At 34.8% G+C, this 72089-nt stretch overlaps 3 protein-coding genes and 1 pseudogene across 3 annotated transcripts in view; all 4 read right to left on the bottom strand.

Annotated features, from left to right (window-relative positions):
* Window positions 1-5320: 5320 nt before the first annotated feature.
* On the bottom strand, window positions 5321-10936 carry LOC131148176 (uncharacterized). Its single transcript, XM_058097906.1, has 6 exons — window positions 10795-10936; window positions 8011-8183; window positions 7144-7605; window positions 6893-7027; window positions 6588-6727; window positions 5321-6248 (listed from the first exon to the last, which is right to left on the bottom strand). The coding sequence occupies exons 1-6, from the start codon at window positions 10934-10936 to the stop codon at window positions 5321-5323; spliced, it is 1980 nt and encodes a 659-aa protein (XP_057953889.1).
* Window positions 10937-30292: 19356 nt separating this feature from the next.
* On the bottom strand, window positions 30293-32768 carry LOC131148175 (G-type lectin S-receptor-like serine/threonine-protein kinase At2g19130; annotated as a pseudogene).
* Window positions 32769-55196: 22428 nt separating this feature from the next.
* Window positions 55197-55652, bottom strand: LOC131148174 (uncharacterized). Its single transcript, XM_058097905.1, has one exon. It carries the CDS (start codon window positions 55650-55652, stop codon window positions 55197-55199), a length of 456 nt encoding a protein of 151 aa, XP_057953888.1.
* A 15339-nt stretch (window positions 55653-70991) lies between these two features.
* Window positions 70992-72089, bottom strand: part of LOC131148751 (G-type lectin S-receptor-like serine/threonine-protein kinase At2g19130) — a 2914-nt gene continuing 1816 nt past the window's right edge. The window contains exon 1 of the mRNA XM_058098657.1: window positions 70992-72089. This exon is cut by the window's right edge and continues 1816 nt beyond it. Coding sequence (XP_057954640.1) covers window positions 71324-72089 — 766 coding nt within the window. The 3' untranslated portion in view covers window positions 70992-71323.

Raw genomic sequence — 72089 nt, 5'->3', positions numbered from 1 at the left:
CTGTAAAATATCTATTTGTAAAATATATGTCTGTATAATATATGTCTGTAAAATATATCTGATATAACATATTTCTGTGCAAAAATACTATAAATCATGATATTCTGAAAACTACGTAAACACTGTACTAAGCAAATACCTACTCATGCCACACAAATAATAAAACTCATATTCTGGAATCTATAAAACTGTATAATTTATACCCTGTATTTTAATAAACAAATACTATACTTTACTAATAAAATTTTCTGAGTTTACAAGCATAACATATTTCTCTTACCTTGGCTAACTGAACTCGTCTACTGGTTCTAACTCACGCCCATGGCATTCATAATTCCGTATTCTTGAAATTACACACACACACACACACACACACACACACACACACACACACACACACACACACACATATATATATACATATATTCCTGTCAAATAACTGAATACCCAGAATAATTTTCGTACTCATATTTCCTAAATTATAAACCATTCATTATCTTACCTGGTTTCCTAGGAACATCCTCTAGGTTCCCTAACCTTCCTGCAGTAAAAACCCCAACATCCTGAATTCACAATACCTACATAAATCATCCCAAACACTAGTATGACAACATCTACTACTACTAAAATTGAGTTTAGAAAAACTTATAAACCAAATAATCCTTAAATAATCTACTTACCCTGATTTTGGAATGATTCCCAAACTTCTCAATTCGAAATTCTGCTTCGGTTAGGTTGTAAAGAATCTCCCCATGATCATCGTGGTAGCTTATGATCGTTGAACCAGGGAGAAATTGGGCCAAAAATCTAGAGAGAAATGAGAGAAACTGCAACCTAGTGAGAGAGAGAGAGAGAGAGAGAGAGAGAGAGAGATTTAGCTTAATTTTCAGCCAAAAATCTTATTTTTGCACTTATATAGATGGCTGGCCACGTCGCCTCGTCGACGAGACCAAGAAAGAGGTTCTTCGACGAACACATAACCCTCGTTGATGAATCTCAGGCCCTGAAATCAGCCCCCTCGATAAGTTATCGTCGACGAGACATGTGTCCCCGTCAACGTGTCTAAGAAAACTGCTTATCAACAAACGTTCTACACTCGTCAACAAGACCCTGCTGAGTCCCCCCTTTGAAATTCTCTTTTCTTTCCTTCCTTTTATTATTTAATTTCTATAATTATCCGGGTTACTACAATGATCTAGCCCTATTCACTAGACGTTTAGGAAAATTCTTTAATAAGAATGAAAGATTTTCTAGAAAATTTAGAGGGTCAAAAATAGATAAGGGTGAAACAAGTAAGAGAGAAATAAAGAATGAACCCCCTACCTGTTATAACTGTAAGAAAGTAGGACATATAAAACCTGATTGTCCATAGCTCAAGAAAGACACCAAGAAGAAGAAGAAGAAAGCGATGAAAGCAACTTGGGATGACTCAAGCTCAAGTGACTCACAGAGTGAATCAAGTGATCATGAGTTTGCTAACATGTGCTTCATGGCGAGAGACAACGAGGTAAATTCCTATTCAACCTCATCTTAGGGCGAGTATGCCTTCTTATACGGAAATCCAAGCTGAATTTTTTTCATTACATAATAGATTCATAAAGTTGTCCAAGAGAAACATAGTATTAAGAGAACAAAATGGAACACTAATAAACCAACTTGAGTCATCAAACTTAGCTAAAAAAGAAAAAGACTCGACTATTGATGAACTCATGAGTAAAATCAACCAGATGTCTCAAGAACTTGTTAAGTTACAAGTGAATGGCAAAAGTGTAAAAAACTCAAAAATTAGTAGTCTTAAAAGGAAAGTTAAGGATCAAACTAAAATCATCTACAAGTTCACTAAAGGAAAAGAAAACTTTGATAAACTTAGAATGTCCTTGGATAAAGAAGGAATAGGTTTCAATGCAATTGAAAACACAAAGAAAAAGAACCTCTTCATGGGGTACTTTGTAAAAGCCTCTAAAAATTATGTTAGCACATCTTTAGTCAATACATATGAACACACTACGTGTTTCTTATGTAAGGAGAAGGGACACATAAAGTTTGAATGTTCATACAAGAGAAAGATTGTTAAAATAAAAAAGGTATTGAGAGTGAAAACTGAAAATAAAACAAATTCAAAAAGACCTAAGAAGGTTTGGGGTACCAAAAGTAACATCTTGAATCTCTTCTTGTAGGTATGCTTTAGGTCCACACCAACAAAAGACAAATGGTGCTTAGACAGTGGTTACTCGAGACATATGATTGGAGACAAGTCCAAGTTCACCTCATTGACACTAAAAGATGGTGGTGGATATGTCACCTTTGGAGACAATGCTAAAGGCAAAATTATCGGCATCGATAAAGTCGGTAAGAAACCCTACTTGGAGATTGATGATGTTTTATTGGTAGAATGGTTAAAACATAATTTTCTAAGCATTAGCCAACTAAGTGACAAAGGGTTTGAAGTAACCTTCAAACAAGACAAATGCATAGTCAATAGAAGCCTAAGAGCTTATTTAGTATCCTTGCTATTTTTCAGTTTTCTGTTTCTGTTTTTCCACAATAAAAAAACATATTATAAAAACGTGTTTGTTTCTATTGTCTATATTTTGTTTCTATTGCCGGTTTTAGTTATTTGGAAAAAATATAGAAAAATAGATTTTATGATTTTTAGTTGTTTTGACAACCTGTTGTCAGAAATTTTAATATCCAGAAATAGTTTTTTGGATTAAATTATTTTTATACACTTTTAAATTTAAATTTAAATTAAATGATCATATGAATTTAAATATAATTAAAAGAAAATTATACAAAAATAAATAATAAAGTCAATTATAAAATACTTTTACTATTTTTCAATTGTCATGTCCAATAAAATTTTTATTATTAAATAAATTTTGAAAGTAAAACAGCTAAGTAAAATAACTACAATAACATAACTCATTGCTGCTTCAGTTTCAGCTGAGTTACAGACTTTACTCCTAAAAAATCAGACCTATATGAAACATTATTCATAAATTTTCAAATGAACATATTGCCATCATCTTTTTTTTGACAACCAAACAGTCCTCCTAAGTCTACACATCAAGCTGTACTCACTACAGACACTCAATTGAGTTCATAGTATATGAGACAGTATTCACAATTATACAGACAACCTTCGTGGTAATGGCAACATTTAATGCTTAACGATCAGGATTCACTTTCACTGATCTTTGCACCATGCCGTACTCGCCTCAGAACAGTCACCCTGCTTGCACGAACACCCAGATAATCAATCTTTCTAACCATCTCTCTTTTCCTTCTCAGCTTGCCGAAATCCTCATTTGCAAACGCAAATTTGCATCTAACACCTTCAACTTCCCCATTCTTTCTTAACCTTTGAAGGAATCTCTGTGTAAAATTGAATACTCTCTGGAAATAAACTCTGATTTCACTGAATCATGGAATAAAACGAAAAATTACAATGACTTCTTACCGAATACATACTCCAACTGTTTATATATAAGAGCTAGCAAATACAAAACAGATTTACACCTTTTGGAGGGCAAAATGGTTACAAACTTACTTTAAAACTACTTATGGTTACAAGAGTTACGTCACAGCCTTATCTCCTCAAGCCACGTGTTAGAAAATTTCTCATCACTTATGTTCTGTTTTTGGATTATATTCTTGCCTTTCGCTGCACCGATATTACCAGCATTAATATTTAACTTGTCAAATTTAACACTCCCCCTTAAGAGCAAAGCTCTTACTGCTGGATCCATCCATAATATACTTTGGATATTGAAATTGATGAGTGAAAATATTAATCAATCCCAACTTTTTAACCATTCCAACATAGTTGTCTACGCCAGGTGCCTTAGTAAAAATATCTGTTAATTGATTCTTGAATGCAACATAAAAATTCTTGATTGTACCATCTAAAACTCTGTTTCTAACAATGTGACAATCTGCTTCTATGTGTTTTGATCTCTCATGAAACACTGGATTTGCAGTTATGTGCAATGCTGCCCAGTTATCACAGTAAAGCAAAACTGATTTCTCATGCTTTGCTTGCAAATCTTTTAATAAAAATAAAATTCAAGTTACTTCACAAGTGGTGTTTTCCATAGATCTATATTCATCTTCACCTGATGATCTTGACACCATTGATTGTTTCTTTGATCTCCATGATATCAAGGCAATTCTAAGATAAACACAATATCCAGTAAGTGATTTCCTTGTATTCGGGCGTCCTACCCAGTCAGCGTCACAATATGCTTTTAATTGTAAGTCTGAATCACTAGGAAAAAGAATCCCGTGTCCAAGTGTTCCTTTAATATATTGCCATACTCTTGTTGCAGCCTGCATATGAGGGACTCTTGGTTTGGCTAAAAATTGACTTAGCATGTTCACGGCATATGTGATATCAAGTCTGCTGAATGTCAAATAAATCAATTTACCTATGAGCCTTCTATACTTGCTTGAATCTGATAGAAGTTCATCGCTGTCCTTTGACAGTTTCAATTGTTATTCCATTGAATCTGATAGAAGTACATCGCTGTCCTTCTCTTGCTTCTACCAATTTCAAGTCCTAAGAAGAACTTAAACGAGCCAAGATTTTTAATTCCAAATTTAGCATCAAAAACAGACTTCAAAGTTGCTACATAATTGGAATCATTTCATGTGATGACAATGTCATCCACATAAACCAATAAAGCTATGAACAAAGAACCTTTAGCATGAACAAAGAGAGAATTATTAGCAGTGGACTGAACAAAACCAAGTTGCTAAATAGTGTATGACAGTTTTCTATACCATTGTCTTGAAACTTGTCTCAAACCATAAAGAGATTTAAGTAGGTTGCAAACAACAGGAGAAGTTAAATATGAGGAAGAAGAAGCAACTGAAGTCCCCCCTTACTGTGAAAACCAGGAGGCAATGACATGTATACTTCTTCATCTCAATCCTCATGTAAAAATGCATTATTAATGTCTAATTGGTGAAGAGGCCAACATCTAGTGGCTGCCAAAGCAAGAAGGACTCAAATAAGGACTGTCTTAGCAACAGGAGAGAAGGTCTCAAGAAAATCAACGCCTTCCCTTTGTGTGTACCCCTTAGCCTCAAGTCTTGCCTTATATCTTTCCACTGTTCCATCAACATTCAACTTAATCTTGTACACCCACTTACACCCAAATGGGGTTTTACCAGGAGGTAAAGTGGTCAACTCCCAAGTATGATTTTGGTCAAGGGCCTGAATTTCTTTCTCCATTGTAGTTCTCCAACGAGGATCTTTAACAACTTGAAAAAAGGATTGTGGCTCTTAAGGAAATGTGTTGACTACCAACAAATATGACTAATAATAAGGCTCCAAGTGTGAGTAAATGAGCCCATCATCCACATCCCAAGGTGCACCAGAAAGATGAGAAGTAGCAGAAGTGGTAGCACAAGCATAATCCTGTAAGTAAGCTGGTTTAGTGGATTGCCAAGATGATCTTCTAATAGATGCTGATGGTGGCTCATGAGCAAATGTAGAAGCAGGTTCAGATGTGACTGAAGTGGGAACTGTAGGAGTAGTAGAATCAAAAATTGCAGGAGAGGAATCAAAATGGAGTGGAGAAACTTGAACTGGAATAGGATCAAGAACAAAATTTGAACAAGCAATAGACTCATCTTGTATAGTAAGAGGAGTGACAAAAAAACCATTACCTAAGCTGGAAGATGCAAGACCATCAACTTCAGGAATTGAAGTAAAAGGGTCTAAAACTGGGGCTTTACCATCAATAAAAGGAAATATGTGTTCATGAAAAACCACATCTCTAGATATGAAAACTGCATTTGTGGACAACTCTAAAACCTTGTAACCTTTTATGCCAAAAGGATAACCTAGAAATACACACCTCCTTGCTCTTACTACAAATTTGGATCTATTATGTGCAAGAGTAGATGCATAACAAAGGTAGCCAAAAATTCTTAAATGATCATATGAAGGAGGACTATCATAAAGAATCTCATAAGTGGTTTTGTGAGAAAGAGGTGTACTAGGAATTCTATTAATTAGATATATAGCAGTTAACAGACAATGTCCCCAAAGATGTAAAGGCAAATGAGAATGAAACATGAGTGACCTTGCTACATTTAAAATATGTTGATGTTTCCTCTCTACAATTGCATTTTGCTGAGGGGTTTCAACACAGCTTAAATGATGCAAAATTCCTTTTTTAGCAAAGACATCACTCATAGTGAATTCAGTTCCATGATCAATTCTAATGATCTTTACTTTCCTAAAAAATTAAGTTTCAACTATAGTGCAAAATTGATCTAATAAGGACTGAGTTTGTGATTTGTGTTTCAACAAGTAAACCCATGTACATCTAGAGCAATCATCCATTATAGTGAGAAAATATTTGCGAGAATCAATGGTAGATATTGAAAATGGACCCCACAAATCATAATGGATCAAATCAAAACAATTCTTGGAAATATGTAAACTTTCATTAAATGGTAATCTTTTATGTTTGGCAATGGGACAAACATCACAAAAGAAATCTTCATTTGAATCACAAATCTATACGTTATTTGACTTGAGTAAATTCAGCTTGGCATTTAAAGGATGCCCCAACCTCAAATGCCATATATGTGGCTGAGTTTCATTAATAGAAGAAACAACTAAAACAGAAGAAGAGGCTGACTCGCTATCTTCCAGCAGGTATAGACCATTGCACTCTTTACCCAGACCAAGTGTGCTCCGATGAGCAAGCTCCTGGATGAAACACAAGTTATTAAAGAAAATAAGGCAACACTAAATAGATTTAGCAAGTTAACTAACTGATATGAGATTAAAACAGAATGATGGAATACAAAGAACATTATATAAGATGAGGTTTTCATTAATTTTGACAGTCCCAATATGTGTGACTAAGGCTACCTCACCATTTGGCAAATTCACGTGAGAATTCAATGTAGCAATTATGGTGCTGAAACAAGACATAGAATGCACCATGTGGTCAGTAGCACCTGTGTCTATGACCCACTTAGTAGATTTAAGACAGGTTCTATTAACCTGTTTGGCTAAAAAATGGAATGAGTCAAATTTGGACTGAAGGCAAGATTAGAGACAATACCAGACATGGTTTCAAGGTAATTGTTATGAGTTTGAGAATAAGATGTAGTGGTTGCCACATCAGTAGTGGCAGGAACACCATCAAATGAACACATATCAACAACTCTTGAAACCAAATTAGCCAATCCATTACCAATACTGACATTGGTTGCAAGTTGATTCTTACCAGAGTTACATCCAGCATTAAGGAAGGTTAATAATTTCTCACACTGAGCTTTAGAAATAGGACATTGAACTGAAAAATTCTCAGGTGCTATTCTAGAATTGCAAATAACCTCATTAGCACTTGATCTTCCTTTAGGTTTATATCCTAGTGGATAACCATGTAATTTGTAACATTTATCAATTGTATGTCCAAGCATATTGCAATGAGTGCATAAAGGTCTCTCCCTTTTATTATTTCCTTTGTTCCAAGTAGAATTATCAGAGTTACTTCCCTTCGAATTTGCATACATCACCACTGAATCAGGATTTGCAATGTAAGATCCTCTGTGTACTACATTCTTGTGAGACTCTTCCTAAAGAACCCAGGCATAAATCTTGCTAATCAAAGGAAAAGGCTCCTGCATCAGAATTTGAGTCCTTATATTCTCAAAATTCTCAATCAAACCCATCAAAAACCTCAAAGCATAGGTCTTGTCATGAGAAACATTTAAAGTTTTGATGGCTCCACATATACACTCTAGTAATGGATCCAAATTTAGTAGCTGATCCCATAGTTTCTTGAATCTTGTATAACACTCAGTGACTGTCATCTAGTTCTGAGAAATGTTAGAAATCTTCTTCTGAACATTGTAGATTTTGGGGCCACTACCCTGTGAACAAAGTTTTTGCAATTCAAGCCACATTTCTCTAGCAGTTTGACAGTACATTATTCTACTCGAGACATCAACATGCATGGAGTTGATCATCCATGAAATCACCGTTGTGCTACAGCTTAACCAATATTCATAGAGAGGAGATTCTGGACTTGGCTCAGCAATTTTGCCATTAATGAAACCTATTTTCTTTTTGGCAGTGAGAGCTAAGATCATAGCCCTTGACCAAGAGTGATAATTCTTCATTCCAAGTAGTGGTTGTGTAACCAAGATATTACCTAGATTTTCATTTGAATTGAGAAAATATAAATTTGGAGAATTGGTTTCAATGTTCAAAGGAGTAATATGATTTTTTTTATCACTCGATTCAGAGAACGCCATGGATGGTGCTCTAGAATTTGATTGAAAAGACGAGCAGAAAATGAAAAGAAATTGGCTAGGACATCAGTGATTCTGTGTATAGAGACCCAATAAATCAAAGCAATTAAATAATAAGAGAAAGGATAGAAAGGAAAATTTTAAGGCACGGCAAGGACTCGTTGACGAACGCTCAAATAGGCTTTTTGGGATCATCGACGTGGATGCATGTCTCGTCGATGAGAAGTTACCGAGAGGGTTGTTCCAGGGCCTGAATTTGTTGACGAGGAGTAAGTGTTTGTCAACGAAACTTCTTCTTTGACTCGTCGACGACGTGACGTAGCTCGTTGACGAGGTCACGTGGACAAGCATTTCTATAAAAGGCCTAAAACTCATTTTGAGCGAGAGAAACATGAAGATCACTCTCTATCTCTCTCTAAAACCCATCCCCCTCTGCCTCCTCTCTAGATTTTTGGCCCGATTCTTTGTCGATTTGATGATCTAAAGCTGCCACATTACTCTTGGGAAGTTTCTCTTCATATCTACTGGAGTAGATCATTGGTTTGGCCAACTTGGACACCATCCCAAAATTTGGGTAAGTAAATTATTTTAAGTTTTATAAGGTATTTGGTATTTATGGATTGAGGAGATGAAATAATTCTAAAGTTTTTCTTGGAAAAATATTGATTTTAGGGTGTTGAGCTAGGAATGCCACATAAGTAAATTTAGCTAAATCTGTGGGCTTTTCAATAGTCAGGTCAGGAGATAAATTAAGTTAGTTTTTTTATAAAAATTATTATTTTAAAACAGTATGTATCTACAATAATTATGTATGTTATATCAGAATATTTGGGAATACTGTTGTTAAACAAGAAAACTGTTTTTTCAAAAATATTTAATCAGAAATATATTCAGCTTAGGTATTTAGCTTTAATAGTATTTAAAACTGCGTGGCATGAGTATCATTTTATGAATATTATGTTATGTCGGATTCTCAGTAAAAGCATGTTTACAACAGTTTTCAGGAAAACCATAAATAATACAGGAAATTATGGTTTCAAAATTTTATGATAAACTGTACAAATGTCAGTTCAGTATGTTATAATATGTTCGGCACAAGACCGTGGTTGATAGTCGTCGCAAGGCTGTAATTATCTATGTTATTCGGCGCAAAGCCGTGATTATGTATGATATGTCAGAATTTAGAAAAATGCTATCAATCTAATTTCATGTTAAATTAGTATATGTAAACATACTATATGTTATCAGAACCCGGATGGTTCAGTTTAGATTAATATTCAGGACTCAGTACTGTAGCTATTCAGTTCAGTTCAGTTTAGATTAGTGCTACCACACTTGCTAGTAGAGAGTGTGGGAGATGGATAGTCGATGCGGCTTCAGTATAGTGTTGTAGACATCCCTCTAGTAGTCTGGACCAGGGTAAGGTAGGCCCATCATACTTATAGACACATTTGAATTGGCAGTGGTCGGCCAGCCATCGTCAGGTCCCGCCTTCGGGTTACACAACCCAGTCATAGGGGTAATACATGACATCAGCTAGCTATCCATCATGGGTAATATTTCAATACTATCAGTTATAGCAGATGATTTTATAACAATTGAAATTCATTATGATTTAACATGATCATGGTTATGAATGTTTTATCAAGTATTATATCACCAGTTTTTATCTAAACATGTGTTATGTATTGTTTATCTATTATAGTACGAACATACCCATACCGCCACACAACTGATATTAGTTTATTTCCTTTACTTAGAGGTGTCTCAACCTAGCTTACAAAACATTTCAAGAAATTCGAATAGACAGGCGGACCGAGCTCCACGTCGGTAGAGGCAATTCGTACTATCCCGGTAGGAGGGTGAGTTACTGAACTAAGGTCAGATGGTTTTTGGATTATGATCCTAGTTTTTCTTTTTGGTCTTTTGGAGGATTGTATATTTATATTAATAGAAATGTTATGGATTGTTGTGAAACTCTGGTACCATTTTTTGTGAATGTAATCTATGTTTTCCACTTCCTAGGTGTCCACTGTGTATAACAGGTGCATCTTCGACACCCATGGGTTCGGGCTGATTTTTCTATATTGTTATCAGGGTTATTATTAAGAATGATATTTATGTATGTGAGGAAAAAAAATGTTATGGTAAGATAGGCAAGTCGTTACGCTATGTTGGCCCAAGATTTGAACTGTAAGCTCTGATACCATTTAAAATTAAATACTCTTTGTAAATAAACTCTAATTTCACTGAATCATGGAATAAAATTAAAAAAAAAAAAAAAAAACAATGACTTCTTACTGAATACATACCCCATATGTTTATATACAAGAGCTGGAAAATACAAAACAAAAAACAAAACAGATTTCCACCTTTTAGAGGGAAAAATGGTTACAAGCTTACTCTACAACTACTAATGGTTACAAGAGTTATGTCACAACCTTGTCTCCTTAGGCCACGTGTTAGCAAATTCCTCATCACTCATGTTCTATTCTTGGATTATATTCTTACCTTTCACTGCACTGATATCACCAACATTAATATTTAACTTGTCAAATTTAACACTTTGTGGTGGTTGGTTTGTTCCCCAACGATGGCCAAAATAGCAAAAAGGATCAGCATAGCAAAACGATGAGGATACAATGCCCTTCATGTTCGTTGGTTGAGCAAGCTTAATGAAATATTTATCTCATTATAGCATGAGTGATCAGAATATGGAACTAAATAAATGTACCGATGAAACCTTTCCATAGATCTTAAATCCCCATTTGGCCTATTGTTTTCATTTTTGTTGGCCTAATAAGGCTTACAATTCTTATTTTGATGATAACAAATCAAATGATATATTTAATATGTTTTAAGTAAAAGTTTTCAGGAAAATAACAGAGTTCAAGTGCATAAGAAAGTTCATGGATTACAAAGAGCATGAAGAATGAAGTCATATTGAGAAAAGCTCAAAGGAAAGAATGCAACTACAAAAATGATGGAAGAACAACTTTGAAGACTAAATTATACTTTTAAGGATATTCTCAAATGTAAGTACTTCAAAGTAAATCTCAAGTATAAAGAAATTTGAAGCTCATAGAAAGTTAAAAATATGTTTTAAACATATACTCTAAAGAATAATTTTTCAAATCAATAAAAAGAAAGGGTTTAAGAAAAGAAATTTTTTTTTAAATACTGAAAGGCCAGGCGACTGCCATGTTGAGGCAGGCGACTGCCAAATTAAAATAGAAGTCCTTTTAAAAGTCAGTAGCTAGACAAGTGACTGCCTGTATTCTATTTTCAAAATTGCTTTGTGACAAGCGACTGCCAAGTCGTGGCAGGCGACTGCCGCTCGAACGTTTGCAATAAATTTCTCAACAAAAAGATTTTTTGAACCACGTTTTTTAATACATTTATTTCAAAATATTTGAAAATGAATTTTAGAAATCTTTGGGAGTAATAGATGATTTCTAAAGCCTCTATAAATAGTCTTAATCTCAAAGAGAAATCGCACAAGAGAAAGAACTTTGATGAAATATTTAAAAGAATTTTGAAATTGAGGAATCCTCTAAAGTTTCCAAATCTAGTGCTTTTCAATAACCTTTCTGATCCAAAGATATTCAAAGGCTTTTAGATCAAAGTAAGTTTTTTTTTTTTAAAAAGGTTTTAGATCAAACTAATCTTCAAGTATTCAAAATTTTGTTGTCAAAGGTTCTAAAATTCTTTTGAGATAAAACCTCTGATCTGAAATTGATTTACAATCTGAAGCAAAGTTTTCCAACAATCAGAATCTTTTAATCTTCTTTCGAAAATTATTTGATAATCCATACCAAGTAATTGAGCTTGAAATTTCTTATATTTGAATTTCTTTGAGGTATAAAGTGAGCTGATTGGTGTATTAATTCACTCTACTGTGAGAGTTCTCTTTTGTACACATATTCCTTTGTTATCTTTCTTAAACGATTCTGAGTTGTTGAATCGTTGAACCAAATAAGGGGTTGTTATTTGGAGGTGGGCTCTAGCCTAATTGAAGGAGTGTATTGTAAGTTGGTATTGTTCCACCAGGTAATGGAACTAATATAGTGGAATCCTTTGGTGTTTTTTCCAAAGGCGAGGACGTAGGTTGTGTTGAAGCCGAACCTCGTAAAAACTCTTGTCTCTTTCTCTCTGATTTACTTTACATTTCTTACTTGCTGTTGTTATATGATTTATATGTGCAGGTTGCAGTTTCTAAATTGAGAAAGAAACAAAAAGTACATCATATTTAGAAAGTACATTTTGATTAATCGTTTGTGGAAACCTGAGAAAGGAGTACGTTGATTAATCTGCGGAAATCTTGATCAAGTAAAGTGTTTGCTAAGAGTTTACAGGGAAATCAACAAAAGTTTTTACATCTTAATTAAGTGATTGAATTATCATGATTTCATTGATTGATTTGTAAATTTAAATTTCTATATTCTTTAGTGTGGTTATTATTTATATACATATATACATCTTGTTTTCTAGGTTGTTAAAGTCGATAAATCATTAAAATATTAAAAAGAATCCAATTCACCCCCCCCCCTCTTGGGAAGCTATTCCTAGTTTCAATTTTGTATCCCCCCATTTGTACACCCTTTGTTTCTCTCCTAACAAGAAACTGAGAGAAAAAAAAAAAAAAAAAAACTTGCCATTTCTTTCAATAGATTTCACTATCCATGGCAGACTAGATGGAATTATACCTATGGTTAGGCGCATTGTGTTTAGTCCCTCTAGAGTGTCAAAGTTAAAACTATAATGGGGAACAGCTCGCACTCTTGTAAGAGAAGTGTTGGTTGTGAAGACTTCCTGGAACATAAGAAGATGTAGAGTTTGCAAGCATTCTGGCCAAACCCAAATCTTCAAAACAAGAAATATGGGAGTAACAACAAGGATGGGAGCAAATAAAAACAAGAGGAGTGTTTATACATTGGCAAAATAAAGGAGCATTCGACAAGTCAACATAGAAGGAGTGAACTTCATGGTAATCCATCAATATAGGGAAGGCAATAGTGCGGCTGATGTTCTCGCTGGAGAAGAAGAAATAGGAAACAATGTCATCTACCAAGAACAACATATTTTACCACGTTCTCTAAAAGGTATCCTTTGGATAGATAGGTTGGGTCTCACTTCCCTTCGTCATTAGTTCATCCTCTTGATTTTTGTTTGGTTGGGTTAGATTTTTTTTATTTTAGTTTATTTTTTTATGTTTGTTTTTTGCTAGGCATGTTTAGATTTGTTTCTTATTTAGCTTGGTTTGGATTTATAGTCCTGTCTTGGTTGGTTGTTGGTGTTGTTTTTGGAAGGCCTTTAATGTCTATTTTATTTGTAATCTCTCAATGCTTGTCTTATAACCACAGTATTCCTCTGTCAAAAGTAAGGATATATTAATAAATAATTGGAGGTACCGCCCTCCTTTATAATAAAAAAAATCGGCATGTCAACATAAATTTAGATTTAAAGACATTAGTTGCATCTCTCCATGACTATGTGATGCAGCTAAACTAGAAAATAAAGAAAAAAAACTGAAATTAGAAATAGCTTCCTAAGAGGGGGGTGAATTGAATTCTAAAAATTTCTTTTAATTTCTTTTAAGTTACCTTGAACTTCTTTTATTTATTTTAACCAATTCTTGACTTGTTTGTTTAATTCTTTAATCAATTAAGAACTTAGTGCTTTTATTCAATCAATAACACAACCAATCAATTAAACACAAACAAACATTCAATCTTCAACCACACTTTGAAAGTAGAAACAATTAATCAATTAATCACAATTTCCAAATCAATATACCCAATTTGATTGCCAAATATAAATTCACTTCAGCACAATAAGATTGATGTAAAATTCAAGATTTAGCACTTTTAGAATAAAAACACTATCCATTCAATCTCAAGCATATGAAATTGTAAGCCCTATAGTTTATAATTTATACTTAGCTGATATAGATTTACTTCTTCAATATGTTTTTCAACAACACATTCACACTATTCTCAATATTCAGAACTCAAATAAACTCTCAGTTAATTTATCCTTGCGCTGTTAACCAAGTAACGTACTCCCATATGGTTTCCGCAAAATATGGTATAACCAACGTACTCCCTTTCGATTTTCGCAACCCAAATCAAAATTAAACTTTAGTTTACTTGATTTCTATATCACATAGTATATATGATTGTCAAATTAAACCAACCACGCAATTTAAATATGCTCTAAAAATAAAGAATAGAAAAAGAGAGAGTGAGACCAAGATTTTTACGAGGTTCGGCTTATACCCAGCCTACGTCCTCGCCTTTGGCAAACCACCAAAGGATTCACTAAACTTGTTCCCTTAACGGGCGGAATAATACCTTTACAACACTCCTTGGTTAAGGCTAAAGCCCGCCTTCTCCAAACGATATCCCCTCGTCCGATCACTCCTTACATAGGCTAGAGCCCGCCCTTTTAAGCAATGTCCCCTTGCTTAGCCAACGATCCAAACAACCCTTGGAATTGTCAATCTACAAGAAATAATTCAAATAGATGCGTACAAATAATGCTCACACAAAAAGCTGATTAGTACACGTTAGAAACTAATATACTTCCAAAATCAAAATATCAAAAGAATGAAGTAAGAAGCTCTATGTGAATATCACCGGATTACTTCTCTTTGATGTGGATCAAGAACTAAAATTGAATGCTTCAGAGAAGTTGAAAAAAGCTCATAGATTTATCAGAAATTTTGCAGCAATTCAGAACTTTTGAAACAAAATAGCAAAAGCTTTGAGTGAAAGATATCTTGAAGGAATTTTCAATTGCTTGGTGTAATTTTGATTTGTAAAACCATGTATTTATAGGCTTTCAAACTTGTTTCCATGTTGCAAAAGTTTCCTTAGAGAGTTTCCCAAATTTTTAGAAAGTTTGGAACTCAAACAGTTATATTTTAAAATATGAGAAGATTAAAAAATATGCCCGTTGCCGTACTTCGATTGCCTAAAGTCCAACCTCAGTAGCCTGAGCTACGTTCAGGCGCCTGAAGACACAGGGTCAGGTGCTTGAAGGTACACTGCCTGCTTAATTTTCTTCAGCAAAAAATCTTCAATTGCCTGAGGTTTTAACCTCGGTCGCCTAGGCAGTACTCAACTACTTTCATTCTTTCTTTTTCAAAGACTTTTGGTTTCTTTGCTTTCTTACTCTTGAAAAACATTTTTCTTGGGATATTAAAATAAAATTTCTAAGTCCATATTTATCCCCTAATGAGCTTTATTTCATTCATTATGACATTTTTAACTTTGAAGTACTTACATGAAGATTTTCTAACAAAATGAACTTTTCTTGTTCTTTGAAACTTCATGACTCTCTTGAAGCTTTGAGTTTATTCCATCTTCAAATGTCTTTGAGCTTCCCTTTTTGATCTCTTCAAGATATATCTCATACTTTTAAATTTCCTAAAAAACATTATTACTTGAACACGCAATGTCATCAACTTGAACACACAGCATCATCAAACCTTTTCTTCATTTGTTATCATCAAAACAAGAGGTTAAGCCCTTGTAAGGCCAACAATCTCCCCCTTTTTATAATGAAAAATAGGGAGCAAAAATTTATAAAAACTTAACACGCTTCCCCTTACAATAAGCAATTCAAACTTATGAACATTCAGCATAGTATATAGTCAACATACAATGTGTGCATATTCATGTTTTTGCTCTCTTTTTGCTCTCTTTAAACCATCTCTCCCCCTTTGACATCATACAAAAAGGGTGCATAATTTGAATTCAAAGAACAAAGAATTATATGCATTTAGAGAACTAAGTAATAAATCTTAACACTCCCCTTTACAATTAGCATACTTCAAAAAGTTCTCATTAAGTTCAGAAGTTTCAAAGATTTGCAAAAGTATCATTAATAATAGAACTTGTAATACATCAGATTGATAAAAAAGCATTTCAAAGTTTCAGATTTTCAAAGCTAGAACCAAATACATAAAAAGACTCATAGTCTTTGCTCACACAAAATTTTCCTTTTACAAAGACAAAAACAAATGACATTCAGAATTTTAAGCATGTGTAGCATACTAAGTAGCAAAAACATCATCTAACGTCTATGCATCCTAGTCAGTCCTCTTTTTCTTCTTCATCTTCTCCTTCCTCTTCTTTAGATGCTTCAGCTGAATCATCACTGCGGGGTATGGAGCTAGTGTCCATTGGATCACCATGTGAGGAACTAGCTCGTGCCTGCTCAATACGCGTAAGACGATGATCTATGGATTTAAGACCATCACGCATATCTCGACTAAAAGATGTGAATTCATTATAGAATGGCATGAACCAAGAAGGAGTTTTGGTTACAGATTCTTGTGGCTGAGTCCGAGGTGAAATAGGAGGTGCAGCAGCTGCTCTTAGTTGTCTTCCCCCTTTAAAGAACCAATCCTGATTTCGTTTTTCATAACCCATCTGTTTGAGAGTAGTTGAGGTGAAGAGTTCATATCTAGTCCTCTTGATGAACAAGTCTATCGGTGAGGCAATACTTAATTTTGAAAAAATAAGACTGAGAGCTCCACCGTAAGGAAGGGTAATTCGGGATGCATCAAGCTTAGCCCACATCCATTTTATGATAAGGCTGGCTAAGTCAAGTTTCTTTCCTTTTAACAAACACCACATAACAAAACAATCGGCATATGAAAGATGGTCGTAGGATCCAGCTTGTGGTAGAATGTTGTTGGTGATAATTTTCTGGAGAATTTGAGCTTTCAGATTTAATTGCTTATACAATGGTGGATGCCCAAAGTAAGTTGGTTCATTCTCCATAACTAATGGCAAAAATTCCTCAGGTGTGAAGTCTTGTTGAAGCATCCATGATTGTCCTAATGTTGGGCAATCAAAATTTCCAGGAGAGACATTCAGAATAAATGCTAAGGATTCCGGTGAAAGCACTATCTTCTTTCCCTTTACTTCCATTGATAAAGAATTTTCCTCAAAAGTCACGTTCGCATAGAAAATTTTTATCAAGTTAGGAAAGATTCCCTTGGCTTGATATTCAATGAAGTTTTTCCATCCAATGTTTTGGAACAAAGACAAAATCTCAGGAAATTCAGATTTGAAAAACTGGAGATCAAGTACCTTACCAAAGATCAATTCAATTGTACGAAGTGTAGTCCTATAACGATGTTTAGATTGAGAAGATACCAACCATTGTTCAATATTTGGGTCATCTTTACCAGAGGATGAGCCGCGATTTGCCGTTTGCTTAGTTTGAAGCATTGTGAAGCTTCTTTGAGCAGCAGATGGTTCTTACCAAACCCTAGAGTATGTATAATCAAATTTAGAAGCTTGAAAACTAAGATTTTGGCACTGGAGATTGAAGGAGGTAAGATGTTTGGAACTTCGGGTGAGTGGTAGGTTTTAGTTCAGGAGCCTAGAGTGCAAATGAAATAGGGTTTCACGCGTTTTAAATATCAGAACTTCGTGACTTCAGGCGCCTAAAGAATTTCCTGGGTGGAATTTCAACAGGTAGTAGCTATTCAGTCACCTGAGTTTTGGAGTTAAGGTGCCTGAGGTACATTTAGGAGCCTGAAGTTGTCTGCTCAGTCAACCAAAGTGCTTCAACTTCTGAATTTTTCTTATTTCTTTGTTTTGGACCTTTTTGATTTATTTCCTTATGGTATAATGATTCAAGAATTATCTTTATATAAAAAAAACTTTTATGATTAAGCTCAATAATTTCATTCTCAATTTTTAACATAATAAGCCATCAAGTTAAGTTTAATTATGTAACATATAACATATCAACACAACACTTGTAGAAAAGCAAGCATGTAGCATGTAATCATCAATGTACTTATATAATAAGCTCAGATTGGATATTTTCTCAAGTTAAGCAATGTAAAAAGTCATCCTATGATTTTGGCCAACAATGCCATTTTCTATTTTATATAAGTTTGAAGTCATTATTTCATTTTTGGTACCCATATTTTCTTGGGTCCGGAGGATTTTTCAAGGGAGGTCTCTTTTATTTTCCATACTTGTTTGGTTTTAACACCTTTCCTCTTAAACGGACATTCAAACTTCGTATGCCCCTTTTTCTTGCATTGATAGCACATGGTGTTTGTGCAGGCATTAGAAGATGAACAAGTATAGTCTTTGGATTCTTTTGAGAAATATCTCATGTAAGAATTATTTTTCTTTTTATTTTCAATTCCATTGAAACCAATGCCATCTTTATTTAAAGACATTCTTTGTAAGCCAATCATCTTATCAAGGTTTTCCTTTCCTTTTGTAAAGTTGTAAATAATTTTATCTTTATCTTTGATTTGATTCTTAAGATCATTTAACTCTGTCTTTCTTGTAATCAACCTTCTTCTGAGATTTCTCTAATTCTAGAGATATTTTTCTAATTCTATCCTCTAATTCAGAAATATACATATCTTTCTCATATATGGTAGAAGATAAGGATCGAAGGTCTTCTATCATTTGTTCATTCTTGCTTTCTAGTTTCTTGATTTTCAAGTTGTTTTCTTTTTCAGCAAGATTTTTGGATTATATTTCTTTCATTGCTGATTCATACTTATGTTCTAATTGCTTGAATTTTGAGTCTTTATCTCTTTCAGCATTCTTTAAGAATTCTAACTCTTTCATTAAACTTTCATTCTTATTCTTCAATGAGGTGTTTTTTTATTTGTTTTGACCAGCATCTTATGAACTTTAAATAAATCATTATGAAGTTCTTCATATGATGGCATACTCTCATCACTTGATTCTTCACTACAAGAATTTCTTGAAGATTTAGTTAAGGAGCTTTCTTCGTTATCCCATGCCATAAAGCACGTGTAAACAACCTCTTGGTCACTTATTTCATTCTCCGAACAACTTGTACTATCCCAAGTAGTGGCCATGGTCTTCTTGTTTTTCTTTTTAAACTCTTTCTTTAATAGTGGACATTCCGATTTTATATGTCCGACTTTATTGAAATTATAGCATGTAGGGGTTTTATTTTTAGATTTCTTTTCGCTAATTTCTTCTTTTGATTCATCTGATTCAGATTTTTTATTTCTTCTCTTGAATTTGTTTCTTCTTCTTAGTATCCTTGCTAGCTTTTTAGATATGAAGGCCTCTTCATCTTCATCTATTTCACTACTTGAGTTTTCTTTTAAGGCTTTAAAGGCTATTGATTCTTGGGCTTTGGTTTTTCCATTCTTTTCATTCATAGTCATTTCATATGTAAGTAGAAAACCTATAAGCTCATCTAAGGAAGTGGTTTTTAGATTTCTTCCTTCAGTTATGGTAGTGGCTTTTGGTTCTCATTTTGGTAGTAGCCCTCTAAGAATTTTTCTTATCATCTCATGAGTAGTATAAGTTTTTCCTAAGGCATTTAGGGAATTTATTATAAAAGTAAACCTAGTATACATGCTGGATATAGATTCATCCGGGTTCATTCTAAATGCTTCATATTCACTTATAACCATATTAACCCTATTATCCCTAACATCCATTGTTCCTTCATATGTTACTTCTAGCTTATCTCATATCTCTTTAGCTGATTTGCAAGTCATTACTCGATTAAAATCATTAGCATCTAAAGCACAATATAGAGCATTCATGGCACTAGAATTTACTTGTAACATCTTATAGTTTAAATTTGTCATATCAATTTTCTCCTTAGGGACTTGTTTTCCATCAACTATCTTAGTGGGAATTTGGTCACCTTCCATGACAACCTCCCATGCTTTTCAATTCATAGTTTGGAAATATATTTGCATTCTCTTTATCCATAAAGTATAGTTCAAACCACAAAAGATTGGTGGCCTAATTGAAGATTGTCCCTCTCCAAAGGGAGCTATGCCTAATTGAGCCATTTAGATCTTTTTATAGCTACTAATTAAGATTTTCTATAATCCCACTCTAATACCAATTGAAATTAGAAATAGCTTCCCAAGAGGGGGGGTGAATTGGATTCTAAAAATTTCTTTTAATTTCTTTTTTAGTTACCTTGAACTTCTTTTATTTATTTTAACCAATTCTTGACTTGTTTGTTTAATTCTTTAATCAATTAAGAACTTAGTGCTTTTATTCAATCAATAACACAACCAATCAATTAAAACACAAACAAACATTCAATCTTCAACCACACTTTGAAAGTAGAAACAATTAATCAATTAATCACAATTTCCAAATCAATATACTCAATTTGATTGCCAAATATAAATTCACTTCAGCACAATAAGATTGATGTAAAATTCAAGATTTAGCACTTTTAGAATACAAACACTATCCAATCAATCTCAAGCATATGAAATTGTAAGCCCTGTAGTTTATAATTTATACTTAGCTGAAATAGATTTACTTCATCAATATGTTTTTCAACAACACATTCACACTCTTCTCAATATTCAGAACTCAAATAAACTCTCAATTAATTTATCCTTGGGCTGTTAACTAAGTAACATACTCCCATATGGTTTCCGCAAAATATGGTATAACCAACGTACTACCTTTCAGTTTCCGCAACCCAAATCAAAATTAAACTTTAGTTTACTTGATTTCTATATTACGTAGTATATATGATTGTCGAATTAAACCAACCACGCAATTTAAATATGCTCTGAAAATAAAGAACAGAAAAAGAGAGAGTGAGACCGAGATTTTTACGAGGTTCGGCTTATACCTAGCCTACGTCCTCGCCTTTGGCAAACCACCAAAGGATTCACTAAACTTGTTCCTTTAACGGGCGGAACAATACCTTTACAACACTCCTTGGTTAAGGCTAGAGCCCGCCTTCTCCAAACGATATCCCCTCGTTCGATCACTCCTTACATAGGCTAGAGCCCGCCCCTCTAAGCAATGTCCCCTTGCTTAGCCAACGATCCAAACAACCCTTGGAATCTTCAATCTACAAGAAATAATTCAAATAGATGCGTACAAATAATGCTCACACAAAGAGCTGATTAGTACACGTTAGAAACTAATATACTTCCAAAATCAAAATATCAAAAGAATGAAGTAAGAAGCTCTATGTGAATATCATCGAATTACTTCTCTTTGATGTGGATCAAGAGCTTAAATTGAATGCTTCAGAGAAGTTGAAAAAAGCTCATAGATTTATCAGAAATTTCGCAGCAATTCAGAACTTCTTAAACAAAATAGCAAAAGCTTTGAGTGATAGATATCTTGAAGGAATTTTCAATTGCTTGGTGTAATTTTGATTTGTAAAACCATGTATTTATAGGCTTTCAAACTTGTTTCCATGTTGCAAAAGTTTCCTTAGAGAGTTTCCCAAATTTTTAGAAAGTTTGGAGCTCAAACGGCTATATTTTAAAATATGAGAAGATTAAAAAATCTGCCCGTTGCCGTACTTCGGTTGGCTGAAGTCCAACCTCAGTAGCCTGAGGTACGTTCAGGAGCCTAAAGACACAGGTTCAGATGCCTGAAGGTACACTGCCTGCTTAATTTTCTTCAACAAAAAATCTTCGGTTGCCTGAGGTTTTAACCTCGGTCGCCTGGGCAGTACTCAACTACTTTCATTCTTTCTTTTTCAAAGACTTTTGGTTTCTTTGCTTTCTTACTCTTGATTTTCTTGGGATATTAAAATAAAATTTCTAAGTCCATATTTATCCCCCAATGAGCTTTATTTCATTCATAATGACATTTTTAACTTTGAAGTACTTACACGAAGATTTCCTAACAAAATAAACATTTCTTGTTCTTTGAAACTTCATGACTCTTTTGAAGCTTTGAGTTTATTCCATCTTCAGATGTCTTTGAGCTTTCCTTTTTGATCTCTTCAAGATATATCTCATACTTTTAAATTTCTTGAAAAACATTATTACTTGAACACGCAATATCATCAACTTGAACAAACAACATCGTCAAACCTTTTATTCATTTTTTATCATCAAAACAAGAGGTTAAGCCCTTGTAAGGCCAACAAAAATTATGTTTATCTGTTAAAATAGAACATTATAAAATGAGGTTGAACTTCACACCCAAAAAAACAATTCAATTTAAACATAAAGCAATGAATGGTATAAGTTTCCTCTGAGACTGTAAATTTTGTATGCATATGCCATGGTTATGCTTGTCATGACTACAGAAGATTGGACAACAAAAGTACATCAGCTCAAAAAAGGTCCAAAGAAGAAGAAGAAGAAGAATGCAATAGACTTGGGAGTCGAGATCATATAGTTTTAAGCATATGATTTCGAAGAAAAGTAAACTAGGAAATCGGCTACTCCAGTTTACCAAGGGTCAAAAAACTCTAGGCACATGAACCCAAGTTTATCTAATTACCAACATTGCCAATTTCAAAACAAAGACATGATACAAGCTAATTTAAAATTTTACCAACATATGGAAAGATTTCAACTCGTCTCCATTAAGAGGTTTTACCTTGTTTCCATGAAATATTGTTAAGTCATATATTCTCTCCCCCACCCCACCCCCTACGCCCCAGTCCCCATGCATGTCTATGAATGTTTATATGCACTTGCATAGTTTTGTTGCTTGATACTGCATTTCATTTAGACGTAAAAGAGTTCATAAGTTTTTTCCAGTTATGTCAATAGACTCAACATACAACATATATTTACTAGCAAACATACTACATAATGCTTCAATTGTATCTCCTCTCCTTTTCATTCTTTTATCTCTCCCTTTTATAGGAATGTTACATTTTCTTATTAAATCCCTCTTGCCCACAAGTCACAGTTTCAATCATGCTTTCATATTAAGCGCTCATTTTTCTTTTTCTTTTTTTTATAAACAATGAAGTTTATTAGAAGAGATAATAATGTACAACAAAAGAAAAAATTCAAAGAAAAAGGAAAACCAAGAGCATAAGAAATCCTCCTTTTACAAGAATAATAAAAAGTTACATCCAAAGATCATCCTAGACTGAAAGCCAAGTCAATGAAGCAGAGCCAACCAGTCCCGCTGCAGGTCTTTGAGAGAAACATGATGAAAATAGTCGTTAGCTGACACCCACAAAGACAAGATAAAACACTCTACTCCTACTAAATTATTAGCTATGGAACCCTTTGAAATTCTAGTATTTCTCTCCAACCAAACACACCAAATAACACCCATAGTACTGCAATACCACAAGGCTTTCCTATCCTTTCCTTTTCCAAAACCTCTAAATGTGATAGAGAAAAATGCCTTCAAAGTCGGGGGATAAATCCAGTCTTCACCATACATACCAAATAATTCATTCTAGACAGCCCAAGTATAGGGACAACGAAGAAACAAGCATGAGCAAGTCGACTCACTACCCAAACAAAGGACACAAACATCCGTTGACAGGGTTTTATTGATCTTCTCTACTTAAGCACATCATTACCATTAGTTCTATGAAGTACCATAGTCCAAATAAAAGTTTTTTTTATGGGAATGTTAGCTCTCCAAATAAAAGAGTACAAACCAAAAGTATCCCCATTAGAGTTGCAAGTCAAATAAGAGAAAAAAAAAAAGATTCACAAGAGGAATCCCCAGTTTTGGAATGTAAACTTATTTATATTGTGAATAATAACTCTATGTTCTGTTCTATTTCAAGGAGATTAGGAAACAAAACCCAATTGTTCTCAAATTGCATACTAGAATAATTGTTCTTCAATTATTCAATGTCATGTACTTAGGGAACTATAGGTAGATGCTACCGAAATTTCTCCAAAAATGGAATGTTGCATATTAAGTTGTTATTTAAAATATAAATAGCACAATTCATGAATGTAATATGCATGTTTTTGTGACAAAAAAAAACTACCGCCACCATACTCGTAAGTAAAATGACCTGTGGGAACTCAAACAAGCCAACGGTTCCCAAGCTTGAACCATCAACCTATAAAATAATCAAAAATGGACTTCAAGGTGCCCGAAACATGGAAAATGCATGTTTTTGTGACAAACCAACTACAACCACCATACTTGTAAGTAAAATGACATGTGAGAACTAAATCTAAGTCAAGCGAGCGAACAATTTGCCCAAGTTTGAATCGTAGAACCTACAAAACAAGTTAAAATAGGATTCCATGTGCCCAAAATATAGAATATGCATGCTTTTGTCACAAACCAACTACTGTCACCATACTTGTAAGTAAAATAACTTGTGGGAACTAAACCTACATCAAACAAACCAACGGTTCCCAAGTTTGAACCATATGACCTACAAAACAAGTCAAAAATGGGCTTTAAAGTGCCTTAAACATGGAATATGCATGTTTTTGTGACAATCCAACTACCTCCACTGTACTCGTAAGTAGACTAACTAGTGGGAACTAAACCTGCATTAAACGAGCCAACAATTCCCAAGTTTGAACCATAGGACCTACAAAATTAGTCAAAAATGGGGGTCTAGGCACCCAAAACATGGAATATGCATGTTTTTGTTACAAACCAACTACTGCCGCCATACTCGTAAGCAAACTAACATGTGGGAACTAAACTTGCGTCAACAAAACCAACGTCCCAAGTTTGAACAATATACCTACCAAACAAATCAAAAATGGGCTCAAGGTGCCCAAAACGTGAAATATGCATATTTTTATTAGAAACCATCTACCGCCACCGTGCTCCTAAGTAAAATGACTGGTGGAAACTAGTTTTAGGTTAAATGAACCAATGGTTCCTAAGTTTGAACCATATAACCTACAAAACAAGTCAAAAGGAGGTTCCAAGTGCCCAATAAGTGAAAAAAGCTTGTTTTAGTTCATTTATTTATAATTTTAGTTTCTTTATTATGTTACTTCAAACTTTTTTCTTTATATTTTTCCCTTTGCAAATGTGCTGGAGTAATTCAGTTCGAGGCACAAGAATTTTTTGGAAATGTTAACAAAATTATATTTTTGGCCTTTTTTTTTTTTTTATTACACAGAAACTTCATCCACCAATAAGCCCTTCGAAACCCCTGGTGCAACACCAAACTTACGGATCAGCATCCTCCCCCTAGGTCTCATTGATCAGGTAAAGTCTGAAATTCGGACATGATTTCCATGCATCAGTTGGACGTTCGGCCAACCCGACCCCCGGGACACATCTCTATTACCATCCACGGTCACCACTGATTTACAGAGCAAACTCTCACCATCCATAATCCCCACTGGCTCACAGAGTAAATTCTCACCATCCACAGTAACTACTGGCTCCATGAGTGTATCTACCTGGAATTGAACCCCCCCCTCCCCGGATGCTCCTTCTGGATGGTTTTAGTTGTAGGCATGGGCATTTTTTGGAGATGTTAGCACAATTACATTTTTGGGAATTTTGTTAATATTTTGATGGTTTCATGTAGCAACTTAATTTTATTAACATAAAATGTAACATAATAATAATGGAAAGTCAACCCGAACCTGTGGGTAACAGGGAGACCTATCAATCACATCGGAAACCTAAGCAGCAGCAATCATAAAATTAAAATCATTCATCCATTAAACATAATACCAGAGTTTCCTACAACATCATATAACTGTGTTTATATACATTCTCATAAACATCAAAATAACTCTAGGATCAGACACAAAATAATTCTGACCCTAGTACAAAATCTTACCCTCCTATCAGGGTAATATCCCTAACTCAACGGCGGTCTTGACCCACCGGTCCCTCTGGGTTTCTTGAAAAAAATATATTAAGTTCGGGGGTGAGACACTTCTCAGTAGAGGAAAATAAACTAAATACAATTGTGTGGCAACATGAACATTTAATGCAACTATACATATACAGTACATTTCATATTTTCATAAATGTTCATCATATCATACTAAATAATAGCATACTTTCATATCTTCTAATGAATCATATCGTATATGAAACATTTGTTATACAGATAATACTGAAAACATACTCAGGATGAATAGCTAGCTAATGTCATGTATTACCCCCCATGACGGGTTGTGCAGCCCAAAGGCGGGACCCGACAATGGCTGGCCAACCATTGTCGAATCAAATATGTTTGTAAGTACGATGGGCCCGCCACACCCTGGTCCGGACTGCTAGGTGGACGTCCACACTCTATTGAAAGTCACATCGACTATCCATCTCCCACCCCCTCGTGGGGTGGTTAGCACTAATCTGATCATAAACATCTGATCTATAGGCTAGGGTACCGAGCCCCTGAATTGAACTAAACTAACATCCTGGTTGTAATAACATATAATACGTGATCATATATAACATCATTACAGCCTTGTGCCAAAAATATAGTAATTACGGCCTCGTATCGAATATAACATAATTACGGCCTCGTGCCGAGCATAACATAAATTATGGCCTCGTGTCGAACATAACATAAATTACAGTCTCGTGCCGAACATAGCATAAATACATGGCCTCGTGCCAGAATCGTTTCAGGTATATACATTCTGAAAATAAATCATTTATCATATATTCATCAAAATCATCACAACATAACTCGCCTTTTCATGATACCTAAATATATGCTTTGCTCGTAAAATCTTTCATATCATAATACAATTCTCGTAAAATAATATTCATGCCACACATGTTCTGTTAAAAGTCATACTTCATATTCTAAAATCGTGATTTTTTGGTATCTCACACATACATATACATTTTAATCATCATAGTAGTATTTTCCTAATCGTACATTTCATTCGTAATAAACAAACATAACATATGCTTTTCTGAAAATAGATTTGCCCATAATTAATAATAATTTGCATGGAAAAATAACTGTTTTAGTTTATTTCCTTACCTGACTACTGAGAAAACCCCTAAAATATCTTAGCCTAACCCCCGTAGGATTTTCTTATCAATACCCTGAAACTGAAAACTCACAGTACTAAACTTCAGTATTTTCATGCATACATCATTTCCTATAACTACCATAAGACCAAATTTGGCTTAAAAAGTCTTACCTCAACTCAGGGATAATTTCCAACTTCGTTTTCCCAACGATCCGCTCCATCAAACTCGTAGAGAACTTCGCCAGAAGCGTCGTGGTGACTTCAGATTGTCGATCCGACATATATTTGGCCAAAAAATGATTAGAGAGAGAGAGAGAGAGAGAGAGAGAGAGAGAGAGGGCCAAAGGGGAGAAAGAGAGAGAGAGAAGGTGAAGATTGCTTAAGAATGAAGATAAAAATCAGATTTTTAATATATATATATATATATATATATATATATATATATATAGGGCCAGATTCGTAGACGAGACACGTCACCTCGTCAACAAGTCCTTCATTAACTTCGTCGATGAGACCCTGTATTCGTCTACAAAATTCAGAGCGGCCAAAACCCCACTCGGTATTTTCTCGTTGACGAATCCATGTATTCATCTACGAATTTTCTTCTACACTCGTCGAAAAACCCCTGTATTCATCGACGAATCCAGGCAATCTCTTGAAATCATTTTATCCGCGTTCGTCGACGAAGTCTACGGCCTCCTTCTGCTTCTATTTCTATTTCTCTCCCTCTTAATTATTCAAATTCCATTTTTATTCGGGTTGTTACATTTCATGTAATAAATTTTTAAATATTTCATTCGGTATTTAGACCTTTTTTAATAATGGCTGTGCATTTGAATGGAACAGTGACTGCATTTTGGCCTTTTTAGTAGCAAGTGTTTTATACTTTCAATCATTGAAATGTATAGGAACTACATTTCATTTCACGACAAAAATCAGGAAAAAATGGGGAAAATAATGAAACCAGTTTTTGCAATAAAACGTTTTTTTGTCACTAATAGTATCATCACTCAAATTATATTGCTATTGCCAACAACTTTCAGGGACGACTTTTTTTCATCCCTAAATACCTTTGGGGATGCATAATTTTTGTAATTAATTGATGTCTACTAGTAATTGGCAACAACTTTATTCTTTCCCCTATTATAATTAATACGCTTTACAATTTTTAGGGACAACTTTTTTTTGTCAAAAAAAAACATACGTAATAGTTCTAACGATATTGAGGGATGAAACTGTTTAGTGATAATTGCTAACAACTTTGTTTCCTCCCTTATTATAATTAGGGATGACTTTATTTCATCGCAAAAAGATTTACTATTTTCTGGGATAACTTTTTTGTCACAAAAAACATACGTAATAGTCGTAGCAATATTTAGGGACGAAATAATATCATCCCTAAAAACAACTTTATCACAACGAATTTCATTATTCTTCTCTAAAAATATTTAGTAACACCTTTTAAGGACAAGCATGCAACAAAAATATTTCATTGCCAAAAGTCTTTAGCGATGAATTTGTGACTCTAAGGGACAAATTCTGTTGTCACCAAAAGTACTTTTTCTTGTAGTGCATTTAGTCTCTCTCCCCTACTCAGCTTTACATAAGATCTGCCTAGTAGTCGATTTTAGTGGGCACACACGAAATTCACTCTTCTGAGTACTTCGATGAGTACGTCATGTGCACAACGACTTTTTGCATCAAGGTATCATGTCCATGGACATGAATTAGGCTTTAGTGTTAATGGTCCTTCTTTGCCTAGATGCCAAATCAAGCTTGAGTTTTTAATATTTCAATAAAGTTTAAAGTGGATTAGGCTTGTTTTGTTGTGTGATATTTGTTTTGTAGATCCTTGTTTTGTTTTGTTTTGATTGGACTTATAATCCTATTTTGGCTGGATGTTGGTGTTGTTATTTGTGAGGCCTTTAAAGTTTTGTCTTTTATTTCTCCCTTTGATTATCTTGTAATCACGGTATTCTTCCGCCAAAAGTGGGGATTTATTAATAAATAAATAGAGGTGATGCCCTTCTTTTTTAAAAAAAAAAAAAAGTGGATTGGGCTTTAAAGTAAATATTTCATTGCAAAAACTATTTCTTTGTTTTTTGAGATAGAAAATTAATAAATCTAATTTAACCTTGAGTTTTTGCAATTGTTTTGGTTTGATTTATATTTTCCATTTAATTTTTTTTAATTTATATTAATGTATTTCTAATTATTGGCCATCCAAGCATCCACAAATAGAAATACTGCTAACAAATACACATACATTACAAAATTTTTCTTTTAATAGAGAACTTACTGCATCTCATGGTTGCTAATTTTTATTTTAGGACAACCACCCTAGATGTGTTTCAGTCATTTCAATTTTAGTTTGTATCTTTTCAAGTTTCGATTTTCTATTCTACTTTTTTGTATTTGTTTTTTGTGTGCATTGAGCATAATTGTACTTTAGGAAAGTATATTTCAACGACAATGTGGTATAAATTTAGTCATGACCCTATTAGTCATCTTCCATTAGGGATATTTTGAAGGTGATGTGCTGCCAAGCAAAATGAGAGGTCTAATTTGTATGCATAAGATGAGTATTCCAAATATTCGTCTTTAATTGTCATTATTTGGTTCTTCTATGTCTTCCTCGAGGTTTTTTTTTTTTTTTTTTTTTTTTTTTAAGGTATTTTACATCAGTTTGCAAGTAATTTGTTTTTGTTTGTGTTTTTTTTTTTTTTTTTTTTCTGTATAACTTTTGGGCTTGTTTAGTTTGTTTTAGTTGGTTTTTGGTACAGGTTTTGCTAGACTTGTTTTGGTTTTGTAAATCCCTTGTGACATGAGTGTAACCACGGTTTTCCTCCCGCATAAGTAAAGGCTATCAATAAATTTGGAATTTTTGTTAAAAAAAAAAAAAAATAACTTCCATGAGGAGACTTCCTCAAATGAAGGGGTGGTAAGTCGTAAGAATTGAGCAAAGTGTCATTCAAAATTGTCCATTCAAAATAAATGGGAAGAGAACACCTGCAAGTCAAGTTCTATTTTACCAATTCAAGGTCCAGTATGCTGTAAATCAGCAGGAGCTTATGTTTATTTTGCAGTTCATACACTAAAATGCTGAGGCATAATTATTCAAAATAACGAGCCATGTTTCCTGAGAAACTTCAGCTTGTGACATTAACCAAGACTCGGAAACTGATGCTCCTATGAAATATATGAGAAACGATATGTGATTAGTAGAAACAAAAGAAACCACTGAAAAAGCAAACCTTTGTACCACGGATTGAAAATATAGAATTATGTAGTTGACCAAATTTGATGGAGCTGTGCATTTTCAACTTACGTTCTTCAACACCCAACGTCAGTGTTTCTCTTGGCCAGAGAGGAAGCTGAGGGATGGCAACTTGCTTGCAAACTTTGGCTTGAGGATGACTTGGTGAAGAAAACTATATGCCCCGGGTTTCGACAAGCATTTGGAGAGACCTTGGGATCACTGGCAGTTCAACATCCAAAACACCCTCAAGAATTTGAATCACCTGACTCATTGACGGCCTATGACTTTCATCATCTTGGATACACCAACAAGCGGCTTTAAAGACTCTGCTTAGCTCTTCTGCATCCACATTTCCATCCAATTGCTGGTCTAATAGGCTAAGGACATCACTGCCTTCAATTATTTTGTTTGCAGCCCAAACAGGGAAGCACTGGACATTGCTGTTTTCAGATTGCTCAAAGTTTCGTCTTCCTGATATCAATTCAAAAAGCGTCATTCCATAACTGTAAACGTCCACTTTGGCAGTTATAGCCATGCCTGAAACCCATTCCGGTGCGAGATAGCCTCTTGTGCCTCTGAAAAAGGTCAAGACCCGGCTGAACTCCCGACCAACAAGCTTTGCAAGGCCGAAATCTGACAATTTAGGAAAGAAACCAGCATCAAAAGAATGTTTTCAGGCTTTATGTCACAGTGTATGATGCAGTCTCTGCACTTGGTATGGAGATAGAGCAGTCCTCTTGCTGTCCCCAATGCAATTTGGTACCTTGATTTCCAGTCCAACACTTTGGATGAATCTTTCCCACAAAAAATATGAGAATCTAGAGACCCATTTCGCATGTAATCATAGACCAATAACTTCTTACTGCCTTCAGAGCAAAACCCCCGAAGCCGAACCAAGTTAATATGTTGGATTGTCCCAATTGTGCTGACTTCTGTTCGGAATTGCTTCTCTGCTTGGTTGATACTTTCAAGCCTCTTCACAGCTACCAGAGTGGAATCAGGCAATGTCCCTTTGAAGACTGACCCGAAACCTCCTCCTCCCAATTTTTCTGAGAAATTTTTTGTTGCAGCTTGCAGATCTCTGAATTTAAATGCCACCAATGAACCCTCCACAGTTTCTGCTGATCTGATTGATCTCCTTCTCCTCCAAAGGCACAAAATCAAGGCAAGACCAAATAGTGCCAATAAACCCATAGCTGAGCCCACAACTATACCAACTTCTCCCTTACTACTCTTGTGAGCAGTGTATTCAGATGCGGAGAGTCTAAGAAAGAGAACTTTTCCATTATTGTCATCTTGTGACAATTGCTGCAGATTTAACAAGTCTCCAATCCATATGGAACACACACCATCATTATAAGCATAAGCAGGGCAAGAGCATTTACTCAGGCATTCCAATTCACATTCTCCGAGATTTGGAATCCCCAATGTATGTGGATTCACAGGCAATCTCATGTTAGGCATTGGAAAAAACTTGTCTTCCTCCCCTTTAGAAGCATTATTACCACACTGCAAATTGGCATTTCTCTTACAACCACCGGACCAATCACTCAAACTCCAATTCTTCTGAGAGCTTGGGACAAAACCCGACAAGCAACGACAGAAATTATCAGTCTTCTCGCTGCAAATTCCAAATGGCCCACAACGAGCATACACTTCACATTGCCGTTGAGGCTGGGCCCAGAACAGATACCATTGCTTGGAAGACTCCAACCAGGCCAATGCCTTGATCTGCCCAGATAAATCCAGTACAGCTCTAGATTTAATGGAAGTATTAGACAATGAATAGGTGAAATAACTCTCGTTCTCATTCATAACATAGCTGAAATTAAAATCTATTGAAGGGTATAAATGAGTGATTCTTATTTCAGGAACCATACCAAAACACTGCCCATTCCACTCCCCACTAGTCCAATACTGCCTAGTCATGTTCCAAATTAAAACATACTGACTAGACCCATCTCCGTCATGTTCAAAAGTGAAGATTCCAGTACCAGGATCATTTGAACTTTTCCACGAAGTAAGGCGCTGTGTCCGATTGGTGCGCTTATTCAATCCAAACTTCATACCTGCAAGCCATGTATCTGTGGGAAAATCGAAACTTTGCCATTTTGTTCTTGACGAATTTGGCCCGTCTCTCAAAACAAAATTTCCATTTTCCAATAGAACAGCTTCTGTAGAACTTGAAGTAGTGAAATCTAAATTTGTAGACCATACTGGGTTTTGAGACCCATCAAAAATAACTAAATTGCCATCGAGCATCTTAAGCTCCGAGGAGTGTTTATCAGAGATGGGTTCATCCCTGTTTGCCACCCAAACTACTGTCTGTAAAGAAATTGTCTTGTACCAGATACCTATGTAGAAGCTTGAGGAATTACTAGGATTGAAGAAACCCAACTCAAATTCTCCGCCAGCAGAGATTATGGTCTGGTCCCCTGACAATGAGTTGCCAGCTGAAATGGTATCAGCTCCTAAAGAAAAATGGGTCTTCAAGAATGAGCAGAGGAAGAGAGAGGAATGCATGAACCAGAAAATGCTTCCGATAGCCATGGTTTCACAAATGCTGGCAGATGAGAACAAGTCTTAAAAACAGTTGTGAGGTGAAGCACGCAGGCAGGGAGGAGGCAGAAAAAGAGAAAATCATGAGATTGCCGGCGTGGACCCGGGTAGGACATTAGGACGGGTCTTATACGGATCCTAAAGCTAAATTCCCATAGGAATTAGCGACTCCGCCTTATTATATTATTTTTTTGACCGTGTATAAATTTTTTTCTAATGTTAAAAAGCTATTTGCCATTATGTCAACTACATCAATCACCATACAATCACCAACTGGCCTAGCACCATGCCCCTATGTTGCCTGCATCAACCATTGCAAAAAAATGGTTGCCCAAGAAACCAGAAATTGTTGGTTGTCAATTTACCAATTAGGGAGGCAAATCTCTGAAATCATGGAATTTACCTTTCCATTTCGGGCTAGAAGTGGGGTAAACTAAAGTAGGGATCAGAGGGCAGCAAGGGAAGGAGGGGGTGGGGGGGGGGAGAGAGAGAGAGAGAGCTATTTTGGTGATTTGAGTGCTGCCAATTCAAAAGAAGATGCATTCAGGGAGTGAGGTGCAAAGGAGTTCAAAAGGCTTTAATGTTAATATTGTTGAAATTGGTTTTAGTGTTTAGGGGGATGGATGCATAAATAGGCAGTGCTATTAATATTCAATAGGCTCAAATTTGAATTGTTCAATTTTGAATGGCTTGAATTTTTAGAAACCTCAAATGTGTTTTTTGTGATTTTGAGGATGAATGGAAGGTCGAATTTCAAGGTTTCTTGTTTTGGATTGATTGCAGCAAAGTGAGTTCAGATCCACATTAGGATCTAAATCTAAATCCCGACTTGTTTCTTTATTTTGGTTAACTTAGACCCAAAATCCAAATAAAAAATCAGGTCAACCCACGAGACTTAGGTCCATTTTTAGTCGGGTCAACACAACCCCCACTCGTACTACAACTAGGTTAACTTCATACCCGAGTTCATTTTTAGTCGAGTCAACCCATGACTAGAATGGGTTACCGAGACCCGCATTCTAGATTGATCCATGGTCCAAACCCAAACCCCAAATCAGGTCAACTTGTGACTTAGACCCAATCTCAGCCCCAAATCTATTTGTTCGAACATGCAAGAAAAATAAAAGAAAAGAAAGTGGGGCTAGTAGTTGTTTAATAGCCAACAAAAGAAAAAAAAAAAAACATTGACAAGAGAAAAGAAGGAGTCGTTTGGCAACCAAGAAAATAGAGAGAAAATGGGGCGAGGGCTGTTTGGCAGCCTAGAAAGTAGAAGAATGAAAAAGAGAGAGAGAGTCAAACCATGGTTGATCTGTAGTGGATCTCACCACAAAAAATAAAAATAAAAAGAACAAAAAAGTGCAACCTTTTTTTGGGTTAGGAGAACCTTGCACAGAAAGAAAAAGTCAGTTTTGAGGAAAAAAAGGGAAAAAAAGAAAAGAAAAGAAGAATAAAATTGAGAAGGAAGAGTGAAATGAGATGAGGGGGGGACAGTGAGAAGACCTAAGAGAGAGAGAGAGAGAGAGAGAGAGAGAGAGAGAGAGAGAGAGAGAGAGCAATTGTGGTGGCTAGAGGACGCTCATCGAGGCAACGACGATAGAGGCAGTGGTGGTGGCATCACCGGAGCATGGAGAACCCTAATGGTTATTTGCCAGAGAGAGAGAGATGTGATGGGTAGTAAAGAGAGAGTCGGAGAACATGAAAGAAAAAAAATAAAAAATATTAATAAGAAAAAGGTAACCAATCCCCCTAAGAAAAAAAAAAAAAAAAAGTCCATACAATGTCATTTATCACCCTTCAAGCTCCAGAGGGCATCCTCTGATGCCTCTAGGTGATGTTAGCATGACGTTACCCCATGCCAAGTGGCACTTCCCTGCTCTCCCTTCGACCCAAGTCAACTAGTACTGACCCATTGACTAGTTTAACTAGCTTTTGACCAATTGAACCAAGTTTTTTTTTTTTTTCTCTATTTCCTTTTTAATATAAATTCCCAAAAACTCATTAAAAAATTTATTAAAAATAGAAAACAATTATAGAAAAATCACCAAAAATCAAGAAAATTTAGAAGCATTTTAGGGAGTTTTTAAGCCAAAAAATAAAAAAAAAATCTAAAAATACAAAAAAAAAAAAAAAAAAGGAAAATTTGAGAATCATTTAAAATATTTAAAAATTGCCTCAAATTACAAAAAAAAAAAAAAAAACCTCCCTTGTATGTTTCTAAACATTTCTTGGTTTTTTTTTAACTTGTGAGTGACTATTGAATGTGTGCTTTGCTTAATATTAGGTTGCATGGATGTTCATTTCTACATGTATGTGCTTGTGAGCTTGTGTGGGTGTGCACCACCCTGTACGAAGGAAATAATAAAATGGGTTATGTAGTCCTCAATCATCACCTAAGGAGCAAACAATCTAACGAAATCACTTTGGGCTTGCTCAATGGTGATTCTATTAGACTCTTTGATTTTGGTACACACCTTTCATATAAGTTTTGCATATGTGATTACATGTATGTTGGTATGCATGTTTGTATGTATATTTTGTACGTTTATTTTGCATGTGCATTGCTTATCTTGTTTGCTTACATGTCACTTTGATCTTTGAATACGTTGGTGTGTTGTTTGGATATGAACAAATCAACTTATAATAATGAACCTTCCTTTGGTCTTAGGGTTATATCTTTGAATACCTTTGAGAAAATGGAGGTAATGGGGGGTTTTTTCTTGTGCAAGACTTCCCAATATCTAATGGTCGGGTAAATAAAACATTTAAAATAGAGAAAATAAAATAATTAATTAATCATCATGGGGATTGTTTCTCTCGCACACTATTGGCCTAAAATGGCTTTTCAATCTTGTTTTGATGATAAAAAATAAAGGATGATTTAATATGTGTTGGTTGAGTGATGATGTTTCAAGATTGCTTATAGACAAAGATCAAAAGAAAAGGAATGGAAAGCTCAATGACTCAAAAGCCACATTCATATGTAGAATGATCTAAAGGAAGTTCAAAGCAACACCAACATAAGTAAAGCGTATGTAGGAACTTAAAGCTAACTCAAGCTCAAGTCAAAAGGGACATGAAGCAAAATACCATGGAAGGCTTGAAGAATAAAGTGTTAGGCTTTAAGACCAATATTGTAAGTACTTCATGTTTAAATATCTCATGAAATATTTTGAAGCTCTTTAAGGTTAATTATGGACTCAGAGACCTTATTTTGAACCCCAAAAATATGTTTTATAAGTAATCAAAGCTAGAGAGCAAAAGGAACTATTGAAAATGAAACAGAAAAACCAGAATATGGTCTGCCTAGACGATTGAGGTGTACGTCTAGAAGACTGAAGAGTTACTTCAGAAGACTGAAGTTTTTGGAGCCATACTTGTGGAAAATTTTTGGAGCCCATTCGGAACGGAACCCTAGGCGCAACATATAAAAGGGGTGCTTTCGGGTGATTAGGTTTTGTGTGGTTGTACCCGTGATAGAGCGAGAGCATTGTATTGCCGCACTCTCTGTGCTTTCTTCCTAATAATATTCAAATCCCTGCAACTCCGTGGACGTAGGCAAAATTTCCGAACCACGTAAATATTGTCTTGTGCGTGTGATTGATTTTTCTTTGGCGTTATTTTTTCTCTATTTTGTTTCTCACAGGTTTTGGGAATTTGTTCGTTTATTCCCAACAGATTTTCCAATTGATACACAAAAGAGGTAGTACACTCTCAGAATACTGAACCCTTCAGTTCAGTCATCTAACCCTGTATCCAGTTCAAATTTTTTTACTGTTTAAAGTACTTCAGAAGACTGAACCCAACACTTCACTCTACTAAACACTATTAATGACTATTTTTTAAAAAATATTTTAAAATTCAAATTAAGGTTTCTTGTGCCCCAAGTTTTATGAAAACTTAGGAAAAACTCCAAGTAATCTTGGGTAACATGAAATTACTTTTAGAAGCCTATAAATACATGGTTTTAAGCAAATTAAACTTACCAAAAAATTCAAAATCTGTTCATAAGCTGAAATTCTTGGTGCTCTCTCTTGCTCAACTTCTTGCAATACTAATTTACTGAAAATCTAAAGTGCTGAAACATCCTAATTTGAGTTCTAATTGCTGATTTTCATCTAGAGAAGGAACTTGGTGAAATCTTTCTTGAGCTTCAATCTATTTCAATTTGATATTTGAATATTGAAGTATAATAGTGCTTTTAAATTGTACTAATCAGCTTTGTTGTGAGAGTGTATTTGTACACCATATTGTTTCTTGTTTCTTGTAGTTGTTTAACGATTCCAGGTTGTTGGATCGTTGGACCAAACGTGAGGTATCGCTTGGAGAGGTGTTGCTCTAGCCTATTGAAGGAGTGACTAAGCATTGGGTATCGCTTGTAACAGTTTGCTCCACCTGGAAAGGAGTGCACTAGTGGAATCATTAGGTGGTATTGGCCTAAGGCAAGGACGTAGGCTAGGGATAAGCTGAATCTCGTAAAAATCTAAGTGTCTCTCTTTCCCTCTCTTTATTTTCGGCACATATTTATATATATATATATATATATATATATATTATGTGTGTAGGCAAAGTGCAGGTTGCTGAGATTAAAAACTGAGATTAAAAAAGACTCTTAATATAAGAAAGTACATTTTGATTAAACTTTTGCGGAAACCCAAAAGGGAGTGCATTGTTTAATCGTTTGCGAAAATCTTAATTAAGAGAGTGCAAATAAATTTCATTCAATACAGGGCTTACATAAATTCATAAGGCTAGAACCAAATACCTTGAGCTCAAATTTGCTAAAGTGCTGCAAATTATATTTGATTGGGTATTTTTTTTGATTGATTACTTTAGTCATTGATTGGTTATTAGGTTGATTAAGTTTTTTTTTACTTGTATGTTGGTTTTTGGATTGATTATTCAATTAAGTTTTTGCTGTGTGATTGCTAAATCAACAAGAAGTTAAGAATTCATAAAAAGAACTAAAAATTTTAATAACCCAATTCACCCACCCACCCACCCCCCCTTCTTGGGACAACTCCTTAACGTTGAATTGGTATCAGAGTCGTGTTATAACAAATCTTAAAAAGTAGTTATATAAAGATCTACATGGCACGTGTTGGAGTAGCTCCCTTTGGAGAGGGTCAATCCTCAACTAGACCACCAATCTTTTGTGGACTAAATTACACCTTTTGGAAACAACATATGAGAATCTATCTTCAAACTATGGATTGGAAAGCTTGGAAGGTTGTCACACATGGTAACTTAATTCCTACCAAACTAATAAATGGAAAAGAAGTTCTGACTGAAATTAATTATAAGATGTTACAAGTAAACTCTAGTGCTATTAATGCCTTATATTGTGCCCTTAACATAAATGAGCTCAATAGATTCATGGCTTGCAAAATAGCAAAAGAAACATGGGACAAACTAGAAGTAACTTATGAAGGCACCATTGATGTAAGAGATAATAGAATTGACATGCTTACTAGTGAATATGAAGCCTTTAGAATGAACTCGGATGAATCTATCACAAGCATGTATACTAGGTTCACTCATATCATAAACTCCCTTAATGTCTTAGGAAAGAATTACTCCACTTATCAAATGATTCGAAAAATCCTTAGAGGTCTTCCACCCAATTGGGAACCTAAAGACATAGCTATTACGGAAGGAAAAAATCTTAAGAATACTTCACTAGATGAACTTATTGGATCTCTTCTCACCTATGAGATGGCAATGAATGAAAGAAATTATGAAAACAAAAATAGAAAATCTATAGCCCTTAAGGCAGCAAAAGAAAGCTCTAGTGAAGAAGAGGAAGATACAAGTGACTTAGATGATGAAGAACTAGCATTCATTACTAAGAGGTTTGGAAAATTCTTTAAAAGAAACAAAAAGTTTGCTAGAAAGTTTAAAAGGTCAAAATATGAAAAAGGAGAAACTAGTAAAAAAGGAAAATAAAAAAGAACCCCCTACTTGATACAATTGTAAACAGGTTGGACATATTAAACCTGATTGTCCACAGCTCAAAAAGGGTGCCAAAAAGAAGAAAAAGAAGATGATGAAAGCTACGTGGGATGATACTAGCTCAAGTGAATCAGAGAACGAATCAAGTGACTAAGAGGTTGCTTGCTATATGACATGGGACGATAATGAAGGACAAAGCTCCTCATCCAAATCATTTAATGATTATAGTAGTAATTCATCTAATGAATCTAGTGATGAGAGTATGCCTTCTTATGAAGAACTTCAAAAGGAACTATTCAAGGTGCATAAGATTCTAGTTAATATGACTAAACGATACACATCATTGAAAAACAAGAATGAAGGTGTAATGAAAGAGTTGGAATCTCTAAGACTTGCTGAAAGAGAAAAAGATTTAAAAATCAATAGACTAGAAAGCAAGAATGAGAAGGTGATAAAAGAACTAGAAGATTTAAAGTCCAAAACTTCTATGGATAATGAAAAAGACTTATATATTTCTGAACTAGAAAATAAAATTTTCAAGATGTCTCAAAAACAAGAAAAGCTGCAAGAAAAGGGTAAAAATACTTTAGACTCAAGAATCAATGATCTTAAGAAGAAAAATGAGGATCAAGCTAAAATAATTTACAATTTCACAAGAGGAAAAGAGAACTTTGATAGAATGATTAGTGCACAAAGAATGTCTTTGAATAAAGAAGGGATAAGGTTCAATGGAGTTGAAAATACAAGGAAAAAGAACCCCTATATGGGGTACTTTACGAAAGCCTCCAAAGACTATGCTAACACCTCATCTAATGTTTATACTCACACTCCATGTTTTCTATGTAAGAAGAAAGGACACAATAAGTTCGAATGTTCGTTAAAGAGGAAATATGTGAAAATTAGACAAGTTTGGAGAATAAAAGAATCAACTTCTTCTAAATCATCCGGACCCAAGAAAGTATGGTTACCTAGATAAAAAAAAAAAGCCTAGTTCACAAACTAAAGACTCCAAAGATATTACGTTTAGTCGTTCCCTTTTAAAAACTAAGAAAGCTACTTAATCCAATTCAATACAAGGATAATGAACTAGTTGAAATAAATAAAAGCTTATGAGATAATTGACAAAACACAAAATGTCATTGGTGGTCTCAAATCAAGAGAACTTAATTGAACATAGCTTATCTTCTAAGAACAAGGAAGCTATATGACACAAAAGGCAATAGTAAAAGGATGCTTGAAGCCTAATAATTTGATAAAGCAAAAGAGGGAAGAATTTATAGCAGTGACCCTACAAGCACTCAACCCGATGCTGGTATTGACCTAAGCCTCATTCTCGGGTCTGCACACATCCGTTAAACAAAGACATAAGAGATTTGATATGTCTCAATTTATCTAAAAGGATGTTAAAAAAAATTACTATAGCAGTAAAAAATGGCAACCTCATAGGTGGATGCTCGTCGGCTGCGCCTCACTTACCCCTGAAGTAAATCCAAGGCATGAGACAACTTAGGCAAAGCCAGACAGCCGAAAACTCAAACACGTGACCTCTTAGAGGCACGATAGGCTCCCTGCCGCTAGGCCACCAACCCAAGTGGTGGCCAAAGAGGGATATTAATCACATTTAAAGCACAAGTGATGGAGATACAGACAAAGGTCTTGAGTTATTCTAAAAAATACATGATCCTGACGTCCTTAGCACCAATCTCTCTAAAGACTGCATGGGCAGAGAAATCTACTATGCATTTTGTCTTCGACCAGTCAAGATTGTCCACAGGGATCAACGAATCTGTAGAACTTCAAGACTCGATTCGAATCGTGTTACAAGTTATGCGCCGCACCGAGACTTGAAGTGGGGGCATTTGTAAACACTAAAATTTTGAAAAAAAAATGGAAGAATATGTATATATATATATATATATATATATATATATATGTGTGTGTGTGTGTGTGTGTGTGTGTGTGTGTGTGTGTGTGTGTGTGTGTGTGTGTATACACTTTGTAGTAGTACAAGTGACAAAAAAGAATACATATGTACAAAAGTACGCTCTCTAGGCTTACAAAAATATAAAGATGTGAACAAATAATACCAAATTCAAGAAAAATAACACTTGGCGACAAATCTGCGACTTTGCCGAAAGTGTCGCTGCCAAAATTGAGAAACTCGGCGGATCTGCGATTTTTGCCAAAAGTGTCACCGCCAAAATTGAGAAACTCACCAGATCTGTGAATTTTTCCAAAAGTGCCGCCGCAAAAGTTGAGAAGCTCGCCAAATTTACAATTTTTTCCAAAAGCACCACCATCGAAGTTGAGAAAATAGCCCGATTTGAATCTTGTTTGTCAAAAATATCGCCATCGAAGCAAAAGACGTTCGCCAGCGATGTCGAACTTGAAGTATCCGGTCAAGAACATCACCATCAGTGAGGGAAAAAATGGTGTCGTCGGTGCATAAATTTGTTGCGCGTCCACATCCCTAGATGAAGATGGCGAGATCGAATCTCGCCTATAAATACCCAGGCCTCTTGCTAAGTCAGGGCACGACAGAAGAAAAAAAAAACCAAGATCAAGCATCAAGTAAAGAAAAGAGAGAGAGAGAGAGAGAGAGAGAGAGAGAGAGAGAGAGAGAGAGAGAGAGAGAGAGAGAGAACAAAGAGGAAGCAGAAGACAAGAAGAAGAAAAAAATTCTTATCCAGAAAAAAGGCTGCTACTCTAGATTGCCTGAAGCAGAGTAAGAAAGAAAGAAAGAAAAAATTGCTACTTCGAATTGCCTGAAGTAGAGCAAGAAAGAAAAAGAAAAAAGTAAAAAAGAGTCTCTCTCTCTCCCTCCCTCCCTCCATTTCCCCGACAAAGCCATCTACTTTGCTAAAAAAAAAAGGTGTAGAGTCAAAAAAAAAAAATTCCATCATCTCCCCCTCCGTCATTTCTCTCTGTCCCCTCTCTCTCTACCCACAAGGTAGCCGTCATTTTTTGACCCAAGGTAAACCCCCCCCCCCCCCAAAAAAGCCCACTTGCTCCACTTAACTTAATATATATATATATATATATATATATATATATATATATATATATATATATATATAAAGGGAGAAGAGCACCCCATCCAAAAAAAAAAGGTCCAACTTCGCGATTAAAGTTTCTCTTACAAGATTGTCTTTGGCGTCGAGGTAAAGACTTGGACAAGATTCACTCCGCTAGAGATCAAACTACTGCAGCCCTCGAAGGAATCTCAGAGGAGGATTAATCAGAGGAAAAACCAAATGTTGTGCCTACAAAGTTTTAATTATACATTCTACTGTATAATTTTGTAATTTATATTTTCTTTATTTTTCTGTTGCATTTTTCGCCTTCCTATAAAATCCACAGGGTTCAATAGTAATGATTTTCTTCTTCAATGTGTTTGTCTTAAGGGTTATTAAATACTAGGCAAATTTTCTCGTATCTCCTCCATTTGACACTAGGAGTCTGAAAAAAGCCAAGACTCTAGAAAGCACAAACACAAACGCATCAGCTGCAATGCAGCTCCTCCATCACCATCCCCACAATTGGGGACAGATATTATGGTTGAAAATAACACTATTATTTATCTACACAGGTGAATGGAAGCTTCCCACAAACCCGCCTACGCTTTTTATTCTTATTCATTCCACCACAATGTGTACAGCCCACTGGGAACATTTTTTATTGCTTTATTTCGACTTTACTCTGTCATCCATTCTTTCTCCGGCCTTCAGCCAGCTTGGAAAGTTTTTATTGCTCCATTTTGACTCTGTTTTCTTTTCTATTCTTTCTCCCAAGTCTTCCGCCCACTTAGCACCTCTGTGTTATTGCTCCATCTTGACCTCCTTCCTTCTCATGTATTTCCGCCAGTCAGACAGTATGGTTCATGGTTTTTCTTTTCTTTTCATTTTTGAACTACTTAAAAAATAAATACTCATTATAAAAGTTCAAAGTAGGCATTGCCTAAAAAATCGCCAAACAAGAAAATTACACAGAAGCAAAGCCAAGTTCAATGACACTAAAATAGTTGCATAGGACTTATGGGTGTAAATTGAACTTGTAATGTTCCTTTTGTAGTGATGTCAAAACATCTATATAATTTTTTATGTCAAGATGGTCACAGTAGTAAATTTAATGAGTAATGTTAAGACTGGAAAAGTTTTTATAAACAAATATACATATGTGAGCACCAACTTTCCGACTACTCCTCTTTGACAGAATTCATTCTTGATCAATGCCTTGCAACAATGAGTTATTACTCAACCAAGTGAATGCCTTGAAAATTATGTAAGTCCACGGTCGTGCTCAATTCAAATCATAAGCCCTCATAACACTTGGTAGGGTTAGAAAGTCCTATGAATGGGCTTAATATACTTGAATGAACACTAATTTGAACTAATAATTTAAACTATTAAATCTTAAGTCGAAGTATGTATAAAAGCACCCGTCATCCACTCAAATTTTTTATTACCCAATAAACTTAAAAGAAAGATTCTCAACTGATAATAGTAAGGATTTAATTGAAATTACAAAGGTTATACATAAAATATGAAATTGAGACCAAATTTCAATTTGTTTGACCATGGGTTACTATTATAAATATAACATTTGCGCGTTTAGGAGCGCGGATTTCAAACCGTGAATTTGGATTTATGTAGATTTAAACAAAATATAGTATAAAATTGTATTGACTTCTTTCAAATCCACACAAATCTGAATCGAAACCCTGAAATCTATATTCCCAAACATTATCTTACTAGAAATTAGGACAAATTGTATCTTTTAGACTAAGAATTGCTTCAAGAAAACTACATATTTTTATTTGTTTGATTTTTTTGGCAAAGATGAAAACAAACATTAATGTGTACTTGTCAAGGTTGTGCTTGGACCATAATACATATTGCACAACACTTTACTCCTTATGGAAATTGAACATTCTTTGGCCCCCCAAAATTACTATAATTTTAAATATTTTAAATTAAAAATTAATTAAATTTAAGTGACTCAATTAGTTAATATTGGAAACTTTTTTTCTTTTTTGGGAAGAAAAAAAATGACCCATTTTCACGAACCATTCATCCTTACTAAAGAACAGTCATCTGTTCTTACTAAAAATTTAAAAGTAGGACAGTGGCACATACTTGATTTTAGAAAACCACAGAGAATGATCAATGTGAAGCCAACCAAAATCTGACAAAAAAAAAACAAAACAAAACAAAACAAAGGCATCCTCATATGACTTGGAGATGCTCATAAGCTGCTGCGACTTCTTTTTTCAAAAATAATTATAGTTAGTCAATGATTCAGAAGTATTCAGTGGGCACAAATATATATATATATATATATATATATATATATATATATATGTACCGTACGCTGTCATCCATTCTTTCTTCAGTCTTCAGCCCACTCGGAACAATTTTTATTGCTCCATTTTGACTCTTCTGTTTTCTTTTCCATTCTTTCTCCCATGTCTTCAGCCCACTTAGCACATTTGTTTTATTGCCCCATTTTGACACCCCACTAAGCAAATTTTTCAAACCTTTCTTAATAACTAATAAATTATATTGTAGGAGCTTTTGTCTTTTTACTTTTCTACATACCATTATCACACTTACTGCTACCAGAGAATTAATATCAAATTTCCATCTTTAAATTTCGTGTAATAATTAATGAAATTATATTCCAACATTGGGAAGTATGACATTTGAATTTGTGTGGATTTAAACAAAACGTAATACAAAATTGTGTTCAAATTTTATCAAATCCATACGTCTAAATTTAAACTTTAAATTCCTTGAACTCCCTTTGATTATTATGGAAAATTTATGTAAGTTTTAGCCTTGAATCTCCCGCAATAATAGATTAAGCATCTTATGTATATGTATATATATAAGTTTTAGCCTTTCTCAAATTCCTACATTTGAGAACATGACATTCACATTTTTAATTTGGATTTGTGTAGACTTACCCAAAATAGAATGCAATATTGTATTACAATTTTATCAAATATATGCATCTAAATCTACTTCAAAATTCATAATCTCAGTCACTACCATATATGTATATATATATATATATATATATATATATATATATATATATATATTGTATTTTTTTTATTTTTTTCAGGGCTAGTAAAAATTTATTAGGCTTGCTCATATAATGCATCCTTTTAAAGGTTTATGTTTGCCCCAGCTCGCAAAATTCCAAACCTTCACAGCAATCTCGCTCGAACAAAGCACATGATTAAAGGTTCTATTTGCCCCAACTCGAAACAGTTACACCAAGAAGCAAGAGCAATTCCCAAGGATTGAACTTTCTCATCCAATGGCAAGCAGTCAAAACGAGCTTTCCAAGCACATATACTGACCTTCTTTGGCAAGAGTTTGTGCCACAACCAATCCATATCCCTTACATGTGGCCCTTTGACTCTAATTAAATCTCATGCACTTGACGGCGTGAAGCTTCCTTTATCATTGAGTTTCCAAATTAGAATATCCTAACCTGGTCTCCCACAAGCAATATTCTGAATGACTTCTTTGGCTTTGTCAATACCAACCAACTCCACTAAGTGCTGTCTATCCCAGGCATCATCCACCCACACATCTTTAATATTAAGCAGAGGGTTTTGAATATTGTTAAATTGCAAACAAAGCGGGCCACTAGCCAACCAATTATCAAACCAAAATGAACCCTTGCCATTCTTTACCTTCAGCTACACGTTCTCCGTCACCTGAGGTAAAACCCTCATGACTGATTTCCAAAATCAAGAACTCGGGTCTTTAGAAACCACCATAGAGATATGTCCTTGTTTCACATATTTAGCACAGAAGAATTTTGTCCAAAGATTATCTAAAGTCATGAGCCTTCATGCAAATTTTATATTGTTAGCCATAGAGGTTACGTGAGTTTAATTGTATTGTTTTGATGATAACAACCCATAAGTGGTTCTAGGTGAACTTGTCTTTGCATAATAAGTTATAGTAAATATAAATACAAATGCAAAGATTAAGTAAATTGGTAATAGGTTAGACATCATCAAAAAAGGGGAGAATGCTAGCCTTGATGGCTACACCATCATGGTTTATTATGTTTTGATGATATTAACATACTTGTTGTTCCTAGTGTTTTCCTATCTTTGCAGATCATGTTTAGTACAGGTACTCGTACATGAAGTACTAGATCAAAGGCAAAGATTGGACCAAGTTGACGATCGAAGTAGTAAAGATCTAAATGTCACGTACTCGAATGAATCCAAGCACAACCGAAGGAAGCTTCACTATTGATTTATATGTAATAAAGGTTGTGTGGTAGGAACATGTTTTGTAACTCTTACTTTTTGTTTCCGCATTATTTATGAGCAAGAGTTAAGCTATTGCATATAAATAATTAGGACACATGAGTTTATAGGATTGCACTAAAGTCATAACCTCAAACTCACCTTTCATGGTTTTCAAAGTTAAACTTAAAGAGTTTGTCAAATGAATCCTAAACTCAAACATGTTTTCAAAAAGGACAAGTTTTAAACATCTTGGTTTCATAAGCATTTTCATACTTGGTCCCAATTGTGTCAAAACATTGTTTATGTCCTAAAATTTCAAAGAAGTCAAGTACATTTTCATAAAGGACATATAAGCATACAAGATATCGAAACAAGCTTTCAAATGTGTTTTCATAAACAACATATCTTATATTTAAAGCAAAACTCTTTTGGACAAGTATTAATCTTCATTAGAATTAATATATTTCATATACTTTTGCCCAAGAATGTTTTAAGTGTTTAAAAGGCTTTTTGGTTGGGTTTAAAACCTAAGTTATGCACCGATCAAATTTCCTGAACACCCTTTGGTATTTGGGGGTATAACTTTTGCTGGAAAAGTCCAAAAAGAACGATCTTGGTGTCTCTGGAAAGTTAAGAAAAATTTTCACAATTTTCATGTTGATGACTTTTTTTTATTTAGGGCACTCGTCAACGAGAACAATGGATTCGTCGACGAGTGACTAGTTGACACTAGTCAACGAGTAAAACTAGTAGCCAACGCAAGTTTCCTGCCCAGGTGACTAGTCGATAAGTGCAGGGAACTCATCAACGATTGGTCTCGTGCCCAGCACCATAACGACTAGAAAACGGCTGGTTTCTTATGGAAATTGCTCCCAACAACTAGTTAACAACTAGTAGGGGTTTTTGGCTATAAATACAAGTCCATAGACTTGTTTAGCATAGCTTTGATGATTTATACAAGCATTTAGTGAAAGATTTCTTTGAATCCAAAACCTAGGCACTCTTGCATTCTAGTTCTTCATTTCAAAGTGCTCAATCTCTCTTGCTTTTTAAATTGTGCTTGATTCAATCTTTGAAAGATTTAGTGTGAGGTTTGTTTTATATTTATTATCAGTTCAAATTAAAGGAGCTTCATTTGTATTCAATCATCTTCTTGTAAAGGTTCTTTGTGAACCAAGTTGTAAGGTTCTTGGTGAGCGCAATAGGGATTTGTTCCCGAGTTGTAAGGCTTGCTCCGCCAATGAAGGAGTATCATAGTGGATTGTGGAATTCTTGACTTGGTACTAAGACGTGGACATAAGCTTGGTGTCGAACCACATTAAAAATCTGGTGTTAAGCTTTATCTCCCTGTACTCTTTATTTTATTTGTCTTGTGCTTGATTTGAATTCAATATATTATGATATAATTACTTGAAATCTTGCCAAGCATTTTATTGTGTAAAGAAAGCTAAAAAACGCTAAAGAGTCCATTCACCCTATAATTACTTGAAATCTTGCCAAGCATTTTATTGTGTAGAGAAAGCCGAAAAACGCTAAAGAGTCCATTCACCCCCCCCCCCCTCTTTGGACTCTAAATACTCCCAATCTAGGACAACTAACTCATATGTAGAGATTTTTTAACTTCATCAAAATCACAAACACCTAATCCACCCTCACTAGTGGGCTTGCACAGTATAGACCACGAGCACCACTTCATTTTCGTCTTTCCATTTATCTCACCCAAAAGAACGTTAAGAGTATAGAATTCATCTTCTTGTGGACTACCTTCGGAATGTCTAATACCACCAACAAATGAGTTGCCATACAAGTGAGTGTTAGGGATTTATATTGAAAGACATGCTTTATGTAATCGGTTTTAGCAGTTATTAATAACTTCAGTTATTCAATTTTAATGAGAGTCTTTGTGAGCAATGTTTGTCTAACATCATTTATTTAATGCTTATGCATGTGTCTTTTATTCTATATAGTAGGTGATCTAGTGTGCAGAGTACGACTAGATCATTAGAAGATTAGATCATCAATTCTTATAGAATATAAGTTTATTGTTCATAGTTTTAAATAAAATTGGACACACCATTGGTAGGGTTATAGCACAAGGTTTTAATAAGTCTGTCTTAACTATTGGGAATGGTACAGTTCCAACTCCTTGTGCTAGTATGTATTGAACAGGACCGTCTTGGGGTAATTGTTTTTATACTGACTATATAAAACAATTAATACATCATGGTTATTATGAGTGCTTATGCTCTTAATCCTGATATGATTATTAGACATGTGCATATAGTGTTTATTACTTTGATTCATAAAAGAGTGAGATTCTTTATGGGTCAAAATACTCAGTGAGTTGGGTGATGACATTATGTGTATGGTGAACATTAACTATTAATGGAATTCACGTCCCGGTATCGGGATTGATGATACCTTCTTGAGGAAGCTTATAAGTTTTGATTGTGTCAAACCCTGCAGGTGGATTTTGAATCTGGCACATCAAATAAGTTAAGTGGAAGGTCTCAGGGAATTAATATGTCAATTAATTAAATTGTCAGTAATTTAATTTAATAGACAAATATCTGTAATCTTTACGTTGAGAGATAAATAAGCATTTAATAATAGGAGCTCAAAATTTAATTTCAAATATGATAGGGAGTGTAATTATAATTCTTTAGTGGTATGAATTATAATTAACGTAATTAAGGATGAATTCGGGTCGGATTAGGAATTCTTAATTATGTGGGAAGCCCTAGTCATATTTGCCCAGAGGTCCCTACTGTAGCCTATATACACGCATCTCCATTCAGCAACTAAAAAGGATGAAAAAACTCTCATAGAGGTAGACGTTATCGTAAGAAAAGAAACCCCTAGCAGTCGTTTATTCCCTCTCCTCTTCGATCTTATTCTTATTTAATTATTTATTCATTACACTTGAGTCAAGTTGCCTTAGTCAAGTTAAAAAGATTAATTGTTGAAGACCCATCCTTTGTCGTTATGCATAATAATAATAATAATAATAATAATAATAATAATAATAATAATAAACAAATTATTGAAAGTTAGGCGTAACATTTTTTTATAATTAGAGTTTTTTTATATATTTTTTGGTTAGGTAGGAATTAGATTTTTTTTCTTTTGTCCTTTTTGAAACTTCTGTGTGAATAAGATTCTAACCTTCTAAACAAAATTTAAATTTAAAGATAAAATGTTATTTGAAAATTTGATCTATGCTATACATTATAAAATAGTAATTATAAGTGTAAGATTAAGAATGCCTTAAATAGATATTTTTAGGTTACATTTCGTTTTCAGAATATCTGTTTTCAAAAATAAATTAGTTTTAGTAAATTAGTTACAATTCAAATCAAGTTTGGGAAGGCACATGGTTGCCCTTAATTTGGATCAGGAAAGGAAGAAATGGCAACTTCCACTTGGCATTATCCACAAATTGGAGAAAACTTGAAAATCTTTGAGAAAAAATAGCAAATGATGACGGGATTGACAATTGGCTTTTTGTGCTGTTCCTTTCCTGGATAAGAATTGATATTTCTAAACATACATAAGAATTGAAATTTCAATGCAAAATGAAACCTTGAATTCCACTGATTGGCATTGACTCCAATTAGAAGACAAAATCGTTTGACCAATTTTCTCAATTGGGTCTCCTTTAACTCCTAAGGAATGCATCATCTAGAAGAAATGGTCTCTTTTATTCTATCAGTCAAGGGTAGTGATTGTGAAGGAGAAGTTACCTGACCAAACCGCACAAAAGGGTCTTCCCTAACTCCACACAAAAGGATGAACGATGTAAGTATATTTATTTATCTATTTATTTGACACTATTGCCCATGTTGTTCTAACATGGGCTTAGCATGACATTGGACCCAAAATAATTCATCATTACATATGATGATTCCCTCTCAGATTATGATTCCCTTAATCATAACATTGAGCTACAAATTTTCAATTGACTTCAAACATATTCACACTACATTGATCAATAACTATGACGGTTGGTATTTCCGCCAGTCAAAAAGTATGGTGGTCAAAAATCTATCAACAAGATTTGAAAAAATGTGATTTGATTAAGCAGGAAACTCCGATCCCTCGGAATTGTTGAAGAACAAAATACATGTATGAAAATGCTATGGAATCATAAACTTTTATTACTGCCCCTAAAAATATGCTCACATTTTACTGTATCTGCCTTCTTACCTATACAAATTTATCCAATAAAAATAAAATAAAATAAATTACTAAAGGAAAAAAAAAAAAAAAAACTCATTGCTACTTCAGTTTCAAGTGAGTTGCAGACTTCACTCCTAAAAAATCATACCTCTATGAAACATCATTCATAAATTTTCAAATTAACATATTGCCATCATCTTTTTTTTGACAACCAAACAGTCCTCCTAAGTCTACACATCAAGGTGTACTCACTACAGACACTCAATTGAGTTCATAGTATATGAGACAGCATTCACACTTATACAGACAACCTTCGTGGTAATGGCAACATTTAATGCTTAACGATCAGGATTCACTTTCACTGATCTTTGCACCATGCTGACTCGCCTCGGAACAGTCACCTTGCTTGCACGAACACCCAGATAATCAATCTTTCTAACCATCTCTCTTTTCCTTCTCGGCTTCCCGAAATCCTCATTTGCAAACGCAAATTTGCTTCTAACACCTTCAACTTCCCCATTCTTTCTTAACTTTTGAAGGAATCTCTGTGTAAAATTGAGTACTCTCTGGAAATAAACTCTGATTTCACTGAATCATGGAATAAAACGAAAAATAACAATGACTTCTTACCGAATACATACTCCAACTGTTTATATACAAGAGTTGGCAAATACAAAACAGATTTTCACCTTTGGGAGGGAAAAATGGTTACAAGCTTACTCTACAACTACTTATGGTTACAAGAGTTACGTCACAGCCTTATCTCTTCAAGCCACGTGTTAGCAAATTTCTCATCACTCATGTTCTGTTTTTGGATAATATTTTTGCCTTTCACTGCACCGATATTACCAGCATTAATATTTAACTTGTCAAATTTAACACTTCCCCTTAAGAGCAAAGCTCTTACTGCAGGATCCATCCATAATATACTCTGGATATTGAATTTGATGAGTGAAAATATTAATCAATCCCAACTTTTTAACCATTCCAACATAATTGTCTACGCCAAGTGCCTTAGTAAAAATATCTGTTAATTGATTCTTGGATGCAACATAAAAATTCTTGATTGTACCATCTAAAACTCTGTTTCTAACAATGTGACAATCTGCTTCTATGTGTTTTGATCTCTCATGAAACACTGGATTTGCAGCTATGTGCAATGCTGCCTAGTTATCACAGTAAAGCAAAACTGATTTCTCATGCTTTGCTTGCAAATCTTTTAATAAAAATAAAATTCAAGTTACTTCACAGGTGGTGCTTGCCATAGATCTATATTCATCTTCACCTGATGATCTTGACACCATTGATTGTTTCTTTGATCTCCATGATATCAAGGCAATTCTAAGAAAAACACAATATCCAGTAAGTGATTTCCTTGTATTCGAGCATCCTACCCAGTCAACGTCACAATATGCTTTTAATTGTAAGTCTGAATCACTAGGAAAAAGAATCCCTTGTCCAAGTGTTCCTTTAATATATTGCCATACTCTCGTTGCAGCCTGCATATGAGGGACTCTTGTTTGGCTAAAAATTGACTTAGCATGTTCACGACATATGTGATATCAAGTCTGCTGAATGTCAAATACATCAATTTACCTATGAGCCTTCTATACTTGCTTGAATTTGATAGAAGTTCATCGCTGTCCTTTGACAGTTTCAATTGTTATTCCATTGAATTTGATAGAAGTTCATCGCTGTCCTTCTCTTGCTTCTAGCAATTTCAAGTCCTAAGAAGAACTTAAACGAGCCAAGATCTTTAATTCCAAATTTAGCATCAAAAACAAACTTCAAAGTTGCTACACAAGTGGAATCATTTCATGTGATGACAATGTCATCCACATGAACCAATAAAGCTATGAACAAAGAACCTTCAGCATGAACAAAGAGAGAATTATCAGCAGTTGACTGAACAAAACCAAGTTGCTAAATAGTGTATGACAGTTTTGTATACCATTATCTTGAAGCTTGTCTCAAACCATAAAGAGATTTAAGTAGGTTGCAAACAACAGGAGAAGCTAAATATGAGGAAGAAGAAGCAACTGAAGTCCCCCCTTACTGTGAAAACCAGGAGGCAATGTCATGTACACTTCTTCATCTAAATCCTCATGTAAAAATGCACTATTAATGTCTAATTGGTGAAGAGGCCAACATCTAGCAGCTTCCAAAGCAAGAAGGACTCAAACAAGGACTGTCTTAGCAACAGGAGAGAAGGTCTCAAGAAAATCAATGCCTTCCCTTTGTGTGTACCCCTTAGCCTCAAGTCTCGCCTTATATCTTTCCACTGTTCCATCAATATTCAACTTAATCATGGACACCTACTTACACCCAATAGGGGTTTTACCAGGAGGTAAAGTGGTCAACTCCCAAGTATGATTATGTTCAAGGGCCTGAATTTCTTTCTCCATTGTAGCTCTCCAACGAGGATCTTTAACAGCTTGAAAGAAGGATTGTGGCTCTTAAGGTAATGTGTTGACTGCCAAAAAATATGACTAATAATAAGGCTCCAAGTGTGAGTAAATGAACCCATCATCCACATCCCAAGGTGCACCAAAAAGATGAGAAGTAGCATAAGTGGTAGCACAAGCATAATTCTGTAAGTAAGCTGGTTTAGTGGATCGCCAAGATGATCTTCTAATAGATGCTGATGGTGGCTCATGAGCTGATGTAGAAGCAGGTTCAGATGTGGCTGAAATGGGAACTGTAGGAGTAGTAGAATCAAAAACTGCAGGAAAGGAATCAGAATGGAGAGGAGAAACCTGAAATGGAATAGGATCAGGAACAAAATTTGAACAAGCAATAGACTCATCTTGTATAGTAAGAGGAGTGACAAAAAAACCATTACCTAAGATGGAAGATGCAAGACCATCAACTTCAGGAATTGAAGTAAAAGGGTCTGAAACTGGGGCTTTACCATCAATAAAAGGAAATATGTGTTCATGAAAAACCACATCTCTAGATATGAAAACTGCATTTGTGGACAACTCTAAAACCTTGTAACCTTTTATGCCAAAAGGATAACCTAGAAATACACACCTCCTAACGCTTACTGCAAATTTGGATCTATTATGTGCAAGAGTAGATGCATAACAAAGGTAGCCAAAAATTCTTAAATGATCATATGAAGGAGGAATATCATAAAGAATCTCATAAGGGGTTTTGTGAGAAAGAGGTGTACTAGGAATTCTATTAATTAGATATATAGCAGTTAACACACAATGTCCCCAAAGATGTAAAGGCAAATGAGAATGAAACATGAGTGACCTTGCTACATTTAAAATATGTTGATGTTTCCTCTCTACAATTGCATTTGGCTGAGGGGTTTCAACACAGCTTAAATGATGCAAAATTCCTTTTTTAGCAAAGAAATCACTCATAATAAATTCAGTTCCATGATCAATTCTAATGATCTTTACTTTCCTAGAAAATTGAGTTTCAACCATAGTGCAAAATTGTTCTAATATGGACCGAGTTTGTGATTTGTGTTTCAACAAATAAACCCATGTACATCTAGAGCAATCATCCACTATAGTGAGAAAATATATGCAAGAATCAATGGTAGATACAGAAAATGGACCCCACAAATCATAATGGATCAAATCAAAACAATTCTTGGAAATATGTAAATTTTCATTAAATGGTAATCTTTTATGTTTGGCAATGGGACAAACATCAAAAAAGAAATCTTCATTTGAATCACAAATCTATACATTATTTGACTTGAGTAAATTCAGCTTGGCATTTAAACGATGCCCCAACCTCAAATGCCATATATGTGGCTGAGTTTTATTAATAGAAGAAACAGCTGAAACAGAAGAAGAGGCTGACTCGCTATCTTCCAGCAAGTATAGACCATTGCACTCTTTACCCAGACCAAGTGTGCTCTGATGAGCAAGGTCCTAGATGAAACACAAGTTACCAAAGAAAATAAGGCAACATTGAATAGATTTAGCAAGTTGACTAATTGATATGAGATTAAAACTGAATGATGGAATACAAAGAACATTATATAAGATGAGGTTTTCATTAATTTTGACAGTCCCAATATGTGTGACTAAGGCTACCTCACCATTTGGCAAATTCACTTGAGAATTCAATGTAGCAATTATGGTGTTGAAACAAGACATAGAATGCACCATGTGGTTACTAGCACCTGTGTCTATAACCCACTCAGTAGATTTAAGATAGGTTCTATTAACCAGTTTGGCTAAAAAAATGGAATGAATCAAATTTGGATTAAAGGTAAGATTAGAGACAATATCGGACATGGTTTCAAGGCAATTGTTATGACTTTGAGGATAAGATGTAGTGGTTGCCACATCAGTAGTGGCAGGAACACCAGCAAATGAACACATATCAGCAACTCTTGAAACCAAATTAGCCAATCCATTACCAGTACTGACATTGGCTGCAAGTTGATTCTTACCAGAGTTACATCCAGCATTAAGGAAGGTTAATAATTTCTCACACTGAGCTTTAGAAATAGGACATTGAACCGAAACATTCTCAGGTGCTATTCTAGAATTGAAAATAACCTGATTAGCACTTGATATTCCTTTAGGTTTATATCCTGGTGGATAACCATGTAATTTGTAACATTTATCAATTGTATGTCCAAGCATATTGCAATAAGTGCATAAAGGTCTCTCCCTTTTATTATTTCCTTTGCTCCAAGTAGAATTACCAAAGTTACTTCCCTTCGAATTTTCATACATCACCACTGAATCGGGATTTGCAATGTAAGATCCTCCATGTACTACATTCTTGTGAGACTCTTCCTGAAGAACCAAGGCATAAATCTTGCTAATCAAAGGAAAAGGCTCCTGCATCAGAATTTGAGTCCTTCTATTCTCAAAATTCTCATTCAAACCCATCAAAAACCTCAAAGCATAGGTCTTGTCATAAGAAACATTTAAAGTTTTGATGGCTCTGCATATACGCTCTAGTAATGGCTCCAAATTTAGTAGTTGATCCCATAGTTTCTTGAATCTTGTATAACACTCAATGACTGACATCTAATTCTGAGAAATATTAGAAATCTCCTTCTGAACATTGTAGATTTTGGGGCCACTCCCCTGTGAACAAAGTTTTTGCAATTCAAGCCACATTTCTCTAGCAGTTTGATAGTACATTATGCTACTCGAGACATCAACATGCATGGAGTTGATCATCCATGAAATCACCATTGTGTTGCAGCTCAACCAATATTCATAAAGAGGAGATTCTAGAGGAGATTCTGGACTTGGCTCAGCAATTTTTCCATTAATGAAACCTATTTTCTTTTTGGCAGTGAGAGCTAAGATCATAGCCCTTGACCAAGAGTGATAATTCTTCATTCCAAGTAGTGGCTGTGTAACCAAGAGATTACCTGGATTTTCATTTGAATTGAGAAAATATAAATTTGGAGAATTGGTTTCAGTGTTCAATGGAGTAATATGATTTTTTTTATCACTCGATTCAGAGGACGCCATGGATGGTGCTCCAGAACTTGATTGAAAAGACGAGCCGAAAATGAAAAGAAATTGGCTAGGAAATCAGTGATTCTGTGTATAAAGACCCAATAAATTATAGCAATTAAATAATAAGAGAAATGATAGAAAGGAAAATTTTAAGGCACGGCAAGGTCTCGTCAACGAACGCGGAGCGTTCGTCAATGAGCAGGCTTTTTGGGATCATCGACGTCGATGCGCGTCTCATCGACGAGAAGTTACCGAGAGGGTTGTTCTAGGGCCTGAATTTTGTTGATGAGGAGTAAATGTTCGTTGACGAAACTCCTTCTTTGACTCGTCAACGAAATGACGTAGCTCGTTGACGAGGTCATGTGGACAAGCATTTCTATAAAAGGCCCAAAACTCATTTTCTGCGAGAGCAACATGAAGATCACACACTCTCTCTCTCTCTAAAACCCGTCACCCTCTGCCTTCTCTCTAGATTTTTGGCCCGATTCTTTGTCGGTTCGATGATCTGAAGCCGCCACGTTACTCTTGGGAAGTTTCTCTTCATGTCTACTGGAGTAGATCGTTGGTTTGGCCAACTTGGGCACCATCCCAAAATTTGGGTAAGTTAATTATTTTAAGTTTTATAAGGTAATTGGTATTTATGGACTAAGGAGATGAAATAATTCTGAAGTTTTGCTTGGGAAAATGTTGATTTTAGGGTGTTGAGCTGGGAATGCCACATGCGTAAATTTAGTTAAATCTGTGGGCTTTTCAGTAGTCAGGTAAGGAGATAAATTAAGTTAGTTTTTTTATAAAAATTATTATTTTAAAACAGTATATATCTACAGTAATTATGTATGTTATCTCAGAATATTTGGGAATACTGTTGTTGAACAGGAAAACTGTTTTTTTTTTTAATATTTAATCAGAAATATATTCAGCTTAGGTATTCAGCTTTAATAGTATTTAAAACTGCATGGCATGAGTATCATTTTATGAATATTATGTTATGTCGGATTCTCAGTAAAAGCATGTTTACAACAGTTTTCAGGAAAACCATAAATAATACAGGAAATTATGGTTTCAAAATTTTATGATAAACTGAACAAATGTCAATTCAGTATGTTATAATATGTTCGGCACAAGACCGTGATTGATAGTCGCCGCAAGACCGTAATTATGTATGTTATTCGGCGCAAGGTCGTGATTATGTATAATATGTCAGAATTTAGAAAAATGCTATCAATCTAATTTCATGTTAAATTAGTATATGTAAACATACTATATGTTATCAGAACCCAGATGGTTTAGTTTAGATCAGTATTCAGGACTCGGTATTGTACCTATTCAGTTTAGTTCAGATTAGTGCTACCACACTTGCCAGTAGAGAGTGTGGGAGATGGATAGTCGATGCGGCTTCAGTGTAGTGTTGTAGACATTCCTCTAGCAGTCCAGACCAGGGTGAGGCAGGCCCATCGTACTTATAGATACATTTGAATTGGCAGTGGTCGGCCGGCCATCGTCAGGTCCCGCCTTCGGGTTACACAACCCAATCATAGGGGTAATACATGACATCAGCTAGCTACCCATCATGGGTAATATTTCAATACTATCAGTTATAGCAGATGATTTTATAATAACTGAAATTCATTATGATTTAACATGATCATGATTATGAATGTTTTATCAAGTATTATATCACCAGTTTTTATCCAAACATGTGTTATGTATTGTTTATCTATTATAGTACGAACATACCCATACCGCCACACAACTTATATTAGTTTATTTCCTTTACTTAGAGGTGTCTCACCCTAGCTTACAAAACATTTCAGGGAATCCGGATAGACAGGCGGACCAAGCTCCACATCGGTAGAGGCAATTCGAACTACCCCGGTAGGAGGGTGAGTTACTGAACTAAGGTCAGATGGTTTTTGGATTATGATCCTAGTTTTTCTTTTTGGTCTTTTGGAGGATTGTATATTTATATTAATAGAAATGTTATGGATTGTAGTGAAACTCTGGTACCATTTATTGTGAATGTAATCTATGTTTTCCGCTTCCTAGGTGTCCACTGTGTATAACAGGTGCGTCCTCGACACCCATGGGTTTGGGCTGATTTTGCTATATTGATATCAGGGTTATTATTAAGAATGATATTTATGTATGTGAGGAAAAAAAATGTTATGGTAAGATAGGCAAGTCGTTACACTATGTTGGCCCAAGCTCTGAAATAAACTTTGATTTCACTGAATCATGGAATAAAATGAAAAAAAACAATGACTTTGTACTGAATACATACCCCAGATGTTTATATACAAGAGCTAGAAAATACAAAACAAAAAACAAAACAGATTTCCACCTTTTGGAGGGAAAAATGGTTACAAGCTTACTCTACAACTACTAATGGTTACAAGAGTTATGTCACAGCCTTATCTCCTCAAGCCACGTGTTAGCAAATTCCTCATCACTCATGTTCTATTCTTGGAATATATTCTTGCCTTTCACTGCACTGATATCACCAACATTAATATTTAACTTGTCAAATTTAACACTTTGTGGTGGTTGCTTTGTTCCACAACGATGGCTAAAATAGCAAAAAGGATCAGCATAGCAAAACGATGAGGATACAATGCCCTTCATGTTCATTGGTTGAGCAAGCTTAATGAAATCTTTTATCTCACTATAGCATGAGTGATCAAAATATGGAACTAAATAAATGTACCGATGAAACCTTTCCATAGATCTTAAATCCCCATTTGGCCTATTGTTGTCATTTTGTATCCCCCCATTTGTACACCCTTTGTTTCTCTCCTGACAAGAAACTGAGAGAAAAACAAAACAAAAAACAAAAAAACTTGCCATTTCTTTTAGCAGATTTCACTGTCCATGGCAGACCAGATGGAATTATTCCTATGGTTAGGCGCATTGTGTTTAGTCCCTCTAGAGTGTCAAAGCTAAAACTATAACGGGGAACAGCTCGCACTCTTGTAAGAGAAGTGTTGGTTGTGAAGACTTCTTGGAACACCAGAAGATGTAGAGTTTGCAAGCATTCTGGCCAGACCCAAATCTTAAAAACAAGAAATATGGGAGTAACAACAAGGATGGGAGCAAATAAAAACAAGAGGTGGCCTAATTCTTAGTGGGAATTTGGTCACCTTCCATGACAACCTCCCATGCTTTCCAATTCATAGTTTGGAGATATATTTGCATTCTCTTTATCCAGAAAGTATAGTTCAAACCACAAAAGATTGGTGGCCTAATTGAAGATTGTCCCTCTCCAAAGGGAGCTACGCCTAATTGAGCCATTTAGATCTTTTTATAGCTACTAATTAAGATTTGCTATAACCCCACTCTGATACCAATTGAAATTAGAAATAACTTCCCAAGAGGGGGGGTGAATTGGATTCTAAAAATTTCTTTTAATTTCTTTTAAGTTACCTTGAACTTCTTTAATTTATTTTAACCAATTTTTGACTTGTTTGTTTAATTATTTAATCAATTAAGAACTTAGTCCTTTTATTCAATCAACAACACAACCAATCAATTAAACACAAACAAACATTCAATCTTCAACCACACTTTGAAAGTAGAAACAATTAATCAATTAATCACAATTTCCAAATCAATATACCCAATTTGATAGTCAAATATAAATTCACTTCAGCACAATAAGATTGATGTAAAATTCAAGATTTAGCACTTTTAGAATACAAACACTATCCAATCAATCTCAAGCATATGAAATTGTAGGCCCTGTACTTTATAATTTATACTTAACTGATATAGATTTACTTCTTCAATATGTTTTTCAACAACACATTCACACTCTTCTCAATATTCAGAACTCAAATAAACTCTCACTCGATTTATCCTTGGGCTGTTAACCAAGTAACGTACTCCCGGATAGTTTTTGCAAAATATGGTATAACCAACGTACTCCCTTTCGGTTTCCGCAACCCAAATCAAAATTAAACTTTAGTTTACTTGATTTCTATATTACGTAGTATATATGATTCTCAAATTAAACCAACCACGCAATTTAAATATGCTCTGAAAATAAAGAAAAGAAAAGGAGAGAGTGAGATCGAGATTTTTACGAGGTTTGGCTTATACCCAGCCTACGTCCTTGCCTTTGGAAAACCACCAAAGGATTCACTAAACTTGTTCCTTTAACGGGTGGAACAATACCTTTACAATACTCCTTGGTTAAGGTTAGAGTCCGCCTTCTTCAAACGATATCCCCTCATCCGGTCACTCCTTACATAGGCTAGAGCCCGCCTCTCTAAGCAATGTCCCCTTACTTAGCCAACGATCCAAACAACCCTTGGAATCGTCAATCTACAAGAAATAATTCAAATAGATGCGTACAAATAATGCTCACACAAAGAGCTGATTAGTAGACGTTAGAAACTAATATACTTCCAAAATCAAAATATCAAAAGAATGAAGTAAGAAGCTCTATGTGAATATCACCGGATTACTTCTCTTTGATGTGGATCAAGAACTTAAATTGAATGCTTCAGAGAAGTTGAGAAAAGCTCAGAGATTTATCAGAAATTTCGCAGCAATTTATAACTTTTGAAACAAAATAGCAAGAGCTTTGAGTGAAAGATATCTTGAAGGAATTTTCAATTGCTTGGAGTAATTTTGATTTGTAAAACCATGTATTTATAGGCTTTCAAACTTATTTCCATGTTGCAAAAGTTTCCTTAGAGAGTTTCCTAAATTTTTAGAAAGTTTGGAGCTCAAACGGCTATATTTTAGAATATGAGAAGATTAAAAAATCTGCTCGTTGCCGTACTTCAGTTGCCTGAAGTCCAACCTCAGTAGCCTGAGGTACGTTCAGGAGCCTGAAGACACAGGGTCAGGCACCTGAAGGTACACTGCTTGCTTAATTTTCTTCAGCAAAAAATCTTCGATTGCCTGAGGTTTTAACCTCGGTTGCCTGGGCAGTACTCAACTACTTTCATTTTTTCTTTTTCAAAGACTTTTGGCTTCTTTGCTTCCTTACTCTTGAAAAACATTTTCTTGGGATATAAAAATAAAATTTCTAAGTCCATATTTATCCCCTAATGAGCTTTATTTCATTCATTATGACATTTTTAACTTTGAAGTACTTACAAGAAGATTTCCTAACAAAATAAACATTTCTTGTTCTTTGAAACTTCATAACTCTTTTGAAGCTTTGAGTTTATTCCATCTTCAGATGTCTTTGAGCTTTCCTTTTTGATCTCTTCAAGATATATCTCATACTTTTAAATTTCCTGAAAAATATTATTACTTGAACACGCAATATCATCAACTTGAACACACAACATCATCAAACATTTTCTTCATTTATTATCATCAAAACAAGAGGTTAAGCCCTTGTAAGGCCAACAAAAAGTATGTTTATCTGTTAAAATAGAACATTAAAAAAATGAGGTTGAACTTCACAACCAAAAAAACAATTCAATTTAAACATAAAGCAATGAATGGTATAAGTTTCCTCTGAGACTGTAAATTTTGTATGCATATGCCATGGTTATGCTTGTCATGAGTGTAGAAGATTGGACAACAAAAGTACATCAGCTCAAAAAAGGTCCGAAGAAGAAGAAGAAGAAGAATGCAACAAACTTGGGAGTCAAGATCATATAGTTTTAAGCACATGATTTCGAAGAAAAGTAAACTAGGAAATCGGCCTCTCCAGTTTACCAAGGGTCAAAAAACTCTAGGCACATGAACCCAAGTTTATCTAATTACCAGCATTGCCAATTTCAAAACAAAGACATGATACAAGCTAATTTAAAATTTTACCAACATATGGAAAGATTTCAACTCATCTCAATTAAGAGGTTTTACCTTGTTTCTATGAAATATTGTTAAGTCATATATTCTCTCCCCCACCCCACCCCCCGCGCCCTGATCCCTAATCCCCATGCGTGTCTATGAATGTTTATATGCACTTGCATAGTTTTGTTGCTTGACACTGCATTTCATTTGGATGTAAAAGAGTTCATAAGTTTTTTCCAGTTATGTCAATAGACTCAACATACAACATATATTACCTAGCAAACATACTACATAATGCTTCAGTTGTATCTCTTCTCCTTTTCATTCTTTTATCTTTCCCTTTTATAGGAATGTTACATTTTCTTACTAAATCCCTCTTGCCCACAAGTCACAGTTTCAATCATGCTTTCATATTAAGCGCTCATTTTTCTTTTCTTTTTTTTATAAACAATGAAGTTTATTAGAAGAGATAATAATGTACAACAAAAGAAAAAATTTAAAGAGAAAGGAAAACCAAGAGCATAAGAAATCCTCCTTTTACAAGAATAACAAAAAGTTACATCTAGAGATCATCCTAGACTGAAAGCCAAGTCAATGAAGCAGAGCCAACCAGTCCCACTGCAAGTCTCTAAGAGAAACATGATGAAAATAGTCGTTAGCTGACACCCACAAAGACAAGATAAAACACTCTACTCCTACCAAATTATTAGCTATGGAAACCCCTTTGAAATTCTAGTGTTTCTCTCCAACCAAACACATCAAATAACACCCATAATACTGCAATGCCACGAGGCTTTCCTATCCTTTCCTTTTCCAAAACCTCTAAATGTGATAGAGAAAAACACCTTCAAAGTGGAGGGATAAATCCAGTCTTCACCATATATACCAAATAATTCATTCTAGACAGCCCAAGTATAGGGACAACGAAGAAACAAGCATGAGCAAGTCAACTCACTACCCAAACAAAGGACACAAACATCCGTTGACAGGGTTTTATTAATCTTCTCTACTTAAGCACATCATTACTATTAGTTCTATCAAGTACCACAGTCCAAATAAAAGTATTTTTATGGGAATGTTAGCTCTCCAAATAAAAGAGTACAAACCAAAAGTATCCCCATTAGAGTTGCAAGTCAAATAAGAGAAAAAAAAGATTCACAAGAGGAATCCCCAGTTTTGGAATGTAAACTTATTTATATTGTGAATAATAACTCTATGTTCTATTCTATTTCAAGGAGATTAAGAAACAAAACCCAATTGTTCTCAAATTGCATACTAGAATAATTGTTCTTCAATTATTCAATGTCATGTACTTAGGGAACTATAGGTAGATGCTGCCGAAATTTCTCCAAAAATGGGATGTTGCATATTAAGTTGTTATTTAAAATATAAATAGCACAATTCCTGAATGTAATATGCATGTTTTTGTGACAAAAAAACTACCGCCACCATACTCGTAAGTAAAATAACCTGTGGGAACTCAAACAAGCCAACGGTTCCCAAGCTTGAACCATCAACCTATAAAATAAACAAAAATGGGCTTTAAGGTGCCCGAAACATGGAAAATGCGTGTTTTTGTGACAAACCAACTACAACCACCATACTTGTAAGTAAAATGACATGTGAGAACTAAATCTAAGTCAAGCGAGCGAACGATTCGCCCAAGTTTGAATCGTAGGACCTACAAAACAAGTTAAAATAGGATTCCAGGTGCCCAAAATATAGAATATGCATGCTTTTGTCACAAACCAACTACTGTCACTGTACTTGTAAGTAACATAACTTGTGGGAACTAAACCTATGTCAAACAAACCAACGGTTCCCAAGTTTGAATCATATGACCTACAAAACAAGTCAAAAATGGGCTTTAAAGTGCCTTAAACATGAAATATGCATGTTTTTGTGACAATCCAACTACCTCCACTGTACTCGTAAGTAGACTAACTAGCGGGAACTAAACCTACATTAAACGAGCCAACAATTCCCAATTTTGAACCATAGGACCTACAAAATAAGTCAAAAATGGGGGTTTAGGCACACAAAACATGGAATATGCATGTTTTTGTTACAAACCAACTACTGCCCCCATACTCATAAACAAAATGACATGTGGGAACTAAACTTGCGTCAAAAAACCCAACGTCCCAAGTTTGAACAATATACCTACCAAACAAATCAAAAATGGGCTCAAGGTGCCCAAAACGTGAAATATGCATATTTTTGTTAGAAACCATCTACCGCCACCGTGCTCCTAAGTAAAATGACTGGTGGAAACTAGTTTTAGGTTAAATAAACCAACGGTTGCTAAGTTTGAACCATATAACCTACAAAACAAGTCAAAAGGAGGTTCCAAGTGCCCAATATGTGAAAAATACTTGTTGTAGTTCATTTATTTATAATTTTAGTTTCTTTATTATGTTACTTCAAACTTTTTTCTTTATATTTTTCCTTTTGCAGATGTGCTGGAGTAATTCAGTTCGAGGCACAAGAATTTTTTGGAAATGTTAACAAAATTATATTTTTGGCCTTTTTTTTTTTTTATTACACAGAAACTCCAGCCACCAATAAGCCTTTCGGAACCCTTGGTATGACACCAAACCTACGGATCAGCATCCTCCCCCTAGGTCTTATTGATCAGGTAAAGTCTGAAATGCGGACATGGCTTCCATGCATCAGTTGGACGTTTGGCCAATCCAACCCCCAGGACACATCTCCATTACCATCCACGATCCCTACTGACTTACAGAACAAACTCTCACCATCCACGGTCCCCGCTGGCTCACAGAGTAAATTCTCACCATCCACGGGTACTACTGGCTCCATGAGTGTATCTACCTAGAATTGAACTCCCCCCCCCCCCCCAATGCTCCTTCTTGATGGTTTTAGTTGTAGGCATGGGCATTTTTTGGAGATGTTAACACAATTACATTTTTGGGAATTTTTGTTAATATTTTGATGGTTTCATGTAGCGACCTCAATTTTATTAACATCAAATGTAACATAATAATAATGGAAAAGTCAGCCCGAACCCATGGGTAACGGGAACACCTGTCAATCACAGTGGAAGCCTAAGCAGCAACAATCATAAAATTAAAATCATTCATCCATTAAACATAATACCAGAGATTACTACAACATCATATAACTGTGTTTTTATATGTTGACTCTACGAGTCCAATCCTGTTTTGATAATTACAAATCACTTGATATTTGATCTGTGCATTGAGTTTGTGAACAGGACTTACACTGAGCATGCACAGAAAGATAACGAGTCATGGATGTCATAAAGTAAAGCTTATACATATTATAAAGTACTATTGAACTCAAAGAGTATGAGAATCAAGATGCAAGCGGCAAAGTTCAAGAATGTCTTGGGAATGGGTATTTAGAACTCATGTACCTACATTTTCGTATGATTTATCTTGAGGCTCAACATAACTTAGAATGATTTTAGGATTCATGCATTTCATGTACATCATTAGAATACTTACATGGGCTTATAAATGTGTTTAAAATCGTGAAAACTTGTTTTATAAAAGGCCCAAGAAAAAGAGCAAAGCATTTTCTAAAATTAGAAAAAGGAAATAAAAAATTTGGACTTCAGTGCCTGAAAAATTTCTTCGGTAGCCTGAAGATTAAATTTGGTAGCCTGAAGAATTAATGGGAAAACACAGCGAGAAGGTCGAGGTACTTCGGTTGCCTGAACTGGAACTTCGATTGCCTGAACTGGAACTTCGGTTGCCTGAAGTCACCACTTTAGGAGCCTGAACTCACTTCGATTGCCTGAAGTCGCGGGATAGTTAAAATTCAGATTTTTATTAATAGAACTCGTGAGCTTTTTCTTTGATCCAACGGTTGAGATCAATCCTAAGGGTAAGACACTATAAATACTAAATATCTAAACCCTAGAACGGAGCTAAGACATACAAGAAGAGAAGAATACATATTATTAAAAAATATTGAGAAACTTGTTCTCATTGCTATATGATTGCCTACACTTCAACTTCTACTCATCGAGCTTGGGCAAATCAATTTAGAATCTCAAATGGATCTCTCTTATGCATCTTGTTTGTCAACTTGGTATTGAGGTTTGATCATTCAAGTTATTATTTTCAAGAACTTCTCATCTCATTACTTGTTATTGAACATTATTAGAAAAGTTTGATCTTGAGTGTGCTCATACATATAAAAATTGTTTTTAAAAAGATCATTACTTGAGAAAGTTGTTTAGCTTTTGGTTGATTGATTTTTTATTCAAGAGTATAAAAATATACATATATTTTTTCATAGAGCTCATTATTGAAAAACCTATTTTTGATTACTTGATTGATCTTGTAAGTGCCCATACACATAGTTATTGTAAACAAGATTGATACTTGATTTAGATTGTGTGGTTGATTGAAAGGGTTGATTTAAGTGTGTGTTCTCTAAAATATTTATATTTTAGATATATTATAGCTTAATCAAATATCCTTGGTACTTATAACTATACAATTAATTGAGGGATTTTTTTGAAAATTAATATACTCAATTTGTGATTGAGTACATGAAATAAAACTTTGTGATTTGCATTGACTTAACATTCAAGACAAAGTTTTTGTTAACAAGTTCACTTCAAATATATTTGTGCATTTTAGCAAAGTGAACCAAAAACCCTAGTTGACTCTAAAACATTTTAAATATATCTGTACTTGGGAGTTTTGGTTAAATAGGGAGTTGTGTGTTGAAGCATATTATACATAAAACGATTGTATCTTTTTTTCATACATTCATGAGCTTCAAGTTATATCATATGTTAATGTATTAGGAAATTGAATTGTACTTGCCAGCTTTTGTTAGAAGCATTGTTTTGAGTGTTAATTTTCATATTCTATTGTATACATGGTTCGGTGTGTGAACCGATGTGTAAGGAGAGAGTTGTATCTTTTGTAAGCAGCGGATTAGGAGGAAGTTGTACCTCTTGTAAGCAGCGGATTAGGAGAGAGTTGTACCTCTTGTAAGCAACGGATTGTAAGGGAAGCTCCATCCCAATTTAAGGAGCAGGGATTATAGTGGAATCCTTGAGTGGGTTGCTCAAGGCGAGGACGTAGGTCAGGTTGGCTGAACCTCTCAAAATCATGGTTGCATTCTCTCTCCCCTTATCCTTTTTATTTCCCGCATCGTATTTTAATTTCTTGCTTGCTTGTGTATGTTGAATAACTTTACATGCACTTAATTGGGTAAAAAGGAATTCATTGATAAAATAACTTTAATTCAGACATAAGTCCCTACCATTAATTAGTTAAATATAGAAATAGGGATTGATTGGTAAATAGGTTTCAAAAAATTTTTAAAATACCCAATTCACCCCCCCCCCCCCATCTTGGGATTGCACCCTAATCAATAATATACATTCTCATAAATATCAAAATAACTCTTGGATCAGATACAAAATAATTCTGACCCTAGTACAAAATCTTACCCTCCTATCAGGGTAATATCCCTAACTCAAAGGCGATCTTGACCCGCTGGTCCCTTTGGGTTTCTTGAAAAAAAAAAAATATTAAGTTCAGGGGTGAGACACTTCTCAGTAAGGGAAAATAAACTAAATACAGTTGTGTGGCAACATGAACATTTAATACAACTATACATATACAGTACATTTCATATTTTCGTAAAAGTTCATCATATCATACTAAATAATAGCATACTTTCATATCTTCTAATAAATCATATCGTATATGAAACATCTGTTATATAGATAATACTAAAAACATACCCAGGATAAATAGCTAGCTAATGTCATGTATTACCCCCTAAGACGGGTTGTGCAGCCTGAAGGCGGGACCCAACAATGGCTGGCCGACCACTACTGAATCAAACATGTATGTAAGTACGATGGGCCCGCCACACCCTAGTCCGGACTGCCAGGTAGACGTCCACACTCTACTGAAAGCCACATCGACTATCCATCTCCCACCCCCTTGTGGGGTGGTTAGCACTAATCTGATCATAAACATATCTATAGGCTATGGTACCGAACCCATGAACTGAACTAAACTAACATCCTGATTGTGATAACATATAATACGTGATCATATATAACATCATTACGGCCTCGTGCTGAAAATATAGTAATTACGGCCTCGTGCCAAATATAACATAATTACGGCCTCGTGCCGAATATAACATAAATTACAGCCTCGTGCCGAACATAACATAAATTACGGCCTCGTGCCAAACATAGCATAAATACATGGCCTCATGCAAGAATCATTTCAGGTATATACATTCTAAAAATAAATCATTTATCATATATTCATCAAAATCATCACAACAAAACTCTTCTTTTCATTATACCTGAATACATGCTTTGCTCGTAAAATCTTTCATATCATAATACAATTCTCGTAAAATAATATTCATGCTACACATGTGCTGTTAAAAGTCATACTTCATATTCTAAAATCGTGATTTTTTGGCATCTCATACATACATATACATTTTAATCATCATAACAGTATTTTCTCAATCGTATATTTCATTCGTAATAAACAAATATAACATATGCTTTTCTGAAAATAGATTTACTCATAATTAATAATAATTTGTATGGAAAAATAACTGCTTTAATTTATTCCCTTACCTGACTACTGAGAAAGTCCCTAAAATATCTTAGCCTAACCCCCGTAGGATTTTTTTATCAATACCCTGAAACTAAAAACTCACAGTACTAAACTTCAGTATTTTCATGCATACATCATTTCCTATAACTACCATAAGGCTAAATTTGACTTAAAAAGTTTTACCTCAACTCAGGGATGATTTCCAACTTCATTTTCCCAACGATCCACTCCGGCAAACTCGTAAAGAACTTCGCCAGGAGCGTCGTGGTGACTTCGGATTGTCGATCCGATGTATATTTGGCCCAAAAATGATGAGAGAGAGAGAGAGAGAGAGAGAGAGAGAGGACGAAGATTGCTTAAGAATGAAGATAAAAATCGGATTTTTGATATATATATATATATATATATATATATATATAGGGTCAGACTCGTTGATGAGACACATCACCTCGTCGATGAGACCTTGTATTCATCGACGAAATTCAGAGCGGCCAAAACCCCACTCGGTATTTTCTCGTCGACGAATCCCTGTATTCGTCGACGAATTTTCTTCTGCACTCGTCGACGAACCCCTATATTCGTTGACGAATCCAAGCAATCTCTTGAAATCATTTTTATCCCCAAAATGCAATGTCCGTGTTCGTCGACGAAGTCTATGGCCTCCTTCTGTTTCTGTTTCTATTTATCTCCCTCTTAATTATTCAAATTCCTTTTTTATTCGGGTTGTCACATTTCATGTAATAAAATTTTAAATATTTCATTCGGTATTTAGACCTTTTTTAATAATGACTGTGCATTTGAATGGAACAGTGACTGCATTTTGGCCTTTTTAGTAGCAAGTGCTTTATACTTTCGATCATTGAAATGTATAGGAACTACATTTCATTTCATGACTAAAATCAGGAAAAAATGGGGAAAATAATGAAACTAGTTTTTGCGATAAAAAGTTTTTTTGTCACTAATAGTATCATCACTCAAATTATATTGTTATTGCCAACAACTTTTAGGGACGACTTTTTTTCATCCCTAAATACCTTTGGGGATGAATAATTTTTGTAATTAATTGATGTCTACTAATAATTGGCAACAACTTTATTCTTTCCCCTATTATAATTAGTGATGACTTTATTTCGTCGCGAAACACTTTACTATTTTTAGGGACAACCTTTTTTTGTCAAAAAAAAACATACGTAATAGTTCTAACGATATTTAGGGATGAAATTGTTTAGTGATAATTGCCAACAACTTTGTTTCCTCCCTTATTATAATTAGGGATGACTTTATTTCATCACAAAAAGATTTACTATTTTTTGGGATAACTTTTTTGCAACAAAAAACATACGTAATAGTCGTAGCAATATTTAGGGACAAAATAATTTCATCCCTAAAAACAACTTTATCACAACGAATTTCATTATTCTTCTCTAAAAATATTTAGTAACACCCTTTTAAGGACAAGCATGCAACAAAAATATTTCATTGCCAAAAGTCTTTAGCGATGAATTTGTGACTCTAAGGGACAAATTATGTCATCGCCAAAAGTATTTTTTCTTGTAGTTCATTTAGTCTCTCTCCCCTGCTCAGCTTTGCATAAGATCTGCCTAGTAGACGATTTTAGTGGGCACACAAGAAACCCACTCTTCTGAGTACTTCGATGAGTACGTCACGTGCACAACGACTTTTTGCATCAAGGTATCATGTCCATGGACATGAATTAGGCTTTAGTGTTAATGTTCCTTCTTTGCCTAGATGCCAAATCAAGCTTGAGTTTTTAATATTTCAATAAAGTTTAAAGTGGATTAGGCTTGTTTTGTTGCGTGATATTTGTTTTGTAGATCCTTGTTTTATTTTGTTTTGATTGGACTTGTAATCCTGTTTTGGTTGAATGTTGGTGTTGTTATTTGGGAGGCCTTTAAAGTTTTATCTTTTGTTTCTCCCTTTAATTATCTTGTAACCACGGTATTCTTCCACCAAAAGTGGGGGTTTATTAATAAATAAATGGAGGTGATGCCCTTCTTTTTAAAAAAAAAAAAAAGTGGATTAGGCTTTAAAATAAATATTTCATTACAAAAACTATTTCTTTGTTTTTTGAGATAGAAAATTAATAAATCTAATGTAACCTTGAGTTTTTGCAATTGTTTTGGTTTGATTTATATTTTCCATTTAATTTTTTTTAATTTATATTAACGTATTTCTAATTATTGGGCATCCAAGCATCCACAAATAGAAATACTGCTAACAAATACACATACATTACAAATTTTTTCATTTAATAGAGAACTTACTGCATCTCATGGTTGCTAATTTTTATTTTAGGACAACCACCCTAGATGTGTTTCAGTCATTTCAATTTTAGTTTGTATCTTATCAAGTTTCGATTTTCTATTCTACTTTTTTGTATTTGTTTTTTGTGTGCATTGAGCATAATTGTACATTAGGAAAGTATATTTCAATGACAATATGGTATAAATTTAGTCATGACTCTATTAGTCATCTTCCATTAGGGATATTTTGTAGGTGATATGCTGTCGAGCAAAATGAAAGGTTCATATGGATAAGATGAATATTCCAAACTTTCGTCTTTAATTGTCATTATTTTGTTCTCCTATGTTTTCCTCAGGGATTTTTTTTTTTTTTTTTTTTTTTGCAGGTATTTAACATCAGTTTACAAGTAATTTGTTTTTGTTTGTGTTTTTTTTTTTTTTTTTTTTATTACTTTTGGGCTTGTTTAGTTTGTTTTAGTTGGCTTTTGGTACAGGTTTTGCTAGACTAGTTTTGGTTTTGTAAATCCCTTGTGACATGAGTGTAACCACGGTTTTCCTCCTCCGTAAGTAAGGGCTATCAATAAATTTGGAATTTTTGTTAAAAAAAAATTAAAAATTAAAAATTAAAAAAAAAACTTCCATGAGGAGACTTCCTCAAATGAAGGGGTGGTAAGTCGTAAGAATTGAGCAAAGTGTCATTCAAAATTGTCCATTCAAATAAATGGGAAGAGAACACCTGCAAGTCAAGTTCTATTTTACCAATTCAAAGTCCAGTATGCTGTAAATCAGCAGGAGCTTAAGTTTATTTTGCAGTTCATACACTAAAATGCTGAGGCATAATTATTCAAAATAACGAGCCATGTTTCCTGAGAAACTTCAGCTTGTGACATTAACCAAGACTCGAAAACTGATGCTCCTATGAAATATATGAGAAACGATATGTGATTAGTAGAAACAAAAGAAACCACTGAAAAAGCAAACCTTTGAACCACGGATTGAAAATATAGATTTATGTAGTTGACCAAATTTGATGGAGCTGTGCATTTTCAACTTATGTTCTTCAACACCCAACGTCAGTGTTGCTCTTGGCCACAGAGGAAGAAGCTGAGGGATGGCAACTTGCTTGCAAACATTGGCTTGAGGATGACTTGGTGAAGAAAACTATATGCCCCGGGTTTTCGACAAGCATTTGGAGAGACCTTGGGATCACTGGTAGTTCAACATCCAAAACCCCCTCAAGAATTTGAATCACCTGACTCATTGACGGCCTATGATTTTCATCATCTTGGATACACCAACAAGCGGCTTTAAAGACTCTGCGTAGCTCTTCTGCATCCACATTTCCATCCAATCGCTGGTCTAATAGGCTAAGGACATCACTGCCTTCAATTATTTTGTTTGCAGCCCAAACAGGGAAGCACTGGACATTGCTGTTTTCAGATTGCTCAAAGTTTCGTCTTCCTGATATCAATTCAAAAAGCGTCATTCCATAACTGTAAACGTCAACTTTGGCAGTTATAGCCATGCCTGAAACCCATTCCGGTGCGAGATAGCCTCTTGTGCCTCTGAAAAAGGTCAAGACCCGGCTGAACTCCCGACCAACAAGCTTTGCAAGGCCGAAATCTGACAATTTAGGATAGAAACCAGCATCCAAAAGAATGTTTTCAGGCTTTATGTCACAGTGTATGATGCAGTCTCTGCACTTGGTATGGAGATAGAGCAGTCCTCTTGCTGTCCCCAATGCAATTTGGTACCTTGATTTCCAGTCCAACACTTTGGATGAATCTTTCCCACGAAAAAGATGAGAATCTAGAGACCCATTTGGC

The sequence above is a fragment of the Malania oleifera genome, chromosome 2, assembly GCF_029873635.1.
Source record: "Malania oleifera isolate guangnan ecotype guangnan chromosome 2, ASM2987363v1, whole genome shotgun sequence".
In the NCBI taxonomy this organism is placed as follows: Eukaryota; Viridiplantae; Streptophyta; class Magnoliopsida; order Santalales; family Ximeniaceae; genus Malania; species Malania oleifera.
Note: the sequence above shows the minus strand (reverse complement) of the source record. Positions and strands in the feature narration are given on the sequence as shown.

Bases quoted from the DNA above. Each gene is read 5' to 3' on its own strand.
- LOC131148176 (XM_058097906.1), bottom strand. From the start codon at position 10,936: ATGAAGGGCATTGTATCCTCATCGTTTTGCTATGCTGATCCTTTTTGC. The intron at 7,606-8,010 runs GTGATTTCATGG...TGGGTTCTTTAG, and splicing joins GGTTAAGCTGTAGCACAACG to GAAGAGTCTCACAAGAATGT. The intron at 7,028-7,143 runs GCAACCACTACA...TTAGCCAAACAG, and splicing joins TTCCTGCCACTACTGATGTG to GTTAATAGAACCTGTCTTAA.
- LOC131148174 (XM_058097905.1), bottom strand. From the start codon at position 55,652: ATGGCGTCCTCTGAATCGAGTGATAAAAAAAATCATATTACTCCATTG.